The following is a 72,089-nucleotide window of genomic DNA, read 5'->3' on the forward strand; positions in this document are numbered from 1 at the left end:
AATTCTTGTAATATTAGTATAGGGTTGTATTTTAAACCTTTTAAAATCTAGGGTTTGAAATTTAAATTGTCTAAATTAAAACTTTTAATCACAAATATAAATTTCAAAATTTGAGGACAAGTTTTAAACATTTAAAAACATGGAGGATCAAATAACAAATAATTTCAATTAACAATTAATTTCCAAATTATCTATAGTTGATTTATTCAAGATTTCTTTCAAGATAATTACCAAAATAATCAAAATAATTAATTAGTTATCATATATGGAAATTAAATATTTTATTAGTTGATAAATATCTTTAATTAGATCAAGATTATAGTCATATATATCAAAAAATCGGATTAGGGTTGATCTAATATGATTAAGGTAAGTTTCCATAAGATAATCATGAAGAAATCCAGAATCTGGCCATTTCTGACGCTTGGACTTGCCGAGTGCACAAAGGGACTCGCCGAGTCAGGCCAACTCGCCGAGTCCACTTTGGAACTTGCCGAGTCCATGACTCAGAAACACAAAAATTGAATTTTACAGTTTAGTTTCAGACAATTAAGCAACAATTTAATGAAAACCAAGCTAGGCTCTGATACCACCGATGGGTTTTAGCCATAAGAACTTTCCTATGTGCGCATGCAAAACCCTAATGCTTGGATCTAGGATTTCTAATTAAACATGCTTTGAATCCAAGACTTCTAATGACTATTTAGGAATAAGAACAATATTAAAACATATCTAGAACCATACCTTTGAGTTCCTTGTTGATCTTGTTGTCTTGGAGCTTCTAGAGTCACAATTGTCACTCCTCTAATGGCTTACAAACACCAAATAACAAGGAGGATGATTTGGGAGAGAGGAAAGGGGAGGAAATCGGCCAGGGGTTCTATACTTTTGATCAAGTGTCGATTTCCTTATGCCATAGGGTCTATTTATACTTGTAGACTCCTTAAGGGTTACAACCTAAACCCTAATTGGATAATCTTCTCTTAAAGCTATCCAAATCCATTCCTTAGATAACTCTTGGACTATTTGAGCTATCCTTTAGCTTCTAGAATCCGTCCAATCCATATCTATATGGATTTACAGTCTAAAGTTTAACTATCAAACAATTGACAGTTTATACCCTCTTATTTAATTAATCTCTTTAAGTCACCAAATTAATTCCAATTAATTCTATGACTTATATTAATCAAATAACAATATATTATTCTTTATATTATTCTAATAATATTTACTCTCTCTTAATAAATCATCCTATCAAGTTGCTATGGTGAAGGCAACCCAAAAGGACCATGCACAACCGGGTCAAATACTTGCATAATATAGTTGCAGCCTTAGACACTATTCCAACACTATTCAACAATTACAACTCAATTCCTATACCTATAATCAATTCTATTTAACCCAATATTAATTCCAAAATTAATTCTGATTATTTCTTAATTAATTATTACTATTTATAATTAATATATTAATCATAAAATATGTTAATAAATCATTTATATCTCCCCTATAATCAATCCAAGCCATTTCTTGGTTAAGTGGGCAACCTAAAAAGGACTTTATTTTTATTATGCAAATTATACCAATTTGGTTAAGAGCTTACACACTTTAATCCAACATCCTTTTCACTCACCGCTTCTTTGTGTGGTGGATTCTCATTAGCCAAAAAGGTTCAATAATATAATGTCTCATTAAAAGTATAACATATAAAAGTACCAAATACAAAATTATCGTTCTTAGTTATTTTAGGAAAATATGAATCGTTGCTAATCCATAAATAATTCACATTTGGTCCTTATAGTCTATTTATGGAGCGTGCATGGTTTACCGACAAATAATTTTTGAGATTTAAGAAGAAAATGTGGTGTTGCTTGTTGTCATCTAGTGAAGCATGTATAGTTAACTACCACACCAATTTGGGGACCATAACATAATCAAGGGTGACACATTATTGGATGGTTGGTTCACCATCTTATTTGTGAGACCTTTATGGTGATCCTAATTATGATGACATGTGCGGAATTGAAAAGATCTAGTGAATCATACAAAAATCAAGAACACCAAGAGTAAATAATCATGTTTAAGCTCCATTACAATAGTAAGAGTACAAATTTGTTTTACTCTTTCTCTCACTAAACTAACACTCATAAAATGGGTCTTTTTACATAATAGGAATCACTCACTTCCTAATTATAAGAAAGACTCAACCCATTTACACATACAATAGGGTAAGCCTACAATCCATATCCAATGAGAACTTTGCACCCTAACATTCTCCCCCCTCAAAGTTAGGGCTGACAATTCTTGACACGATACGCGACACGACCCGCGACACGACACGAAATAAATGGGTTTGAGTTGAGTTTTTCAACCCGCCAACCTGCCAACCCGTTTATTAAACGGGTCATATATGGGTTTCTCAAAAAATAAACAGGTTGACCCGTCAACCCGTTTATATTTTTAATAAAAAATTTATTTTATTTTTAAATGTATTTATGTATCAAGTATTAAGACTTAAGTGTCCAAATGGGAATTATGGCTATTACTTTAGCACTTGAATTATCTATATTTGTATTAATGTTTAGTTTGAACAAGTTTCTATGAATGTTCCTAATTTTCTTATGGATGTTTAAGACTTAAGTGTCTAAAATTCGGATATGTTTGCATCAACCATCAAGAATTTATTCATGTTTAATTGTCAATTTTATTTATGGAATCTAACTCACGAACCCAAATCTGACCCACGAACCGGCAACTTGTGACCCGTATAAATAAATGGGTTGGCGGGTCATATATGGGTTTATGTTCCAAACCCGCCAACCCGTGACCCGCCAACCTGTGACCTTTATATTTAAATGGTTCGTGTTTGGGTTGGCATATTTTGACCCGTCAACCCGCCAACCCGCGACACGTCAACCCGAGCACGACACGATTGCCAGGCCTACTCAAAGTTAGGATTGGATATCTCGGCTTTAGTTTCCAAACTAGCTCGCATGATGAAGACTAACTCCCCATCGAAGTAACATCGGTCTTCAAATCCACAAATAAATACCCGAGAAGCTTCAAATACCATTTCTACATTCTTCCCTTTTTTATAATCAAAAAGTGATTATAAAACCAACAAAGGATGAGAAACGCTAAAGGAATAAACCTGACAAATCTCCCCTTGATGTGTGCCAAAAATGAAACTGCGAAAAACTTATGTGAAAATTTTTGACTTTTGCGTGAAAGTTGCAAGAATTTCAAAAATCTGGGTAAAAGCTGCCAATATCAGAATTTTGCAGGGACCCGTTGTGCAAAAAACAACTTTCAATGCAAAAAATTACCCAAATGAAAAACTGGGCGTAAAGTGTCAATTTGTATAAGCTTCAGGGACCTGTTTCGAAAATATTCCCATTTTTTAGTATTTTTGGTCCAATTGTGAAACTGGGTAAATTCTGCCAATTCTTCGAAACTTCAGGGATTCGAAATTAAAATCTTGCATTCTTCACAAATTTTGTCCCAATTTCTAATGTGGGTATGTTTTGCCACTTCTTAGAAATTCCAGGGGTACAATATGAAAATGTTTGCTTTCTTCTTTACTATACTTCGAAGGTCAGATGTGAGCAGGGACCTTCGAAATCAAACATTCCCAATCGATTTTCTCATTTCAAACCTTCGATCTCTATGTAAAGGAACCTCGACATCGATGCCATGTAGAGGACCCTCGATCTCAAGACGTTCGACTCCAAAATCATCAATCGACATCGAACTCCAATCAACAAATTCATTCGATCTCAATTCTCATTACAACCACCCACAGTCGAACTATCTCATTCGATTCCCAGACCCATCTTCATTCGATTCCAAACAAAGACTTTCGACTATTGAATCCAAAGAGAATTCGATTTTGACTTTAACATCCCAAATCCAATTTTGATTTGAGCTTAACATGTATCAGTCAAACTCGCAATGTACAACTTGAACCTCCTCCTAGTCGATACCAGCTAATTTGAATTCACCATTCCAACGAATTCCACCCAACAATCAGTCTAATATAAATTCGTCTTCAATAAATCCATTCATCCCCAAAACATTTTTCAATTTCCAACTATCAAACTTATCATCTTCGTTATGAAATCTACTAACGATTGTTACCCCGTACGGGGAAACCTTTCACCAAAACTATAACTAAGGTGTGGTGTTCCTGTGTATGGCTTCTTGTCCTAGTTAGCAAATTGCAAGGTGATAGACAAGCATACCGTATGTCCTAAACTCATCAAAATATAAATATGTGCAACATATCCATGTTTGTAGTGACAATTTCAACATTTTCTTTTGTTGAAGGCACTATTGATTTTTTTTCAAAAACATAAGGGACCTTACAAGTAAATTATAAAATAATTGAAGTATTTATTTGTAATTTTTTTAACCATTGGGGGCATGTGCCCCCACTTCTAATGCTTTGCATCCGCCACGCATGTTCGTCTAATCCACAATATAAATAGTAAAAATAACGACACAATCTAAATTAAACCGTGGAAATGTACTCTTTAAGTCATAGGTTGAGGATTCAAATTTTGCTTTACACAAAATAAATAGTTTAGGAGTAAGATAAAAAAAATTGAGTAACTAACCATTATAATTAAGCTTTTAAAAAAAATATTTTTTTTTTCAGTTTTTGAAAAAATGATCATTTTATCTGAATGCTCCATTCCGGAATTCTTCTTAATAAATCAGAGTTTTTTTTTTTGGTTATTTTCCAAAAAAATAAAAATTCCAAAGAAATCTTTTAATGTTTTATGTCACCGTATTTCAATTAAATATATTAATTTATGTCATAATATCAATTATAATTCATATTTACTATGTTTGTTTAAGTTTTTGTTAGATTTAAGTAAAAATGGTTTTTCTTCTCAAAACTCGGGAATTGTTCATCGAATTTGAGACTTTTTTTTTTTTTTAAATTCCAGAGTTTTTTTGGAACTTCGAAATTTTAGTCCCGAATTCGTAATGTTGTCCAAAATTCCAGAATGTCAGTTTGAAACATTTTTTTTTGTTAGAAATGCTAATTCTATTTTTGCTAAAAACACATGTCTTTTTGGTTATTTTCTTCAAATATACATTAAATTATGATTTAATGGTTAGAGTATTTAATTTTTCAATAAAAAATTATGTTGTCGGTTAAGAAAACATACTACAACTAACTACTTCTTTTAAATAAGGTTTAAATTCTAATGTTTGATAAAAATACTAAATAGAGAGATCTCGGTACAATTAACATGCCAACCATCATCCCTAATAAATGAATGTTTTTTTGTCACATGTCAATCTCTAATGAGTTTTGACACTTGTCATTTTTATGATATGTTTTGAATAAATAATATCCAAATGTCAACTTATGTTTTTTTTAATTTTTAAAATTAAAAAAGCCACATAATCTTATACTTATATATATAAAGTATCAAATGTAATATATATTATAATAAATTGCAATTAATATGTTTATTCATTCCTTATTTCAAAATTTTATTTTAAAAAATACTTATTACTAACATTTTTATATTTTATTTTTTTTAATCAACTCGTGTAAAACCCAAGTTTAACACATGTTATATGTACAAGCATTCGATATTTTTTTATTTAATTTGCAATCTTCTCTTTACTAAAAGTGTCAACGATAAGAGTTTTTTTTTTTTTTTCATTTTTGAAGAATTGTGAAAAAACTAAGTGAAATTTGAAGCTTTTGACATGAATATTTTCAATTATTATATTTAATTATTATGGTGGTTTAATAGATTTTTAACCAACTGTTATAATTTAAAGCTCTTTTATAATTGACCCTAGGTGTAAAACCCGTGTATTACACAGGTTGATTAAAAAAGAGATTAAATATTAAAGTGTAAAACAATAAATATTTTTTAAAATAAAAGCTTGAAATAAGAAATAAAGAAAAGTATTAATTGCAATTTAGTATCATATCTATCACATTTAATACTTTACATATATAAATATATAAATATTATATGACTTTTTAATTTTAAAATTTGAAAAACCCTAAGAATTAACATGTAGATATTATTTATTTCAAAAATATTACAAAATGACAAGTGTCAAAACTCATGAAAGATTGAAATGTGGCAAAATAGATCTTTATTTATTATAGTTGATTTTTTTGAGTTTTCCGAATTGATCGTTTTGGAAAAAAAAAAGATGCAACTGTTTTATGTTATCTTTTGAAACCATGGTTGCGATATATTTTTTTTTTGATATTGTCTCTCAATTGCATGTTCGATGATACACATGTATTAGTTTATGATGATTTATAACGTTGCCTGTTTAGTGACAACCAAGTGAAACAAGGAGCATCCACTTGCATTCTTAAAATAGCCCGAAATAGTATTCAAAAGTTTATAAGGTTATATATCATGATGTTAGAACAATTAAATTATAAACTAGTATTAACACTATTTCAATCCTATTAAAAATAGTTAGGGATAAAAAGGGCGACATTTTTTTATGATGACATCCGGCACAAAAAATAGGATAAAAATAAATAAAAATTGTCGTGTTTAAATATCCACGCCTAATAAAGTAATAATCGTCTCCTATATGAAAACATTGTCATGTTATATAGAGTAGAATAAATAGAAGTATGTGGGTTAGGAGGGAAAATGATAGATACAATAAAATTGCAGGTAACGGTGGCAACCACAAACAATATAAAATATAGTACAAATTTATGAAGATAGAACTTAAAATAAACATTAAGCATGTAGTAAAACTAATCGGATGGTTTAATATAACAAACACTACACTGTGTTTTAAAAACATGACATTTTGTATAATTAACCTTGCACTTACCCCTTCAATTTAAAGACACTATTTCTAATTAGGATTATAATATATTTCTTTATAATAAAAGAAAAACTTATGTCCAAAAGAAAGGGAATATTAAGGAGTACTTTATTGGAATCCGAAGCATTGTTTCCCTACAAAACACTTTAGCTAACGGGTTACCACAAGTGGAAAGCGAAACAGCGAGCTCTAATATTTTATATTAAATTATTATAAAATAAGTCCATTCTATTGACAATTTTACATGTCTCGCTTTTCGCTAACTTAGAAAAATTTAGCGAAATGGTTTAGTTTGGTGGTTGTATGGTTAATTAATAACACATGTAAGGACATGTATGTTAGTCGATCCAAAAAAAACAAAACAGTGGAGTGATTATATTTTTGACTTGAATCTTGTTTGTGTACTTTCAAAAACGTACGTGTATCACCGGAAAATGTGTTTAAGATAGTCAAGTGATTCTATCTATTTCGTTTTTTTTTTTTTGACAATAATTTCTTTTTTGAATATTTTCTAGTGAAAAAATCAAAATTATTAAAATTTAATTCTCTGCAAAATTAGCATAATTTGAAATATATATATATATATATATATATATATATATATATATATATATATATATATATATATATATATATATAAACTCAGAAAAAAATTCACAAAAAATTATAAAAATTTAAGGGATACTTTTACTTAATATCCTAGTGACTTTTTAAAAGAAATTTTTTGAAAATAAGTTTTTGAAGTATTTATTTTTAATTTTAATAAATATTAATTTTAAAAAAAATGTTAAACATAATATGATCCAATGCGATAATTCAAAATATTTATGATTAAAAAAAAACTTTTGATTCAATTTGTTTATAATTATTAATATGTTATGATCTAAAAATATTTAGATTCAAATATTTTATAATTCTTAATTATATCTTTTATGATTCAAAATATATAATAATCTACAATTTTTTTTGAACAAAATATTTATTTAATTGAATATATTATTGATCCAAAATCATATAATTCAAAAATGATTTGATTCAAAATAGTATGATTCAAAATAATTTGATTCAAAAATAATACGATTCAAATAAAGAATGAATGGAAAATATTATGATCCTTAATAATTTTTTTATTTAAAATTTTATAATTGTTAAACATTAAATTTTCAAACCGATATTTATTTAAAAAATAAATAAATAAATCAAAAATAAAAAAATAAACAAAAACACTAGTATGTTCAAGTATCGAGTAAAGATATAAAAAAATAAAAAAAAATAGAAAAAAAAATTAAAAAAAGACGTTAAAACCGAGCATATATATGTTCAATTTTTTTTTTTTGATTTTTTAAATAAAAATAAATAAAAAACGAAAACAAATAAAAATAATAAAAAAAACCCACTTAAATGACGTTTGTCAGACGTGACTATATACTCAAGTCCGTATTAGTTATCACAGATGTGGGTCGCATGCGAACGCACCACAACCAACTATTGGGTTTGGCGTTTGTGTCATTGACAAAATGGGTAGTGGAGAATTATCCTCGCAGTCGTCACCATTTTTTGAGTCTTCATTGGAACCGGAACATATATATATATATATATATATATATATATATATATATATATATATATATATATATATAACGCCCAATTTGTCAGGTAAATCTCTTAACAAATTATTTCACTTATTTCTTGTCTTAGACCCGAGTACGCTGGGCGTACGTAAGGTACGTCGGGCGTACTCTTATGCATACATGAGGCGGGGAGCCCCCTGGTACGCTGGGCGTACCCATGCGTATGCAGGGCGTATGTGAGTAAGGGGCAAATCCTAATTTTTAGGGTATGCACCCTATTTAAACACATTAAGTCCCCCCAAATCCTCACCTTATCAGCCTGCATTGCCTTTTTGAGCTAAACTCGAAACCCTAATTCATTTCTCAAAGAGATTAAGCTTGTGTGTGTATGGTGCTTATTGAAGAAGAAGAAAGCTTGAGGAGAAGCAGTAGACAAGAAGGAGCTTGTAGATTCAGATGTTATTCACCATTTCTAGCTCACTGGAGGTATAAAGTCTGAAACTTGTTCATCCTATGTCTAGATCTAAGTTTGGGGAAGAATTTAGCATATTTTCGTCTCATGGATGAAATCTTATGAGTAAATGCTACTTCTGATGATATGAGACATCCCTTTTGTTGTTTTGAGGCCCATTGATCCATAAAGCTTGTATCTTAATGGTTGTCGATCAACCATGCATGGTTAGTGACCATCTAATGGAAGTAGAGTGTTAAATATATGACTTGAGTCTCATTAAGGCATGCAGAGGGATAGAGTTGCCAGCTTTATTGTTTAGGATGTCTTTAGGAGGCTAGATCTGAAGTTAGACGTTAGGTCTTAACTTATTAAGACCTTAAAAAGGGATTTTGCCCAACTAGGACGTACACAGGCCGTGCAGTTGTACGTTAAGCGTACGCGCCTGGGGTCCTGATTTAGAGAAGCATCCGAGTACGTCGAGTGTAATGAGGGTACGCTTAGCATACTCACAAAAGGGGTTTTTTGGGCCTTTAGTTTCGGGTCATCTTGGGCTTTAGGGTTTTGGGCCCTTGTTGGACCATAAGTTTTTCTAAGATGGGCCGTTATGGATGTGGACCCACATTTGACTTGGAATGTCTTTTGGAATTTTTGGCTAGTCTGGATTTAGGCCTTGGTATGTTAGTGTTGGGTTTTGAGCATTCTAACACTCCTAAGTGTACACGCAACCCTAAATACCTTGGATCTATGTTTTGTCTATTATACATGCAAATATGAATATTCCAAGGTATTACCCTATCTAGCATACAATCTTTGATACTTGGGTAATAAAATAGATAAAATGCATACCTTTTTGATGTAACTTGTTTTCATGAAGCTTGAGTGCCTAGTGCACCAAGTGTGACACCTTAAATGGTTCACACAACACCATGAACACTTGTAATAACTTTGAGAATAAGGATACTTTGGTTCTCTCTAGTGAAATCGACCTTGCTTTTTTTGTGTACACACACTAGTGCCAAATTTCACCAACCAAGGACATCTTTATATAGTGTGGAGATTAGGGTTAAACCCTAATACCCATGACCTTTCATTTCATATGATCCATGGGTTAAATACTCCATGGACTATCCATGAAAGCTTAGCCCAACCTAAATGAACTTGGCCCATCACACACATGTATCTTAGAGTCCATATTTAATTAGTTCCTTTTGATCACTTAATTAATTACAAATTAATTCTTGATCAATACTAATTAAATAATATGAATATATATTAATATATTAGAACTTATAATATATTAATATAAATCACTAGTATCCTTTTTCCTCATCTTGTCAATCCAATTGTCCCGATGCCATGCAACCCAAATGGATCATGTCGGGTCGGGTCAAGTCTTACCAATTATAGTTATGGACTTAGACATTAATCCAACAGTCTCCCACATGGATAAGTCTAAAACTAGGGGTGAACGCGGTGCGGTTGTTAGCCAAATCCTCACCGCTAACCGCAAATACGGTTAATCCATTTTAAAAACCGCATGGTGCGGTTATTTTTGCGGTGCGGTTAGGCGGTTATTTTTGCGGTGCGGTTTTCTTTTTTTCTTCGTTGCGGTTATTAATCGCATGACTTTGGTGCGGTTATTTTGTATGGTTTTTAACCACGGTTTAGAGCTCAAATAGTTTTAAGAGTTCAAACATATTACTTGTAATAATAAAAAAAAACATAAGGTATAAGACAATTAAACTATTTAACTTAAACCACAAACAACTAATATCTTCAAAACGTCAAATCAATACTAATTAACAATAAATATCTTAAAATTTTCTAATTTCATCCTTTTTTCAAATTTAAACATAAGAAAAAACCAACACTTTTGTTTTCTAGTATTTTATCCGTCTTTCATTCATGAAACCTGTCTTATTTTTAATATTTAATAAACTAATAATTGATAAAAAAAAATTGTATATAATATATGCGGTGCGGTGCGGTTTTTGGAAACTAATAACCGCACCACACCGCAAATATGTGGTTTTTGAAAAACAGAAAACCTCACCATCGGTTTTTATTGCGGTTGCGGTTTTTCGGTTGCGGTTTATGCGGTTTTTGCAGTTAATTTTAGTTGCGGTGCGGTTTTTGCTCACCCCTATCTAAAACTATTGTTGCAAGTATGACTTCATAACCTGACTAGCAATCGTATCTCTCAAAAGCTTTTGTCGAACTCTGACCTTGCCGATGAACTCTGACATTTTTCAATGACTTGTCCATTAGATAAGGGATCATATATTCCTCCATTCTAGATATCATATGAGCTGAGACATGGATTATAAATCATTCTCTATGTCCATTGTTTTCCGATTTCCGATTTATGATGACTGACTGATTGAACAGATCAAATCAGCCCTGGCTTGGCCAAGCACTCACATGTATCATCATTAAATCATTGAGGGGCCCACATATATCACTTTTATCCCGAAGGTAAAAGGAATGGATAAACTTCGACTCATATGGCTTGTTCTACTACTTGTTGAATCATACACAAAGGCACATTTTATAACATCAAGTTACCAATGTGGTTTCGTGCAATCAATGTATAACCAACTCATAGTAACAACTCATATCTCTAGGTTTGAAGAATATAAGATATTATTGTCTCATGACCACTCGTGATAAAATCCATGAAGTGATTCTAATGAGCGTGGGTTGAATCCAATACTCAGAACTTATGAGCACCCATGAGTGTTGTAGCACCACTTTTTCCAACATCTTAGATCTCTACAAGCCAACCCATGACAGTCTTGATTCATATCTACTTCCAACATATGACTGACTGTGGATGGTTTGAATAACTTAGTCATTCGGGAAGAATGACCAAGTTTATTCTGGAAGTCAAAACATGCAAAATGAAACACAAGAATAATTGAATCCAATATGGTCTCAGAACTTATAAATATAAATAAAACATCTTTTATTTATCACCATATTGATTACCCATCATTCATTGCATACTGTTTCAAACTATCAACTTTATACTTGAATTAAAAACAATAGGTGCCCCATGCTCCAAGCATGTACACTATGTTTTTCTAAACACTACCAAGTATGCATACTATGTTTTTCTATGATCTTTACATTGCGAAATAGATCGATTGAACAAAATTTCAATGATTCTCTTTTCACACTCCCAAATCCTTACTGCAAATGCAAGAATTCCAAATTCATGTCATTTACCGAAATCTGTTAGATTCTAAACTTGTATGCATTGATCCTCTTGTAATGATTATGCACAAAGTCACAAAGACTTGATAACAAACATTACAGAGCATTCCAAAGGAGATCAACTCCTTGGAAACATCCTTCTTGCATTAAGTTTCCTAATCTATCACAGATTTAATGAATAACTTCCACCTATGGGAACATTTCCATATTCCCTTTTTGACTATCACTTCTGGACAAAAGTTGCCTCTTTTCAAAATATGTCAATATGGTCCTTCCAAAAATTAACACTATACTTCCAACTGTCCCTGAGCAACCAATATTTGGAAAACCTTAGATTGTCCTCGACAATTGCTTAATCATTTTAGTCATATCCAATTCTAGAATTTTCCCCTTCTTAATGCCCCAGGCATTTGAAAATTTTAGAAAGGATGAATATTATAGCACATGTAATCGATCCTATATCTGAAGCATATGGTACACGATTCATGATGTCTCACATAAAGACATGATACTAGACCAATCCTTTTGCTACAATATTTCTATTTGCTATGTTCTCATAATTCAGATTATGAAAAGAGATTCCGTAATCATAATCGAATTTTAGAACGCAAATAGTAGACCCATATATAGAATTTCCTTATGTTGATCCATTCCAACATGAAATTTATATATGTATCATTGACTAAATATGATTAAAACCTCAATCTAATCTTTTAGAATTGAAGTGAAGTATATTTTCCTCTCCCTTAATTATAGCAAAACAACTTTTTCCTAATTGAAGCTTTGTTTTCTATAATTAACATTGCTAACTTGCAACACTTATCATAATTATCATGCTCCCACTAACATGATGATTATCAGCATAACACTTATGCTCCCACTAGCTTTGACAAACTTTATCAAAATCATACACCTTTCCTTAGATAGCACACATGTGTGTCTAAACAATTTCAGAACTATGTAAAGGGATGTCGTAATCATAGTCTCAATTGTTTAGACCTTTTTCATTTCTCACAAGTCCTTGTTAGTGTGTCGGTTAACCACACATGCTCCACTAACGACTTTGAGAATGCAAATATCATAATTGCTATCTAGTTAAAATCTACTTAGTGAAAGTGTTTACTCACCATCATTTTCATGAATCGGAGAGAAACCTTATGACCCTTAGATTTTATGGTGTATGTGTTCTTATCCATGTGAATTTGTCAAAATCATAATACAAGACATGGTTAATGACAAATCCAAACTCATATGGATTGAACTCAATCTGAATTTCTTGCCACCTGGTAACTTAAGGGTCTGCCATTGTTTCCAAGTTGTTATGCAACCAATTGAGAACTCTAAGAACTCATATGTAAAGCCAACTTTAACTGGAATGGGCACATAAATAGAAATATGTCAACACGATAGGTTAGAAACCTCACGTCGTGTGCTAGCGATAAACTTACAGGTTTTTATTCTTGATTATCCTTTCAGGATCTTTAAGACTCCCACTATCCTCTTGACACATAAGAATCACTTGCCAAATATTCAAGAGATAGTTTGGATTCTTTATCAAGACAAACACTTCACACAATTGGTCTTAGTTGGTCTTCGTTTTATCAAAAACATCACAACTTACCAATTTCAAATGTACAAGGGTAGGATACTTTTACTCTTACATTTGACTAGTGTTAAGAAACCTTCCTTTAAGATATGTCACTCACGTTACAATCTTGGAGTATGACTCTAGGCATTGTTTTTGAAACGAGGTATGAATCATCTTCTTGATTTGACCACTTCAACAACTCACAGCTCATCTTCTTAGCTATCAGAATGCACTTAGAGGATGGATTGTGATAAGATCTCTTAATCATTAAGATGATCATATAACATGATACTAAAGTACTCTCCCATCTTTTCAGATTTGAGTAACTTTTATCCTTCTGTCTAATTTTATTCTTCTCATTCATTCTGCCATACATCGAAAAATTTTCAATGTATCAGAATTACACTTAAACTTATAAGTGTAACCATATTTACTAAACTTTAGTAAATCATGACGAATAGTCTTATCGAACTTTTGTGGTTGACTTGACCAGTGCACAAGAATGTGTACTCGATCCCTTAGTCCTTCACTTGACTCACATATACATGTGAACAAGGAAGTAGTCGTAATTTTCCAAAGCTGAAAATTCTCATTCATCATACTAGACAACTTGCATGATTTCCAAGTTTCTATCCAACTAAAAACTTGGGTGATGAGAATCTTTCCTTATTTGGTAAATTTAGACACTACCACAAATGAAAGAATCAAATACATTTTCCAATATTGCTATCAATGGAATCATATAAGCAACACTTTTTCACAAATTCCATTGTAAGGATACTTAAAATAAATAAAATCAAATATTTTCCTTTTATTTTCAAACTTTGCGGAAAAAGTTATCCTTACAGTGCAAATGAAAACCTTGTTGTTATCTATTCCTAAGCAATGTGTCATAACTCCTAAGTAACATCTCAAAATTCTGATGCGATCGAAATCCATCTTGCGATCAGAATCAACATATACTTCCTTTAAACTTTCTTTTTTTTTCTTTGATTCTTATAACATCACCATGTGACCCAGTCACATTATGTAATAGAATCTCCAAATAGGAGCTTAACAAAGTTAGACAATGGACTTTACCTGAGGTAGAGTCAAACTTATTAACTTTAACATCCTTATGTAAATTTGGCAGCTTCGCAATCAATGCCCCTTCCCTTTGGCAATAGAACCATATGGACTCTTTGGAATGGTACATGGGACTATCGCAGACTAGCCTTTCTCTTTACCATCTGGTCAACCGAGTTGACTATGGTTAATCCCTTTCCTTGGGAAGAGAAGGCTTTTCTAGATATCTAATGTTTCCATTGTTAATGTCCATTCGGAAGTTGATCTCCTAATCAAATTTGCTTTACCAAAGCTCCAAATCATTGCTGATTCAACAGCACCAAGCAAATAGATAAGATCATTAAGGGTCATGTCATAGTTTGTTTCATAGTAGTTCCAAAGAAACTAACTATGTGACTTAGAAAGTGATTGAACATTCAAATTTCTTAAGACTCTGACACCCAACTCTCCCGCCTTGTCAATATGTGACTTCATCTCCAAGATGTGATCACACATAGACCTTGCTTGCCAATAGGGCTTGAGTGACCTTGAACTTGTGGGTTAGAGAGAATAATGGGAGAAGATGGAGGAAGTGAAGTTCCAAGAGATTTAGGAAGATCATAGATATCTGAACCATACATCTTTTGGGAGATATTCAAGATAGTTGATTTAAAGTCTTTAATATAACACCCAATATGAAATATTAAGGCTAGGACCCAACACAATGTTTTATAACTTGGAAGAGGGATGTTGTAATCCAAGCTATAGAATATTTGAAGGTAGGTGAATGACGATTCACCAATTTCCACCATGAAAACGAAATAATTTATTAGGTTTTAATTGGTTTTGAAACTCCTAGATCTTTTGAGATTCATTGAACTGTTCAATAACATGTTTCAATCTCGAGTGTGCCCTTCAGGTTTTGTGACTGGGATGCCGAGGATCACAAAACAAGGTGTGAAGTAACCATGCAAATCACTTGGTACCCTTAATATTTACCCCTTAATCGATGTGCCGGTTAACCACACGCGCTCCACCGATACTATGATAAATATTAAGTTACCCTTTGCCAACCTTGTTAAATCAAGCTAGTGTGTCGGTTAACCACACACGCTCCACTAACCGACTTAAGCAAAGTGCAAAGTGTAATTTCATGGATTAACACCTTATTCACATTTTCCTAAAGTAACTAAGATTGGGAATTACAAAAACATTTAGTTACTTTATATTTATCATTAATACTTTTAATGAAGGGAGAATTATAGTCATTCTCCTACCTGTTTGGCTAACGACCCTCCACCAGTCAAGGAAGCGGTGGGTGAGAGTGGACACCCATTCAACTGTCATTTTATAGGCAGTAACCTTATACCCCCTTATAGACTGGCTTTGTGAATGAGGCCTACTAATGGTAAGACGACTTGCACTTATACATATATATAAATATTATTAACTTATAATATTATAAAGTATAATGGTTGAATTTTAACTTTTAAAATTCTAAGGGCTTAACTTGGAATTAAAGTATTCATGAGAAAACTTTACAAATTCCAAAACTTGAGGGCAAGTTTTGAAACTATTCAAAACTCTTGGATTTTCATAACTTATGAGTTTAACTAAAGCTTTAAAACTTTTAATGAAGAGACTCTTGAACATCCATAACTTGAGGACAAGTTATGGAGTCATAAAAACTATTTATAAGAAAAGACTCTTCATTTTTGTAACCTAAGGAATTTTTATGAGTTTTAAGATTCATAAATGTGACTTTTCATATAACTTGAGGACAAGTTACAAAAAAACATTTTATGAACAATTTTTAGATTAATTTGGATTGAAAACAACTAAAACACAATTTTTTTTCATTAATCTAAACTAACTCATAAAATAAGGAAACATAAAAAACCTTTGGAAATCCATAACTTGAGGACAAATTATGGACTCCATTAAAATACATTTAGATCAAGAATTAACTAACAAACACTTTTGTAAATAATTCCTATGATCTACCAAAACTCATAAGCATGAACAATCCATATCAACAATTTCAAGAATTACATCAACATAAATAAAACTTGAAAATTTGATTTCAACCTTGAAATTGGTTTACTGTAATCATTATCACTTTAAAAACAGGTTTTATAAGTCCAAAACAGTTTAAGGTAATGATTCTAGACCAATTCTAGCTTTAAAACTCGAAGATATGCTGTCAGGGGGTCCAACTCGTCGAGTGCATGAACCAACTCGACGAGTTGGATGAGTTTGCACTTGGTCTCGCCGAGTCCCTTCATGGACTCGGCGATTCTGCTGAGCAGACAGCACAAAAACTTGATTTTTCAGCCAATTTTGCAAGTATAACAAGAAAACAAGCCTAGGCTCTGATACCACTGTTGGGTTTTGAGCATTCTAACACTCCTAAGTGTACATGCAACCCTAAATACATTGGATCTATTTTTTTTCTCTATTATACATGCAAATATGAATATTCCAAGGTATTACCCTATCTAGCATACAATCTTTGATACTTAGGTAATAAAATAGATAAAATACATACCTTTTTAATGTAACTTGTATTCATGAAGCTTGAGTGCCTAGTGCCCCAAGTGTGACACCTCAAATGGTTCACACAACACCATGAACACTTGGAATAACTTTGAGAATAAGGATACTCTGGTTCTCTCTAGTGAAATCGGCCTTGCCCTTTTTGTGTACACACACTAATGCCAAATTTCACCAACCAAGGACATCTTTATATAGTGTGGAGATTAGGGTTAAACCCTAATACCCATGACCTTTCATTTCATATGATCCATGGGTTAAACACTCCATGGACTATCCATGAAAGCTTAGCCCAACCTAAATGAACTTGGCCCATCACAAACATATATCTTAGAGTCCATATTTAATTAGTTCATTTTGATCACTTAATTAATTACAAATTAATTCTTGATCAATACTAATTAAATAATATGATTATATATTAATATATTAGAACTTATAATATATTAATATAAATCACTAGTATCCTTTTTCCTCATCTTGTCAATCTAATTGTCCCGATGTCATGCAACCCAAATGGACCATGTCGGGTCGGGTCAAGTCTTACCAATTATATGTATGGACTTAGACATTAATCCAACAGTTAGGCCCAATAAGGGAAGGGTAAAGTAGCCTTTTACCCTTAAAGCTGAGATTTAGGGTTTGGGCTCTCGGGTTGGGTTATTAAAGTAATTTCTAATTAGGGTTTAATTATTTGTGATTTAGTGAGAGGATTTCATGATTCGGCAGCTCGAGTGTGATTTGATATCTTCAGTCATAGGCGAGTTTCCTTCACTATACATGTGAGTTGATGGCACCAATGTCGGCCCACTGGAGTATGTTAGTAGGATGATAATTGTCTTCGCGGCAATTCCCTATATTACTTGTATATGCTTATTGTCTCTGTGACTCTTACTGTTATGATTATATGCTAGATGTAGGGATGAAATAGACCCGATATCGGTTGAAAGAGACCGAAGGGGTTGAAATATACCCAATACCGGTTGAAAGAGACCGAAGGGGTTGAAATATACCCAACACCAGTTGAAAGAGACTGAAAGGGGTTGAAATATACCCGATACCGATTGAAAGAGACCGAAGGGGGGTGAAATAGACCCATATATATTTTGAGTATGTGTGTATGGTATGAGGTATTTGGGGGAGCTCACTAGGCTTTGTGTTTACGGTTTTCAGTTAATGTATCAGGTACTTCCAGCTCGAAAGGGAAGGCCCCGACTTGATCGCACCACATCCGCCCATGTTTCAGGTGCTATTGTTGAGGACCGGGATCTAAGTAGACAAAATACTGACTCGGGATCTCTTACTTGAAGGATACTACTCAGATGAGTACTCAGGGTATCGCAAGGCTAGGTCGCAGGCCATAAACAAAGGAAAAATAGGCCAGAACAGGGTAGAACTTGAGAGGATCGACTGTAGGGTGTGGAGGGTCAAGCTTAAATGGAGCACTCTATTTATAGGAGAGAAAACCATATGAACGTCGCACAAGGTCATGTGCGCGCCATGCACATGGGTGACGTGGCTCCTCTGGATGGTTGACACGTGTCCGCAAAAGGGTGGGGCAGCGTGGCTTGCTTCAGGCAAGCTACGTGCGATGCACGCGCGTGAAAAATTTTATATTTTTAAATTTTCATAACTTCTTCATACGAGCTCCGTTTTTTACGTTCTTTATATCCACATAAAGCTCTCGACGAGATGTACAACTTTCCTTTCGACTTCGTCTGCTAATGTTGAATTCATCTTTTTTCACACAGACTTATACTGTTAAAGCCCGTATAAAATGCATAGCTTTCTCATCCGGAGTTTGCTTTCGTCTGTCTTTATATCATTGAACTCTTATATCAGTTCAAATTCAAAATTTCCTTATAATTTGGATACCATTTCTATTCAATTTGATAACTAGCTCCTACAAAACTAGCTGTCTGTTTTCAAGAGATCAAACAGTATACACGGTTACTGATTTGATTACTTAATATATACGATTATTGATTTTATTTATGAAATCCGACGGGTTTATTGGTGTTGCAATTCAAACCCTCCCATATGATGCCATTGGTGTTCTTTTTCAGTCTGCCTCGATGCAACAATAATGCTAAACAATTGGATATCAAGACGGAGATGCTCAAAATTGGGTTGTTCCCCTCTTCTGATGTACTACTTTATCCTGTATCTTCTTCTCCTGTGATTTGGTTTTCTTTATTCTTTGAACCCTTTTTCAACGATTGACTAGCCTTGTAAAAACTAAAAAGCCTAACTCAAATCAAGTTCTTTTTCTTATTTTGTTTATAAAAGAGAAGCATACATTGGTGATTCATTCTTTAAATATCATGGGCTGTAATATCTAAGTATTCTCCGTTTGGTAGCCAAAGTTTATAGAAATCATCTTTCTATTACTAAACATTCACATATATTGGTTTGTTGATTTGCTTTATGAGATTATTATCAAAATTGCTACAATAAATGGCATTATAAGTAAAAGTAGTTCAGAATTGGAGAAAGCTAATAGGAGTAAAGTTTTGGATATAGACGCGGAAGAGAACAAAAACAGAGTTAGTGATGACTGACTAGGTTGCTTCCTTCTACTAGACATGATTATACAATGACGATTACCTCTTCTTCAAAATCCATGGCCTACTACTTTCATTTCACTAAATCATATGAGTTTTGAAGGTCATATGAAGTTGGTGGCATCCATATCAACTAACTGTCTTTCAGATCTGTATTTTCTTGGGGTACATTAATGCATCATACTAAAAATGAAAAGCGACTACCATCAAGTACTTAAATGGTTGATTTTTCACGTTTTAGTTTCCATTTGTAGTCATCTTCCTTATGTTTCCCCTTTTTGTGGATTTCAGATGTGAAAAATAGTTATGGATGCATTATCTTGCATATGCACAATATTAGATGCAACTTACATCAATGATTCATCCTTTTCTCCTGAGACTTGAGATTAAGATTGAAAAATGATTCCAAAATTATATGTGAAATAAGCATTTATTTATAAAGTTATTAAATGCAATGTTATAATCATGTAAGTATTTGATTGTGTGTATATATTACTCTTTCTAGCATTAGTCCCAACTATGGGATAAATGCAATATATAGCAATGTACTTTAATTTTAAAGTCTAATATAACATCTTACTTTGAATTCTATTTCCTTTTTCTAACTATATTTCTTTATTTATTTTCTTTTTATACATGGTGCTTTGAAATTACAAGGTTATAAGTGTGTATGATTTTGACTGTATGTGTGTTTCCAATAAAAAAAATAAAAAGAAAATTATTCTCCTGTTTACCTCGTATATATTTAAAATTATCAAAATCGATTGTTTTCTTTCATTTAACCAATAAAATTTAAATGCCAAAGTTCCAATTTTTTGATTAAAAGCAAACATACAAAGTAATCCACATTGAATTTGAATGTTTAGAAGAAATAACCTTAAAATTTTCATTTCATTCGAATAAACTAATAAATTTGTGTTTTAAAATCATACTCAAGGATATATTTTCTTAATTACTCATTGTAACTAATAAACTACCTACTAATTTTATGGTAATTTAAAGGCGCAAAGAAGTGTTATATCATAAGCCAGAAAAGTAGAAGTTTGGAAACAAGAATTGAATGTTTTTATTAATATTTCTGCCTAAATTTCTTACAATAGTTGTCATGATGCTGTGTTTTATGTGGAAATCTTAATATCCTTTTATAATTTACTTAGTAATTAAAAATAGAAATCGATATATTTATGAACAAAACATCCAATGTTATATAAAAATACATGTTTGCAAATGTATGATTAATCATTACGATTGTTAGTCTTTATGTTATTTTATTTTGTAAAAAAAACATTTCACAACTATGATCTATTACATCCAACGTTTTATAAAAAGAGCATTTTGGAAATTTATGATTTATAATAATTTTTTTGTTATTTTTGTATAACATTGAGTTATTCCTTAAAACTACTTACTTATTCTTCATTTCAGTCATTATATTCGAATTTATATTGTATTGTACATAATTATGATATTATCAAATATCTACACATATAGAATTTAGATCAAATATTCATAACAATGTACATGTTAATTTTAACTAATCATTATAAAGTTATATACAAAATTTCTATATTTGTAATAATCTTTTTGCATAAATTCGATTAGTCATTAATTACGATTTGGAATTATGAATAGTATTTTTTTTTCAACCGTGGTTTCCAAAAATTTAAAACTAGTATATATATATATATATATATATATATATATATATATATATATATATATATATATGAGATAGTTCAAATAAAAACAATAAATAATGTGAGAACATAAAAATAATATTTTTATGTTATAATTAAGCAATGAATTTTGTATTAACAACTATATATATATATATATATATATATATATATATATATATATATATATGTAGAGTTAGGTTCAAATGTTTTTACACACTGATTCTGAACCAATCATTTTAGTTATTTTAAGAAAGTAATTAATGCATATTAAATGCTGAAGATGTCATTAATACTTATTATATCTTCAACATGTAATATGCAATAATTACTTTTCTAAAATAACTAAAATGATTGGTCTAGAATCAGTCATACATGCACACAAAATAGATAGTGAAAACAAAATAACCTAACCCTATATATATATATATATATATATATATATATATATATATATATATATATATATATATATATATATATATATGGCTAGATTATAATGTGGATGAACAACTATTGTATGGACGTGTGGATAATGCTATTTTATGAAAATTACTAAGAGAATATGTTGTTTAGTAATTTGAATACATTCAATCTCACAGAACTATTGATATTTTAATGGATTCTCAAAAATTGTAATTCATTTTTGTTCTCATGCATCGTTTTTTATTTATTTCAATTCTTACAGAGTATGACTCAATAAACATCCTGATAACATTCTGACAGAATGAGAATAATTAAAAAAAAATGTATAATAACGTTATAGACGATTTAATTAGTGAAAATGCTTAGTAATTACAATAATTATATAAGATTAAACGTATTCATATTATCAAACAACATATTTTCTTTGTCAATCTCACAGAATAACATTATCCACACGTGGATGGACAACTATTGTGTGGATGTGTGGATAATGCTATTTTATGAAAATTATTAAAAGAATATGTTGTTTAGTGATGTGAATACGTTCAATTTCACAGAACTTTTGTTATTTTAATGGATTCTCACCAATTCTAATTCATTTTTGTTCTCATTCATCGTTTTTTTTATTTATTTTAATTATTACAGAATACGACTCAATAAATATCCTGATAACATTCTGACAGAATGAGAATAATTAAAAAAAGTGTATATAATAACCTTATAGACGATTTATTTAGTGAAAATGCTTAATAATTAAAATAATTATATAAGATTGAACATATTCATATTATCAAACAACATATTTTCTTTGTAATTTTCACAGAATAGTATTATCCACACGTCCACATAATAGATGTCAATCCACATTTGAACCTAGCTATTTCTCTCTTTCTCTCTCTCTCTCTCTCTCTCTCTCTATATATATATATATATATATATATATATATATATATATATATATATATAGGGTTAGGTTATTTTGTTTTCACTATCTATTGTGTGAATGTACGATTGATTCTGGACCAATCATTTTAGTTATTTTAAAAAAATAATTAATGCATATTACATGTTGAAGATATAATGGATATTAATTACATCTTTATCATTTAATATAATGCATTAATTACTTTTTTAAAATAGCTAAAATGATTGGTACATAATTAATCATACATAAGCACACAATAGACAGTGAAAACATTTGAACCTAACTATATATATATATATATATATATATATATATATATATATATATATATATATATATATATATATATATATATATATATATATATATATATAATGTTTGTGTTTATTTTGGTTATTATTCATAAACAAACATCGATAGGGGTAAAAAGCCTAATATCAAGGATCAAAATTGGGAGTATGGGTTTAGTTGAGGGACTAAAAATGCAAGTTCTATAAACAGGAATATAAAGCGTTCTGGGCTTCCGTACCATCGAGTGAATCGGTTTCCGGTTGGCTTTGCGACATTCTCCGATTCAGTGGACCTTCATCATAGTGCCGAAAGCCCCTCCACAAAATGAGGTAAATTGTTTGATGAGTTTTATTTCCTTCAGATTTTAGTAAAAAGCAGATTAGTTTTAGCCGATTGTCATCCCTATTCAAATTTCCACTCCATTGGAGTCAAAATTGTTGATAAAACCCTTTTACATGATTTCAAATTGGTGCCATATTTCCTCGAAATTATCGCAATGATGCAACATCAGTACATCGATCATTGCTTTTTACGACTCGTTCATTGGAATAAACAGGAGATTAGGTTATGAATTTGTCGAGTTCGAAGCTGACATGAACTTTATGACAATTTAGAGGAAGCATCATTGATCTATTGAGTCTGTATGTAGTTGCAGATCTTAAAGCTTAGGGACTTGACTATGTCGCTAATCCAGGTTTATCGAGGCATGACAGATGTTTAATGTGAAATGACATGAACTTGAATGCAACTATAGCCTAGTTCTTTTTGCTTTATATCTTCACAAGTCCTCCATTGAGAAACTTAATATCAAATTGTTCTAACTACTTGACTTTGCTTATGTTTACTTTTAACTTATGCAACTGTGTAGAAGCCATCCGGAGGTTCTTTGGGCTCAGAGGGCAGACAAAGTTTACCTGACCATAGCCCTAACCAATGCAAAAGACATTGCAGTTAAATGTGAGCCCCATGGATTATTCAACTTCTCTGCCATTGGAGCAAATGATGAAAACTATGAAGTCAGTTTGGAACTTTATGGAAACATCCTACCTGAGGTGATCACCAACCTTTCTTAATCCCCATTTGTTTCATCTCCCTTAGCTCCCTTTCTCTATATATGCATACATATTTAAATTTTTTCTAAAATTGTTCAACAGGGCTGCAAAACCCAAATGGGGTTGAGGAATATACTGTGCACTGTTCAGAAAGAGGAGAAAGGTTGGTGGAAACGTCTCTTGAAATCTGATCAAAAACCTGCTCCGTATATAAAGGTTGATTGGAATAGATGGTGTGATGAGGATGAAGAATCAGTTAAAGGTAAGCTCATATATATATTGTTGTGCTTTTCGATCTTTATTCATTGTTTAAAATAAATTCTTGTTATAATAAACGTTAAAATATAAATGTTTTTGCACTCTGCAGGTAGTGATGATGATGCCTTGAAGGTATGATCAGCTATCTCCCTAGCTAGTGTTTATTTTCTCACTTTAGAAAGAAAAAGTCAAGTTTAGATTTAGACCTTATGTAATTTAATCATAGTTTAATGTTAATATTGCAATAAAAGTGATTTTGTTTTATATTTTTATAGGAACTCATTAGATTCTGGGACCCATTAGCCGGACTTGAGCATCTAATAGTTTTGTTTCTTTTCCACTGCAGTATGCCAGTGATGATGATGGAAGTAGTGGCGATGACGGAATGCTATGTGAGTTAATAACAAAATATTTGAGATGTTAAAAACATCATTGTTCCAAAAAATCTACTATCCTAAAGTAAGCAAATGAAATGTTTTGGTCACAAATATCATTAAAACAAGGATATATATAAAACAATGGTATTTTATAATAAAACAAATAGTTCGTTACCCAATTGTGACATTAACCGGGTTAATGTCAATAATGGGTAACAAGTATTTGACATGTATAAAAAACACAAAGTAAAAGATTATTTTTATAGATTGATTGGTATGATTTTTTTTTTTTTTTGTAGATCTACCGGACTTGGAAAAGGTGAGAGGAATCTAGAGAGAGAGAGAGAGAGAAAGGATAAAACCTGAGAAGTAAGTTGGTGGCCAGAGCCAGAGCCCACTGCTTGTCAAATCACACTGTTTGTTGAGTTGAAGGTAGGATTTGTGGCTCCCTTTTGTGGCCTGGACTTTGACTTGGCCCACTTTCGTACTTTTGCAACGTCTAGGCTTACAAATTACAATATCATTTAAACGTTATCCTGAAGTTTAACCCCATATTATTGTGAGACTATTTTCATCAAAAAAAATTACTATTTACAAAACCCTTTGATAAGCTTTTTACCATTGATAAGGCTCGAGCTTGGCTCGGGTTAGGGCTAGGGCTAGGGCGTGGCTTGTTTAAATTGATAGGGGCTGGAGCTCGGCTCACAAATGATTGAACAGGCTTTGGCTCAACTCGTTTAAAAGTAAATAAATAAATAAATAAAAGGACTCCTAAATGACACTTTTAAGTAAATGTGAAAAAGTTGAGTCAGTTAAAACACTTTTCCATGATCATTCTGTCATTTTTGCGATTATCTCTATTGTGTGTAGTTTCTTATTTAATTATAACTAATCATCAGCAAATAAAGGATAGCATAAATTATACAAATGGTCCTTATGGTTTGGGATAATTTATGAGTTTAGTGCCTAATCCTTTTTTTTTTTTTTTAAAACTCGGGCAGCCCCCATAGTATGTTTTTATTACGTTTTTGGTTCCTACCAGATATAAAGACTTTTTTGCCCTTAATGTTTTGTTAACTTTTTAATTATTTGTTTATTATTTTTAAAATTTAAAATATAAAATAAATAAAAATACCCTCTTCCCTTTTTATCCCCAACCCTTAAGATCTCTTGTCCCATGATCACTACCAATTTTCCGACAAGAGACCTCACCCTAATGACTACCAAGTGAGCTTTCTTCCTCTCATCATCTCTTTTGACTTCTCTGTTCAAGAATCTCAAATGACAACCTCTTGCTGCCACCCACTACCTTGCACCGATTTGGATTTTCGACATCAATTTTCATTGTTGCTTTGAATATCCGATGTCTGAATCCTTCCAATGACACCTTCAGGCCTCCGGTGAACTCAACGATCACCCACTATGACTGCCTCCATCGTTTGACAAAACTCACAGTAAGTCACATGACTAAAGAAATTAGAAAATGTAGAAGAACCCTACAATTTGAATCCATAAAATATGCAAAATAAAAAACCTATAAAAACACACAAGACATCATTTGAATCAAGAAAAGTTTCAACTTAACAAATCTACAAGTTAAAATTAGAATTGGTGGGTGTCATAGGACATTCACAATGTTTTTTAAGTGTCATATAACTTTTTACCACATCATACAAAATTGATGGGTGTCATAGCATACATTACAAAACCTACCATATTTTTATGCAATAAGTATAACATTTGAATAAATGCATTTTTTTCCGGTGCGGCAAATCCATACCACAGACCGCCTTTACTGCATTTTTTTTCCCACGGTGTGGTGTTTACCGCATACCGCAGTATACCACGGTATGCGGTAAGAGGCACACCGCATAGTGTAATAGGGACCAAATACGCAACAAATTAAAGTTTAAATGATCGTCCGAGTGAAAAAAAAATTGAAGACTAAACACGCAAACTACCACAAACCACATAGACAATTTGTGTAATTTACCCTAAAGGATATGTTCTTGAAAACTAACAAGTATCATCACTTCCCCTCATCTACACAGTGCATTGCCTAATTCTCAATTTCTCACTTGATAACCAACAGTCGAAATAGGGTCTTCTACAACAGAAAAGCAATTATAATATCCAGGAATCAGGCTTGATTACGCGCAAAAGTTAATATCCAATGAAATTAGAGAGAAACATAGCACCAAGAGTAACATGAGGTCGAGCAAAAAGACCAACACAAAATATGTCATCAATCATCATATCAGATATGGTGCCAAAAACAACAATGTCAACAAAATTAATACGAATATGTAAATCAGTGGAACCAAACACCTTAATTCTAATTATCTTTTATATTTATTAGTAAAAGTATTTTAGGATCCGTTTTGTTATGAAAAAAAATAGTTTTTTAGTTCAGTTTCAGAAAAATGAAATGAGCTTTCATTTTCAGTACTCAACAAAATATTGAAAAACACATTCGGTAAAAACTGATCGAATTTTCATTTTTTAGATGTGTATTAATTTCAGTCCAACCTCCATACCCAACCTTACACCTATAGCCATCCTACAACCATATCCACCCACCCCACTCACCCCGAAACCTCCAACCCCACCCAACCATTCAACACCCCACACATCCCACTGAATAATATTATTTCATCCAAGTATTCCATATTTAAGCACTTCAAATGTCAACACCATGAGAAACTCAAAAAATATGAATGAGATACTGGATGAAGAAAGACCTATTGAAGGTATGAATGAGATGTTGGATAAGGAAGATCCTTTTCTTGGATATATGGATGAGATACATGTTAGTTGACAAAGCACCTTATGCAGCGTATCAGTGTACCTTATAGTCAAGAAACTCAAAAAAAGTATGAAAGAATACTTAAGAATTAAAATAAAGCTAACAAGGACACTGGAAGTAGTCGATGCGATCCAATTAATTTGGACTGAATGTGTTGTACTCTACATACTTTTGCTTTCTGTTGGGACATATTTTGTTAGTGCCACATGTTTTTACAGTGTAATACCTAGGGAAACTATTACACCAACTTTTATGCTTTGTTCAATGTATGACCAATGGAAACTGTTCTATAATTACTTTTGGTTTGATAAATATTCAATGTTTTGTTCTACATGGACAAAGTTTGTGCTGTTTTCTGTTTATTTATCAGCTTCTGTTTTGCTACATGCATTTTGACACATATATTATGCCTTACTAAACGTGACCACATTTTGTTTTGCAAAAAAAAAAAGAACCAAACCATAATTCCATTACATTAAAAAGTGATTACATTACATTAGATTCCATTCCATTCATAAGACAACACATTCCATTCCATTAAAAAATGATTACATTACATATGATTCCATTCCATTCAAAATACTTAATTTACACTCATTCCTTTCAAAATACTTTACATCAAATTCTTTTTGGCCATATTATCAAAAGACCACAAAAGACAAGAATTACATCAAAGCCCGTAATTAATAAACTTCCAAAAAAGAACAAACACAAGAAAAAAAAACCAATTTCATTTCTTTGGTTTTTGTTGAAACTTGGACTTCATATCTTCTTTAAATTTCGATTTCCACACTACAATATTGTTTTCTTCATGTTCTTTTTGCTATTTTTCAACTTCTCAAATTCTAGAAGATAGAATTTTGTACCACAAAATGTCAAGTACATGTTCTATCCACTCAAAAAAGAAATCGCACTTTGACCCACTAATAATTTGGACACCTTAAAAAATCTCCTTCTTGGGTTCAACATCGTCCAAGACGTTTCGGTTTCTTGAGGGTAAACCACAATCACACATAATACAAAGGTTGTATTGAGCTTGAACCTCCACATTAGGGTTGGAAAAATAAGAACTTGATTCCATTCTTGCATGAAATTGTTACACAGCTACTAAAAATATGGAAATCACAATGTTGATCTTGGAAGACTTCTATGGTCGTTGAGGAGAGATGTGTTGGTTTTTGGACATTGATATTCGGTTTAGGGCACCAAAAATATCTATAAAGGGATCAGACAATGTTGTTTAAGACGTGACTACACAACCGGGAGAAGGGCAATCATGTTTTAAACACAATAACAAAAAGTTCCTTATATGTGGACAACTTTTCTAAGTTTAATGGTATAATTAAAACAATTTGGATAGTTTGTTACCCTTATTTGTCATTTTTCCAATGTCTCATTTTGATCTTTAGACAACGTTTGATACGTCGAACAGAACCGGACAATATTGAATTGAACTGGATAAGACTGGACTGGACTGAACTGAACTGAACTGATTATGTATATAGCGTTTAACAAGGTTAGAACTGGATGGAACTAGACTTTAAAATTATTGGATTACCCTTACATTATTAATTTTTTATAAATTGTTTCTATTTTGTTTTAAGGTATAATATGTAGTATTCATGACATATATATATATATATATATATATATATATATATATATATATATATATATATATATATATATATATATATATATATATATAAAAGGATCTCATTGTGTTGTAAATTAGATTTGCATATTGGCCTTGACAAATGTTTTGAGATAGAAGTATTCATAACGATTTAATAAAAAAAATATAAAGAATGAGGTGATAATAATATTTAAGTGCAGGAAAATGAAGCTTTTCGTAGGGAAAATAAAATAGAAAAGGGAGAAATAGGGAGAGATGCATCAACAAAGAAAGAAAACAACAAAAGATTTAAACTGGCGAATGATTTGTATTCCATCGTGTTCCACCCTTTTGGGTGGGACTAAAATTTTAGTAATTAGTTGACTTGGTCAATAAGTGTTTTTGTTTTTTTTCCATCCTTACCAAGCACCCTTTGAAAAATCTTGTTCTGTCCAGTCCAATCTTGTTCCTTTCACCAAACGCTACCTTAACAATGTATCATAGTTAATGTTGGTTAAAATTTAGAGTAAATGTTATAAAAGACCAACAAACTATTTCATTTTTCCACTTCTATTCATTGAACCCGTTTTTATTCAATTTAATGATTTTTTTTTAAATGAAGGTGATTCTTCCACATAAGATATCATACAAATCAACAAAACATATATTTTGTCCCTTTGTAGTCCTTTTAACCGATTATTATATGTAATTAGGAAAGAGCCCGCGGCAACGCCGCTTTTGGGGTAATATGGGAAAAATCAGCAAACTTTAAAAGATATGTGCTGAAATTGTAAATCACCACCAATAGAGAAGAAAGTCGACAACCCCTAAAATTAGATGTCAAAAGTGTACAACCAAAAAAATAGACACTGTTGGGAAAATTCAAAAATATTGTGGCAATAATGTTAAAGTTGTCAAAGTTGGGAAAATATGGTGACAAAATTCAAAAAGAGATTTTTTTTTTTGTTTTTTATGTCAAAATGTAAAAGTTTTTAGTATATGGACGAAAAGTGTCAAATTCATTAAAGATTTGCGGCAAAAACCAAAAGATAGAAAAACTCAATCAAAACGCAAAAATATAAAAGTTTTGAATTTAAAGACGAAAAGTGTCAAATGCTTATGACAAAAACCTAAAGCCCAAAAAGTTACTATTCCTAACGCCGTTGATATATATATATATATATATATATATATATATATATATATATATATATATATATATATATATATATATAAAGGGCTAAACTATAAGAAAATGTTATAAATGACCAACAAATTATTTCATTTGTTCACTTGTAGTCCCTCAACTTCTCTTTATCCACTTTCAGGTAACAAACTCCTAGCTTCAATCTCATTTTAGCCACTTTAATTTAACCGGCTATACCCCTTACATGTTTACATGATATTTTTTTTTTAATGATTTGGATTAAGACTTTATTTAATTCAAAACAATGGAGCTTATAAAGTTGAATTGACATTCCAATGAGACTTGGAGAAAAACCAAATCATGGGTATAATTATAAAATTCATTAGCCGGTACTAAATTGGTCGCATGACAACTAAAGATTAGTTGACCTAGTCGGGGAGTAGTTAGCGACTAGTCAAACACTAAATTATAAGTCTATTAAATTTAAAAAAAATCAAATAACACCAATCTCATAATAAAATTGGTAAATATCATTATACTATATATTAAAATTGTCTATTGTTAGCTACAGTAAACATGCATCTGATTTGTCTATTCCAATCTTCTACTTAGATTCCTTTGTCTTTGGTGGCCTTTCTTCCATGGTTTTTGGTTTCTTTCATGGAAAGGGTTTACGTAATGTTTTTGGTTTGGCAAAAATGGTCCTGCAGTTTTACTATGTTGACAAATGTGTTCAACCTGAGTGGTAAATGCTTGGGTGCGTGAGTCATCGACTCCATTGATACGTGTCATTCTGTTGATCTCCTTTCCACCGCTTCTTTCCACTAATTGCTCCACCGTCTCTTTCTTCTTCTTCTCTCTCTGATTATGTTTTAAAGCTTTAGTCCTTGACCGTCAATGTTTTTAGTCGGTTGATCCTTTGCCACCTCTCCCACACAATCAGATGTTGCACCGCCATGGACATCAGTTGTTATCTTCTCCACTGTTTTGTTCTCGAATAACATGCCTACACAAGTACCTTCCCCATTAATTCTTTTTACATCACCACTTTAATTCTTACGACCTTCCCCATTCTTCCTTCCAACGCTCCATCTCTTTCTTCCTTCCATAGAAAATCTCTGCCTCAATCCATTTCTATCCAATCTCTCGAAGGAGATCTGTAATCCTTTTCCAGATTCTTCTCCGTTCTTCCCACTACTTATCTTAGTTTTCTACAACAGCAGGTAATTCCAATTGATTTTCTGTTTTTTTTTTGCTCCGTTCGATTCCAATTTTTGAACCCTAATGCTCATACGTTTTCAACCGCTGGCTGATGTTTTCACCAACGATCGTTCAATTGCAGCTTCATCTTCTACAGACTCCACCTCTTCGTCCTTTTCAGTAACTGTATTACCGACGATGTTCACGGGTTTGAAGAGATCAAAAGTTGGGGGTACGGTAGGGCAATGGACCGCCCGACGGTGAGCCCTTTTTCTCCTTCTCTAATTTCCTTCGAGTGTCCCTTCGCTGTGTTGGAGCTGATTTGTGTCCGTTGGCTGAGTTGGAGCTGATTTTCTTACATTATGCTTACACAAGAACCAAGAGACACTCCCACGTTTGATACTTTCTGATCACAGTTCAACTTCAAAGTTCATTAATTTCTGTTTAAAAGTTCACTAACACTACAAAAATTCAACTTCTTCAAGTTCATTAATGGCTGATCTGTTACATTTGGGAACTGGGCTAGGACCCCCTGTTTCTAAACTATCAGATATCATCATACGCGTATTAAAGAAATCCTTTTAGGTTCACTCTGAGTTCATTGAAATACAATAAACTATCACGACAATAACGCCTATGATTGAAAACCTCGAGAATCAAACTAAGGTATCAGATCAGTTGAAACATGAAAACGGTATGTTCATTACTTAGATAGTGGGCGCAGAAGCCCTTTTTCTGAAATGCAATCATGTCAAATGGTTCGAAATATACACTCACGCGGTCAAATTGGATAAGCTAAATGTATCGATGCTAAAATTTTTCCAGATTGTTGTTCCGTTGGTGATTCTTAATCGAATAGGAGATCTGCAAGAAAGTATAATGAAAGTGGATTTAAGTCGTTCGTCTTGTGGGGTTCCATTGCTGAATGATTCCGTGATAGGATTAAAAGATCAAGTTAGAAAGTTGAATGTCCAGCTGTTAGATGACAGAGGAGTTGCCATCTTCATCTCAGCTGTTAGATGACAGCCCGGATCGCCATCTGTCATCATCTATTGAGGAAGGGAAGCCCAATCAGGTTTTCTATGTTTTTTTTGTTTTATATGTTATGGTCATATCAAGCTTATATTTTTATTGCATAAGCTATTGAAAGAAGTTGAAGTGCTGAAGGGATCTCATTTGAAGGAGATCACAGAGACCAATCTGCTAGAACAAGAACTGGTACATAACAATTATCAAAAAAATAATCAAATATTTTATTTGTTCTATTTCTATAACTATATGTGATTTGGCTACTCAGAAATTTATAAGAACAGGCGTTCTTTTTAATTGAGGAATGTCACGTATTTTTATATTAGAATACTACCAATTTTTCCGGTATACTTTTCACACAAACCATGGCTTAAAATAGCATTCTACTTTTGTTTCTTTATAAATCTTTGGCATGCTACTTTCATTTATTTTAAAAGGAAAAAAAATGCTTGCTCATTGGAATTCCAAAAAATGAAATAACATTGTACATTTGTTACCTTCAGATAATCATGATTAAGTTTGTAGGATACTAGGATTGCATTTATTAATTTTAATTATTTTTAGTTATTTTTTTAGGCTGTATTGTATTACTATTGGTTGAGAAGTGGAACTTGAAGCAAGGCTCTCACAGGTGAGTAATGGTGAGTTAGAGAACAATACCATAAAAAAAACAGTTGAGGCAAGGCAACTCATCATATCCGCATTCTTCTAAATTCTTATGTGGATTTTGGGGTTCCATTTATTTGTTAATCTTTAGCAAATAAATCATTTTTTTTATAGATCTTGGTTCATCTTTGTAGAGTATGCTTCTAATCTTGGCATCAACTGGCTTTCTTACTTCAAGAATTGCAGGACGCCCCAAATAAGCTACCGTACAAAGAGCCGACGATCACCAACCAGGTTATTACCGACATCGATAAAGACACCGTTCTCATGCTTGACATGTTCGAGATGATGCAGGAAAACATCACAGCAGCCGTGAAAATATGTAACAAGATCATCCAGGACCACCCAACAGCATGACGCAGGATCAACCCGTTTTTGCATGTGCTTCTGTAATGAAAGTTTATTAGCTACTTCTCGCAACATCCACCACTTTTGTAACCATCTATGTAATGAATGACTATGTAACCACCATATAATGATTGACTATGTTTTTATCCATATTCTATCATAGAATCCATACACAATACAGTGAAATAATCCAACCAGAAACAGCCTTCCCCTTAACTATCCTTGACTAATATTTTAGTTTATGTTTTGATTGTATTTTAGTTTATGTTTTCATTGTATGGCGTTCTTGGTTTGAATTAGTCGTCTAAGTTTTGTTGTCAATTTGATACCTTTTTTCTACACATATCCATCATTCACACGTTTGTTTTCCATTGAACATATATTTAGCTTTTAATATCTACTTCTCGGCAGCTTAAAAGGTTATACAACATACATGGTTTGTTTTCCATTAAGAGGTTATACATCATACAGTTACATTTTTAATGTAATCTTCAACGAAACGATATGCACATTATCTAACCCCCGTGTAGCGGGGGCATGCATCTAGTTAATATTATAACAAAATAAACTAGTGATTTCTCAAATAGTTTCTAATGAAACCAAATTTCTTCCAAATGTTAGAAACTCAATGGCTTATATAATTTCCCTTATTATCTTTGCAAAGTTAATCTTCAAATGCCTTCTATTTACCGGTGTGTTGTCTATGGTCTAATTGGAGATTAATCGTGAATTAGTTGTGGTCTGTACAACATTGGATATAATGTCTTTTGACTTAGAAAATATGAAGTTCTAACACTTTAATTAAACAATTAAAAAAATACCATGTAAGACGGTTAAAGACTATAGTCTAAAAAGAGCTAAGGTGATTTTTTTTAGAGTTTTTATAATTGAAAATAAAATAAAAGTTAACTTGAAACCGGACAAATAGAAAATTTTGTTGGTTATTATTATATTTTTCTCGAAAGTTTAACCATGATTATCTATGGGTTAAAGAGATAAAATAAAAACAATTTTGAAAACTTTATTAGCTAAAACATACTTAAATAAGTTAAGTGAGGATAAATAAAAAAATTGAATCATTTTCAATTTTCTTTTTATTTTTTAAAACTCCAACTAGAACTACAAACTTATTATCAAAATTGTATAGAAACTCAAACCAACCGTTCACTCTAATTAACCATACTATATTAAGGTCAGATGATTTAACTCAACATCGAGTTTTAAAAAGTTTGTCTGGAATTTTCTTAACTCCATTGGCAACTAGATGCTTAGTCGGTTGCCATAAAAGACATGAAAAAATCATCTAAAACCTACGACCGGTTTGTTCCACCAAACATTCACTTGCCATTTTCTTTTTCTTTTCCTTTATTTATAATTCTTTTTAGTTAAACATTTTTTATAATTAATTTCATTTTATTTTTATTAAAACAATACACAAAATATACTAAAACACATAAAATAATATTGATATATTTTAAGAATTTTTAATAATTTTTTTATATTGCTTCTATAATCTTAAAAAAAGTGGATTATAAATTGAATAAAAGAAAAAAAAATAGGTTATAAATTGAATAAAAGATAATAAAAAAAATTATGTTACAGATTGAATAAAATATAATATGCAATTTGAATAATATAATAAAAATTAATCATAAGTAATATAAACTTTTTGTTGAAGTTGGGTATCCAACACCCTTAGGATATCCCCATTTTAACGACCCAACATAATACAATCCAACTTTTCTATTAAAAAACTAATTTCTAACTTTTTCAAATATATAATCCAACAATACCCATCTTTCATATTCATCACCAATCCAGTTTTATTATATATATATATATATATATATATATATATATATATATATATATATATATATATATAAGTTTTATTGTAGAAAAAAAAAATTGATGTATTTTGTTATTTAATAGAGTCAAAAAAATAATCAAAACAAAAGAGTTGAATAACAAAAAATAATAAAAACAAATAAAAATTGGAGAGGAAAGGGTCAATCCAAGCCAATCTAGGGCCGGTGGCCTAGTTCACGGGTATATCACCAATTTAGATTTTCTTTTTTAAATAGTTTTTGACGGGTGCTCGTTACACCCCCACGAATGGGTATAGTTATTAGGGATGAATAATTTGTCCCAAATCCCGATTCCGTATCGGTATCGTACCGGAACCGGTACCAAAACGTACCGAATTTAAAAATATAAGACGGTACTTGATACTCCAAATATATACAAAATTGGGGATTCGATACCGATACTAGTACCGAAAACGGGTACCATTCCCGGTACCGGTACCGGTGATTTTAATTCGGTTCGGTGCTTGGGATTAACTTTTGATCGAATTCGGTTTTCAGGAAATCAGGAAAGGTAAGGGTCGGTATCGGTTCCGTCCCACGCTCATCCCTAATAGTCATACATATAAGTTGTTTTGTTTGCCAAACACTTAAAATGATTATTACTTCTTCCACCGTAATAAGCTAATCCAAACACATTTTAAAAAAATATTTATTCCCACAAAAATAAACAAATAAACAATAAACTCATAAGCTAAAAATTATTTATCCAAACACCGCCTTAAAACACAAACCAAATCATCTATGCAAACAAAAATTAACAAATTTAAACCAAAATAACATACCTTCTTCTTTATTTAAGTCCCATTTTCTTATTCGGGTCTCATTTTAACATGACATTTTTTACCGATATCCTTATTTACAGGCTACAGCTACTGAAAATGAAAGATATTACAACACAACTCCACTATTAACAATAAGATCCGTATACACTAAATAAAATCAGACCAAACTACTTTTATCCAAACACTAACTATAAGGTTCCGGTTACGATCTCTTTCGGTTTTAAATTCGATTTTCGCACACACTTCCGAACCTTTACAACATCTCCGATTAAGTGATTCTCTTCAAACAACATAACAATTAAGTGATTCTCTTCAAACAACATAACAACACCACTTACTCCCTAGTCCACTTTGGTCGCCTTAGAAATCTCTTCAACCTTATCCACAATTTCAACGGGAACAACCGGAATGGAATCCCACCATCCCTGTAATCTCCGATTCCCCATATCATTCTTCCTCTTCCTCATACCCTTCCCCAACTTCGATGTCACTGCAAACATCACCACCACAGCCGCCATAATCATAAACTTAACAGGAACCACCGCCAACACAATCGCACACCCCGTCATTCCCGTAATCACCATATCCGTGTGCTTCATCAAACCATCAAACACAAACAAAAAAAATAAAATAAAAATTTATAACACTCATAAGTAGTAACTGAATAAGAATCGAGTTTAATAATTACCTTGGGGGCATTGGACAACAGTATTGACCAAATTTTCAATATCGAGATGTTTGTCGATTGCATGATGTTGTATACTGTGTTGAGTCCGTGTTGTGCTGATACTATGCTTTCCATTGTTGTTTGATCAGAAGCTGTACACACTACAAATTTGGTTTTCTTGCCTATTTCATGTTTTCTTGCCCAAATCATCTTTGAAACTACCCACATTATGAATGCTGCCATAGCTATTCCAACCAACTCTCTGAAACCACAATCAACTTTCAATTTTTCTTAGTTTGTATTCATTCAGAACTTGATTTGATTCGATGAGGGAGGAGCGACTTACTTGTAAATAACTAGTAGAGTGATTCCGATCACTGTTAGGGTTATTGCTGGTCTTTCCCATTGTATGATCTCTTTAAACCATGGCAATGCACCTTTCAATGGTTTCACCAGCTCCTGCACACAATAATATATAGATCAAGTGGCGAGATGGATTCGCTTGTAAAATTCTAGGGTTAAAAATGGTAATCGAGTAATCCCTATTTTTAACAAGGAAAAGTTGGGAATTGGATTTCAAAGGGTAGTCGGGTATTTGAAACCAAATTGGATTGGAATGGAATTGAATTCCAATTCCGGCCAAACCCTGTGAATCTAGGGAACCAAACGCACTGTTCAATGGAATAAACATGCGATTGAAACGGAATGGAATAAACATGCGATTGGAGCGAAATGGAATAAACATGCGATTGGAATGAAATTGAATTCAATTGTCGCCAAATCCAACAAAATCCAGTAAATAAGAAGCATAATTGGAATGGAATTGAATTTCAATTCCGACTGGACTCCACGAAAACCAACAAATCAAACACCCCTTTGTTTTCAAAGAGAGACGTACCATTAATACAAGCGCACTATTGCCAATTCCTTCATCTTTCAACTCATCAGCCTTGGCTTTTGCAATATTGATCTCTTTTGCTTCCTCTCTCACTTGTTCAACAGCTGTTTCCAATGATTCTAGATTGTCTGGTCTGTTATTTGCAATTCCCGTTTCTTTTTCTGTGTGCTGAGTACAACCTTGGGAGACATTTAAGTTGCGAAGTACAGATGTAGCACTACATGGGTGCCCAATGTCCACTGTTTTCAAACTTTCAGCAACTTCTTGTAGCACATTACTCCCTGTAGGCAGCTCATCGAATAAAAGAAAAATAAGAAAACTTTTCGGATCAGGAGGAGAAATTCTCAGCATTTCTCTCGCTGCATGGAGTCTTATGATCCCCAATATAGTCCTCGCATGCATCTCCCATTTTTGTAGGGGTGATTCCACTTTAAATTTTGCTAAAAATTTATGCAGTAACATGATTTCCTTCACAATAGCAAGCCAATGGTCACGTCTCGTTGAACTCGTCATCTCTGGAAACTCGATTTCAACACTCTCTTCTCTAAAAAAACTCCAAAAAGAAAAAGTCAACTCAAGTCAAGAAAGGTAAAACCAGTTATGAAAGTAGTAATCTTACAGCTCAGAGGACTCGTATATGATGGCTTTGTCGAAAAGAGGAGCACCCAATGGACCTGTGGATGCTGGTTTTATAGACTGTTCTATGTCCTTTGATAGATCAAGTTTGAATGCGTCTTCATAAGATATGATCCCCGAGGTCTCAAAGTAGAGAGCGTGGTTCGTTAATGTGAGTCTACCTAGAGATTAGAAAACCCATTGAAAAACGATGATGTTTAATCCGAAAAGAAAGAAAAAGGGGAAATGAAGACGAATTAATTACCAGGCCAACTTTGTCCTCCGATATGGCGGATGACTCTTTGTGAACTTGCAGTTCCTTCAACGTGGAGTATGTACTCGTCATCTGCCATGACCACGTTCTTCGGCGTTGCTTGGTTTTGCAAATGCTTTATGCATCTATATATAAAAAGACCAAATTTTTTATTCAGAAAGAAAGGGGAGTAGATTGTATGTAGAAGGATAAAATAAGATTTGAAATGATTACTTGTCGATTTCTTTAATGAATATGTCGTAGGCAGGGAAATGTAAACGGTTTGCTGTGGATATCGTTAGCGTCTCGAAAGTGAATCTTCCATTAACGAAATCGGCGACTAAAGGAACTAATGATGCCAACCACACGAATGCATCATCTCCGACACTTGGTTCATTATCAACCTATAGCATATCAGAAATTCAGAATACCAACTCACAGCTACCAGATTATTATTGTTTAAACACTAGATGAAAGTAAAAAATTGCTGTACAAGCAATGGCATGATGTCTGAGTAGAACAGAGAAATGTCATCCTGCTCATTTGTCGATTTGACAGTTGCAGGTATTTCCCTCGTGTCTTCTTTCTCCTTGGCTACATACTCCTGAATGCAAAATGAGCAATTGAAGATTTGCCAGTGTGTTTTAGAACGAATCGTTACTATTTTAAGGAATGATATGGTTAATAAGCAACGGAATTAATAACACGAATGTTAATTCACTATTACACTCATCTTGTTATAAGATTAGATGATAAGGTATCAGAAGTTTTTGGAAAATTGAGCATGATTTTTGCCCCCAAAGTATAACGAACTAAGCAATAATAAGAATGAAAATGAAAATGAAAATCATGATTCATGCGTACCCTATGAGATTCTTCATGGGAAGAACTAGGCGTTTCCCAAGCAAGCATCATGTCGAAGGTGAACCGATTGAAAGTTCCTTCCGTAATCGCTTCTTCGAGGTTCCTGCACATTTCGTTGAGCACCTTAGCAGCACAATACTCCATTAATTTCCTCGAGTATCCTCCCATATCCGGCTTCCATACGCTCTCGAATTCTCCCACTAACTCGTTCACTGACGTTTCCAATCTCCTACAAATAAATCAACTCTACATCAAAATTAAATTTCGATCTATTTCCTCAGGTAATCAGTAAATTACATACACAGCACATCGCTGAAGAACGCTGTTAGCAATGGTAGATAGATGTTTCTTCTTATCCATAGTAATCTTATATACTGTTCAAGTTCTTAGATGAACAAATTTGCTTTTATAGGTCCCGATCTCGTCAAATCGGCGCGTAGGAACAAGCCTGATGTGGATGAGTGAGTTCTGCGCATTGTCCATGGTAGTGCAACGTGGCGGACATGCATGAATTGAGTGGGTGCATTCTGGCATCTCCTTCAATTCTTATGCGTGACGTCATGATACTAGAGTATGGGCGGTAATAGGTACCGAATTTTGTTTTTCAAAGTGGATAGGCAAAGCCTTTCCACATGGATCGTGTTATAACGCCAAAATTTTTTTATCAATTTCATTTTCTAAGTCATTTTTAATTTTTAACATCGTTTATGTCATAAGGCCGGAAGAAATGGTGTATGGCATGCCATGCTATGATGCTATATTAGCCTTTTGGTTTCCACCTAAATTTTATATAAGATTCATATAAATTTTACCATAATATAAACAAGAGAGAAAGTGATGACATAGAGACAGAAGAAATAAAAGTGGAAAAATCCAAATTTAACAGCCCACACAAACATACATTCTCCCAATGTTTTAAAAACCGATTTTTTAGTTGAACCGGTATGGTGACCGGTTTTTGGTTTAACCGGTTCGACTGCCGAGTAAACCGGTTTCTATAATTTTCATATTTTTTCGTGTTTTCCTATACATACATACATACAAAAATTAAGAATTTGATGTCCACAAGTTCGGATATTAAAATACATATGAAAACAAGTTGTAGATCAATTTAAATACATTAAAATAACATATAATTATAAGTTTTACATCAACCCACGTGCATTAAAAAGAAAAATAAAGTCTTAGATGAATATAAACGCATCAAAAAACTTCATAACATCTATTATGTGTTTTTATTCAGAAAAATCTTAGTTAATGTGAAAAACTACCAAAATATATTATAATATTATGCAGAATGTTTCAATTCCATATGGTTTTATTCAATTTAATCGGTTCAACCAGTTTAATTGAACCGGTTCAACCGAATTCTTGTAAAAATCGGCCGGTTCGATCCGGTTTAGAAATAGACATAAAACCGGTGATAGTTGAACCGCTCCCTTCCCCGGTTTCCGGTCCAACCGGTTCGACCAGCTGGTTCAAACCGGTTTTTAAAACATTGGAGTAAACCGGTTTCTATAATTATCATATTTTTTTTCATGTTTTCCTATACATACATACATACAAAAATTAAGAATTTGATGTTCACAAGTTCGAATATTAAAATACATATGAAAACAAGTTGTAGATCAATCTAAATATATTAAAATAACATATAACCATAAGTTTTACATCAACCCACGTGCATTAAAAAGAAAAATAAAATCTTAGATGAATATAAACGCATCAAAAAACTTCATAACATTTATCATGTGCTTTTATTCAAAAAAATCTTAATTAATGTGAAAAAATACCAAAGTATATTATGCAGAAGGTTTCAATTCCATATGGTTTTATTCAATTTAACCGGTTCAACCGAATTTTTGTAAAAACCGACCGGTTTGATCCAGTTCAGAAATAGACATAAAATTGGTGATAGTTGAACCGCTCCCTTCTCCGGTTTCCGGTCCAACCGGTTCGACTGGCCTGTTCAAACCGGTTTTTAAAACATTGTTCTCTCATCTATTTCTTATCGGCACAAACGTTCCGTTTGTGCATGGCCTCCTCGGCATGTCATCCTCTAGGGGCGGTATGCCACCGATACCGAGCAAATGTCGGTCCTAAGAAATTAAAATATTATCAAAGGTCTACGACGAATCAGAAAAAGACCTGTTATTATAAATTTTTATTTTTAAATAAAAATATATAATAAAAAATAGTTTAGCCTTATACAACTATCCACTTTGTCCCCAGAATGCCTCCATATGAGCAATTGTCATGTAAATATAACAAAATCCATACCGATACTTATGAATAGTTTTATTATTATTATTATGTACCCATCCAACTATTTTATTGCTATGTATTACTATGGGAAAATGACTCTTGAGGGTAATTAACTTTTGCGTTTGTACTCATTTGGTCCCCTTTTTTGTATTCAATATACCATCGAACTTGTTGTTGGTGTTTACCATAGCCCTTTTGACCGGCTTTTGACCTGTGATAGCCGGTCAAAGGGTTATGGTGAACACAAAAAACAAATTCGATGGTATATTGAGTACAAAAAAAAAGGAAAGTGACCAAATGAGAACAAACGCAACAGTTAGTTACCCTCCTGATTCATTTTCCCTTTACTAATTTACAATAAATCCCACATCATCTCCTACTGATATTAATGACTTTATGAGATTCATTCTTGCTTCTCTTCAAAACATAACTCACGAAAGGACATTATTCATGCATGTACAACTTTGTAATGCACTTGAATATTTATTAGGGGAATCTTGACTAAGCAGGCGCATTTCATGACTACATTTACATTTGCAATCAAATGATTTATCGTATCATGGATTCTAGACAAGTCTACAAACGAGTGGAATCACAAGTGCTGTGACTTTTTAGTTAACTTAGCTTTAAGATCGAACTCATAGGATAAGATACAACATCAATATGTACAATATCATGCTGCTTTTGTAGACACATCACCATAATATTGTACATATTGATGTTGTATCTTATCCCATGAGTTCGATCTTAAAGCTAAGTAAACTCAAAAATCATAGCACTTGTGATTCCACTCGTTTGTAGACTTGTCTAGAATCCATGATACGATAAATCATTTGATTGGAAATATAAATGTAGTCATGAAATGCGCCTTCTTAGTTAAGATTCCCCTAATAAATATTCAAGTGCATTACAAAGTTGTACATGTATAAATAATGTCCTTTCGTGTAACGACCCGTGTCCGGTATGGTAATTCCTTGGTATTTATTTTGAAGTTTTGCAAGAGGGACTCGGCGAGTTCATAGCCTGACTCGCCGAGTAGGGTCGGGATTTCGAGCACGTGATTAGCTGGCGACTCGGCGAGTCCATATTCTGGACTCGGCGAGTCTGCCCGTCTGGGAGAAACCCTAAATCCCCGGGTTGCCCACTATTTAAGCCACCTTATAGCCCCCAATCCCGCCTCCTTCACCCTCTAAAGCTGTGAGAAAACCCTAATTCGTTCTTGAGCGATTCTAAGTGATTTTGTGTGCTAATTGTGAAGGCTTGAAGAAGGAGAAGAAGAAAGGAGCAAGGAGAAGGATTGTAGAGCAGAGATTCAAGGGAAAGCAACAGCTCTTTGAGGTATTCTTCAGATTTCCTTCCCTTTTATGCTTTGAAACCCTTTCTAGATCTTGTTTATGCCTTTCTAAAGCCTTATGTTGATATGGAAGCTCTCTTATGCCGAGATAACCTTAGATCTGTTCATTTAGGAGTTGTAGAGCCCAGATCTATTGCCTTTATGGAGCTATTTTGCACATTAACCCTAGATCTACCCCTTTTAAGCATCTTTTAGCATTTATTCCCTTGTTCATGCGTTTGTACACGTAAAGTTGGAAACTTTACGTGGTAAATCAGCTTATTGGACTCAGATCTATCATTTGTATGTACTGGATTTGATCAGAATCGAGTGTAGAATAGTTGCATGGCGGTGACTCGGCGAGTCGGAAGAACGACTCGGCGAGTCTAGTCGCGAGTCCCCGATTTCTTCCTTTCGAGCGGTATCGAGTGGGACCAGTGAGTAAGGGAGTGGACTCAGCGAGTTTGAAGGTAGACTCAGTAATCGGGGGACTCGGCGAGTTGTTCATACAACTCGGCGAGTCCAAGGCAATCTTCTTAAGCTCAAGAACAACTCGTCGAGTTGTTCATAGGACTCGGCGAGTCGGATGAAGATTGTCTGAGTTCTTGGATCGGGAGAGTACTCGTCGAGTCGATGCCATACTCGACGAGTAGCAGCGAGTTGAGTCGAGGAGTGAGAATAGGGACTCGGCGAGTTGGCGGCCCAACTCGGCGAGTCAGGTCAACTATGGGTTGACTTTGACCGAGAGTTGACTTTGTCTGAGAGTTGACTTTGACCAAGGGTAAAAGAGTCATTTTACCCAGTGCAGTGTTTAGTATTTGATTGAGTGTGTTTATGGACTTGTAGCCGGGGAGATACCGGAGCAGCAGCAGCTAGCTTCCAGAGCCATACACTCAGCAGCCAGTTCACGAGGTGAGTTTCCCTTCAGTAGGAACGGGTCTACGGCCGCAATGCCGGCCCGTGTAATTATCAGTAGTTCTGGTCTTTAGTCTGATGCAGTAGCTAGAGTGCTTGATGTCTTTGTGATTCAAGCATATTCGTGTATGTGTTCCGGACTTCGGTCCGATGCAGTATGCAGTATGTGTGATTATAATATTTGTTATGTGTTATGCTATGTCATGATCAGTCAGTTCCGGACTTCGGTCCGATGCAGTTAGTTCCGGACTTCGGTCCGATGCAGTCAGTTCCGGATTTCGGTCCGATGCAGTTAGTTCCGGACTTCGGCCCGATGCAGTTAGTTCCAGACCCTGGTCCGATGCAGGGGACAAGGTCCCAGTCAGTTCCGGACTTCGGTCCGATGCAGCTAGTTCCAGACCTCGGTCTGATGCAGTGGGCAAGGCCCAGTATGTGATTTATATGTATTGTATGGTATGTGGTAGTTTGGGGGAGCTCACTAAGCTTCGTGCTTACAGTTTCAGTTTTGGTTTCAGGTACTCCCGCTTGTAGAGGGAAGAGCTCGGGATGATGGCATCGCACACACCACAGCTTCAGCTTTTATCCTGGGAGTTGATTTGGTTCTTGATTTTTATATGACATGGATATGATACAGTTTTCCGCACAGTGTTTTTATTATTATTTTGAGAAACATCATGTATGGTTCTTGATCCTTACACGCTTGAAGCTTTTCATCTCTGATTAGAGGCCTTATGTGTACTGCTACTTTGACACAGCAATCCTCCATAGTCGTTGGTGAAGCCGTTGTTTCCATCACATTAAAGCGACAGTGGAAGTAGATTTCTGCAAAACAGCTACAGATTGAGAGAATGAGAAAGTAATTTCACAGCAATGGTATTCACCAAATAAGTTGTTCAGCTTACAAAAATATGAGATGAGATGCGATGAGAGAGAGATGGGTGGGCCCAAGTTTTGTCTATATGTCCCTTAAACCGGCTAAAACAAGTTAAGGGGACTAAAAAGACAGGTTGCCCACAACGTGGTTCCCTCATAAAGCCACGAAAAAACTTAAATGACTAAAAGGGTCAACCCTAGAAACTTTATAGGGCGTAAGTGTCATTTTCCCTTTTGGAAGACATTGCTTTAACTAAATAGATTTTTCAAAATACAATGGTCTAATAGGAAGAGGTGAAAGTTTGACTCTATAATAACTAGATCAACAAAAATAGATTGCTATTTCTTACATATCATGACAAGTACAAACACATTCTTGAAAGAAAAACCCTTAATAGTTATTCCAAATCAATGATATGAGGTTCACCAAATGAATGTTCAAACTTTAAGCTCTTTAACTAATTCACTTCATCAGCAAATTCATCTAGAAGCTCAAAGAAAACGTCCCTACAAAACAACAAAAAAACAGAACCCATAACCTCTACTCAATTCTTTTAATAACCACACAAGCATCATTCATTCCAACATCAAGAAATACACATATCATTTCGGCATTTCAAACACTCCAAGCATTCCAAACATCACCACATCAGATTCCAACATCAAGAAATACACATAATTTCAGCATCTAGATGGTCATATGATTTTAAAAAAAATCAAAATAACTTTGATAGTCATCATATTTCAAATCTTCACGCATTAGAAATAGTTGTACACAATATATTTCAAATCTTCACATTTCACAATTTGTTTATATGTGTAGTTGATTATTGAAATTTTGCAAAAAGAAAATCAAGCACAAGGAATATGTATGCTAACTAGGAAATCCACAAATAATATAGTGGCCTAGTGAAAATCGAATTTAGGGAAAAAAATAAAGAATAAATTGATCGATTTCAGGGAAAGAAAAAACATCGGAACATCAAGAACAAGAGAATCTTACCAGTTGGAGCAGATGGGGTGTTGGTGTCATGAGAGGTCGATTATAGGGGCGACGGTACCGTACGATCTACTGGGTTGTGCAACGACATCAGAGATGTGTGGATTAGAGATGTTGGTGGTCAAAGCTGAGTTGGGGCAAAAGAAGGAAGAAAAAATCGAATCAGTCGGTAGTGGCTGGTGCAAGAGTCGGTCGGAGGTGGTCAGCGCTGGAATTGATTGAAGATGGGAGGAGACCAGCTGGTGGCGAAGGGCCGGTGGAGGTTGCAGATCATCGGAGGGTGTGGGATGGAAAAGGAGCTATGAGAAATAGAAAGGGAAGAAGCGTAGGGTAAAGAAGGAAAAACACGTCTTTTTTTATTTTCAGACACAGCCCCACATCTGAAATATTAAGAGCCTTCTTAATTTTTAAGAGACAAAAATTAAGATGTTATCAAACAATCTAAATCTGAATTTTTAAGAGCTTGCCTCTTAATTTCTCAATTAAGAGGCTACCAAACAGTCCCTAATTAACAATTGGTCGATTTTATGAATACCCGTTTTATAAACCTGTTTGTTAAATCTGATTATTTTTCAATGTGCAGAAAAAATAATTAGAGGGGCCTTTTCAAGAATTATTGATAACTTCATCAGTGGGTTTAGCACTTTTAGCTGGTATGTAAAACGTGTGAAGTAAGTACCTGTCGAATTTTCTAACCCCCATCGGCTGGACTGCGATTATCTCAGCGAGGCCATGACGATGTACTCCGACAACTCGTCTTCGATTGTTCGTCTCAATATAGGTAGTAAATTCATCTTCCTTGGTCTGCAATTTACCATATCACTTGTAATCCGTTGTAATTTCGCTCCGAATTGATCGATGAATTTTGTAATCAGTTGAGATTATTGAATTAGTCGGTTATTCCCATCTGATCATTAGTTTTTTTATGTTTGTCATTGAGAAAGCGGATGGTATTTGTTAATAAGTGTCGGTAATGTTTTGGAGTGTAGAATCCGAAATTTAGGTTTAGGAGTTGAATTGGTTAGTAATTCGAACTGAATTTGGTCCGATTCTGGACCATGGGAGTGGGGATCCAAGCATACTATACTCTATAACATAGGGAGCGAGTGAAAATTGTAGATTCCTGTAGAGATCGTCTTGTCGGTTATGTAGTTAAGCTGGATGTGATCATTTCAGTTGTTGATTTAATGTTATTGGCATGACAGGAGGAAAGAAATTCTGCACAACTGTTGATACTCTAACTCAGCGTGAGCCTCATTCAATGCTTGCTGCAATGTTCAGTGGTCGCCACACTGTTTGTAAGGACTCTGAGAAGGTAAGCATGTACACAGATTGACAACACCTTTTTTTTTGTTTCAGTTTTTGATGACAAGTATATTTGCCATGGTAATGTGCTACATTTGTGGTTAAAGTTTGATGAGCAATATTGGATCATATCTTATTTTCTTCTCTGCTTTTTTGTTAGTGCCATGGGCACCAGGCTTTGTGGGGGTATTTCTCTTGTTTAATCTGTCATGTTTGCATGCCAGTAGGTCCTTAAATTTCTCAAGTCTTTTAAACTGCAAACAAGCAGACTTTCATCTGCTACAGAATTGTCAATGGACATCCTTTGACTACTTTAAGTTCTGCAGGGGTATGTATTTGTTGATAGAGATGGGAAACACTTTCGGCATGTTTTAAATTGGTTAAGAGATGGTGTAGTTCCCAATTTGTCAGATTTAGAGTGTTCAGAGCTTTTGCGGGAGGCAGAATACTATCAGCTTCTTGTAAGTTATTCCTTCTTTACTCTTTGAAATGATCTTATGGTTCTATTATTTTCAACTTCCCTGTTGCAAATTTGACTGGTTGTTATATTATATACCATGAATCAGGGATTAGTAGATGGGATAACTGAGGTATTGAATAAGAGAAAGGAGGATGAAGAAATGGATACTGAATTAACACGTACTGATATCATCAAATGTGTACAATCTGACAAAGTTAGGTTAAGAGGAGTAAATCTCTCTGGCCTCGATCTTTCCAAACTGGTATGATCAAATACAACTTTTTTGTGTGAATCACATGATTATACCACATTATGGTACTAAAAACACATATTTTGGCTCTTTTGATCTAACTCTTCCAATACAACCTCTGCAGGACTTGTCGTTTGTGGACTTCAGCTATGCTTGCCTAAAAAATGTTTTCTTCTCTCGTGCTAATCTTCATTGTGCAAAATTTCGGGTAATTTATATGTGACTTAGGGTTTTTCTTCCCCGTTAAGTCATGTATAGATAAATTGGCTGATGGTAATGATGTCTTTCTGTATAGAGTGGTGTATACATAAATGGCTGTTTCTTTTTTAGGCTGAATACAGCGTCTGAATGAGACTAATTGATCATGTTACCTTGCATTCTAACAAACAGTTTCATCAATTTTAACGTAAAAAAAGTTTGGTGGAAAAAATGAGAAGGGAAAATAGGTTGAAGGGTTGATGTCTTAATACATTAAGACAGTTTTTTGGCTTAACACATTAAGTCATTCTATTCAGATGAAGTCAGAAAAAAAACAACCATGTATATATAGGTGTCCAGATTAAATTAACTCATGCAGCTCATTAAGTAAAAAAGAATGTCCTTTTTTGCCATTGCTCTATTATTTCTTAGATTATCAAAATTTTCCAAACACTCAAACAACTAATTATCTGGTTATTAAAAGAAACATGTCCAAAAATGATTTCCTGCAGCCCATTTTATTACAGCGGGTTATGTGATTCTGATTATTCAACAATAAATAATTACTTTCAAAACATGGCCAAACTGTCTTTTATTTATTAATTGATGTACAACTAACTATTCTTTCTATTTTTGATTCCAGGATGTCGATGCTGAAAATACCATTTTTCACAATGCAACATTGCGCGAGTAAGATTCAGCAAACCTATTATTTCTTTTTTCTTTTATGTACAAAATTATATATGTAAACAATCTTCATTCCCTTTTTTTATATGGCCATCTTTTATCAACCCAATAGTCAAACCCTCTTCCATTGCTAGTCAACTCAACTGATTTTGTCTTGCCTAGGGAAGATGTGAGTTCACAGGGGCTAATCTCCGTGGCGCTTTGTTGGCTGGAGCTAATCTTCAGAGTGCAAATCTACAAGGCAAAAATCTCTCTTTTATTTATTTATTAGTTAATTCTTTTATTGATTTGAAATATAAATTATTTTAATTTTTTTTTGCAGATGCTTGCTTAGTAGATTGTAGCTTCTGCGGTGCAGACCTACGCTCTGCCCATCTTCAAACTGCTGATCTTACAAATGCAAATTTGGAAGGAGCAAATCTGGAAGGAGCCAATCTAAAGGTATAGATAAATAGATATTGAACATTGGGTAATTTACATTTTATGTCCCTGAAATCTTTCTTTCTCTCCTTTTTGGTCCCTGGGTCGATTAACTTAACGTTGGGACTGGTAAGTTCATGTAAAATGACGAATTTGCCCTCGTCTTCGTCATCTTCCAACCCCTTCATGTTTATGGTGAAAAAAAACTCTAAACTTTAAAGATGAAGGGGATGAAAGATGAGGGCAAATCCGTCGATTTACATGAAAAAAAGTGTGAGACATGACAAGATTACAGGGACTGTATGAAGGGTAAAATTTGAAAGAAAAGAAAAAAGCTGGATTAAGTATTTCTTTGTTTGTGTTCTCCTATGTTATGTTAGGGTGCAAAATTGACAAATGCGAATTTAAAGGGGGCAAACCTTCAACGTGCTTATCTGCGACAAGTGAATCTTCGAGGCACAGTAAGTAACATCAATATGTCAATGTCATAAATAGCAACATATTTTGCTTTGTTCTTTTCTTCATAAGTAGCTGATATTTTTTCTTTATATATCTACTCACTGTACTTTAAAAAAGGTCCCACTTAAGTCATTTCGTAAAATAAAATAAAATAAAAACAGTTTAACAGAATACAACAGTCATCCATATGCATTTGTGAATATGTTTTGATGATTTTAACTAATATATATATTTGCAGCATCTGGAAGGCGCAAAGCTGGATGGTGCGAATATGCTTGGAGCAATTAGATGACAATAAACTAATTCAAGACTCAGGAGAAGAATTGTGGTACTATTTTTTTTGTACTTAATTTCAGATTCCTTGTTACTGTATGGGTTTATGCATCACTGGATTTCTCGTAATTTGTGGTTTAAACATTTGGTATCACATTTTATGTACATACAGATTATAGACTTTTGAGATGCAATAAAATAGATATTAATTAGTAGAAAAGAAAATAATCCGAGGATTTGTGCTCGAAACATGTGTAGATGGTGCATGGGGATATGGGGGAGAGATGCCGGATTTGTATGTTGAGATTTTAAATAGCGTGGACGGTGCGTTTGGAGGAGAGCCATGTGTTCCAATGAGATAAATATATTAGACAATTTAAAACGACATATCTGTAAATAAATTAAGTAAAATTGTCAGTTTGCCCTAAAAACCTTTAAACAATATTTGTTTTAAAGGGTTACGACTTACGGATAATCATAATACAGAAAAAAAACGTGTTAATTTAACTGAAATCATTGAAATAGTCAGAGTATGTTAAGGGGGTGTCAGTAAAGAGTTTTTTCAAAAAAATAAAATACTCTATAAAGAAAAACTTAGTTGGCGGTTGGAATTTTTATCTTTTATTTTAAACAAAAATCTTCTAATTAAAAGCTACTTTGATTAGCTTTTACAAGTTTTTAATATATATATATATATATATATATATATATATATATATATATATATATATATATATATATATATATATATATATAGGCTTACGTTATTTTGTTTTTACTAACTATTATGTGTCAGAATGCACAGATCTGGACCACCGGATGAAATAGAATCAAATTTTATGATCTGAGGGTCTATGATAGGGTCTATGATACTATAATAGGGTAATATGTATCATATAATCATACAAATTTCAGCATAAGGACATTTTAGTCAATTAACCTATATTAAAAAGGAAATTTTCGGATTTTTAGGGGTAATTAATTCCATTATTTTTAAAAATCCGAATATTTTAAATTAATTCAAATTTAAAAATCTGATTTTATTCCGTCAGAATGACAAAATGTCAACCATAAACTAGTAAATATATTTTCGATTTTATTCTTGCAGAAAATGTTTCCAATGCAGATATTTTTTATAATTAACCTAATTTAAGAATTCTAGATATTATTCATATACATCCAAGTTGGGTCTATGATTTTATTCTTAATACACATCTGAAATAAAATACAAATTCATACATATTCTTACATATTAATATCTTTATACATTTTAATATAGTTATACATATTCTAACATAATCTAACAAAATATCCACTTGATCTTCGCGTATAGACTTATTGCTGAACTCGATTCCAAATATTTCTCTTGTATGATCAATATTGAATTCCCTCTTCATGCAATTCTAAAAGAATAAGATACATTACTCGTTAGTATTACCCGTTAAACAAATATATTTGTTGTTAACAAACATTCTCAAAGACATTTTAACAGAATGCTTTTATATAAATAAATTCTGACAGAATACATTACAGAATGCACTTAAATAACATTCTTTTGTGAATTCTTTTACGAATAATAGGCATCAAATCGATTAGTGTTACTAACCTCATTCTAAAAGAATATTGTTTTTTCTCATTCTGAAAGAATTTAGAGGTTTGAATTGTAACGACCAAAATCTTTTTCAACCAATTTAAAATTTTTGAAAACAACTCGATTCCATTAAAGTTATTACAAAAAGGTTTTCAGTACAATTTATTTTAAGTATTCCCAGAATCTCATCACGACATAAACACGAGGAGCGGTACGATCATGCCTTCGCCTTGCCACGGTCTCCTGAAGAACCTGAAAAACATAAAACCACAACTGTAAGCCCGAAAGCTTAGTGAGATATCCCCAAAATACCAACCACATATACCATACACGCATAACATGTCATAACATATCCGATCACAGAACAGCCATGCACTTCGGGTCTACTGTGTGACTGGTCCGCCGCACCGGCCAACAGTTCGCCTGGTCCACCCTCCGAGTCTAGCCACATACATCGAGTCTGCAGTGTGATTGGTCCGCCCGTACCGGGCCTTCAATCCACCTGGTCCACTCTATGAGTCTACAGTATGACTGGTCCGCCCGCACCGGGCCTTCATTCGGCCTGGTCCACTCTCCGAGCCTCGACACGTCTGGTCCGCCCTCTTGGGGCCTATAGCCTATCCGGACCGCTCGCTGGGCCTTCGGGACAACCGGTCCGCCCTGGGTATCTTGGCCTACAGCACAAAGCAGGACCCGCCTCAACCCAACTCCAGTCCAAACAACCATGTGCACATAAACATACAAACATAACAATTCACAGTCAACAAGCCGATCAAACAGATCGCATAACATATCATCATCCTAACCAGGATACCGACCTAACCGGTCACTAGCATAGCATCACCCTACATCTTAGGATACCGATCTCAACCAAGTCTCTAACATATATCATCCTAGCTACCAGGATGCAACATATCAAAGCAACAACATACACCAAATACCCGGATCTCAATCCGATAAAGGGTCGACCTTGGTGCCTTAGACCCTGTTGATATAGTGAGGATAACTCACCTCGAAACTGTCAGCTGAAAGGATAAGATCCCGCTGCTCCAAACTCCGACACGAACTCCTCCACTGAACAACACCAAAGCACTGAACTCAATAATACCCATAATTACCAAAATACCCCTGGAAGACAACTGGTCAACCCTTGGACAAAGTCAAAGTCAACCCCTGACTGTCTCTACTCGCCGAGTCAACCCGATGACTCGCCGAGTCCCCAAGCTCAGAACTTCCCTCAATCCGCGACCTAACTCGCCGAGTCACCCCGAGACTCGCCGAGTCCAACAATTCTGAGTCCACTCGCACACAACTCACCGAGTCATCCCTTGACTCACCGATTCTCGACTCAACCAGAAAATATTGGGACTCTTCAACAAGACTCGTCGAGTCCAAGAACAGACTCGCCGAGTTTAAGGCTATCTTCAACCTACTCGCCGAGTTGTTCTTACAACTCGCCGAGTTCCAGGCCATCTTCATCCAACTCGCTGAGTTGTTCTTCCAACTCGTCGAGTTCCAGCTCATCTTCAAGCAACTCGTCGAGTCTACCCATGTGACTCGCCGAGTACCACCGGTCTGAATCCATACAGAAGCATTCCAGGCCATGCAATTGATCCAAAACATAGATCTAACCTCCTACCGCCCATCCATCACGTAAAGTGGCAAACTTTACGTGAATCCAAAGAGATCTAGGCCTTTTACACTTTAGGGCTAGGGTTTGGGACATGATGGCTTCACTAAACACTCAAACACAGGGACTTTAATGCACTCTAGACCTTCTCCATTCCAGATCTGAGGTAGCAACCTCAGATCTAACCTCCAAACTCCAAAACATACCAAGATGAGCTCCCATAAACCCCAAAATGATGAATCTATATGATTAACAGCCCAAGAACGAGATAATACCTCAAAAGAATGCCCCAACAGCAATGAAACTCAAATCCAAGCAAAGCCCCTTGCTCCAAGCCTCCTACCCTTCAAGATTTCCTCAAAAATTGCTTCTCCAAGCTTCCAAATGCAACTTGATCCACTCACACACAAAGGTTAGGGTTTCTGGACTTGAGGATGAGTAAGGAGGCTGGGGGAATGGATGTTATGTTCTTTATATAGGGCTCAACCCCGAGAATTAGGGTTTTCTCCACTCAGTGCCTACTCGCCGAGTCCAATCCACTGACTCGCCGAGTCGGCCACTTGACACGCGACCAAATCGCGACTCTACTCGTCGAGTCCACCCATGGACTCGCCGAGTCGCTCTTTCCCATATTACTCTTTTAGCCCTTCAACTTTACTCTTGCTATTCCGGGATGTTACAATTCTCCTCCACTTACATTAGGCTTCGTCCTCGAAGCCTGCAACAACTAAACTCTTAGAAATACTCCTGTCATGCACCACCTGGCATTTACCCAACCAGGTTCCTCAAAATACAACCATCGAACCAGAAACTCATTTTCTCCTTCCTTACGGTGTCCTGACCACCGTCTCGAGCCGGCCACCGACTTTACCCTCTGATAACTCCACTTAACAACTGAGTACTACTCATGATGCATCACTGCTCCAATTCACAACCATCACTCGACCCATATTAGCTAGAAAATAACTATGCACCACCGGATTCCCGATCCGAGTCCAACTCTAATCATTCTGCTGACAGAAAGACACATTCTTCAGAGCAACCCCCATGAGTTCTCCTTTTGCAATCACATACACATGCTGAACTAGCTCTAGCACCCTCAGGTTGGGAAAACCCGATACACTGATGACATTTCCAAACATCCCCCAGGATGAACCACTACTACATACACAATTCCCTGATCAGGATCTCACTGAGAGCCCAAGACTCCCTCCCTGCATCCCTTCCGAGCCTCTTGGCTCTACACCCACGGAATTCCTTCCGCGACCTTAGCAGACATCCCAAACCGGATGTGCTTCCATTCCACTGCCGCAAACACGCTGCTTAACCATACTCAGATCACTTTAATCATAACTCTGCTCTGCCTTTCACTCCCGCGAGTTCGCACTCCCTCTCGGAGTTACACTCATCTCTCTTTTCTTTACCAAGGAAATCCACTTGGCCGCCTTGTCACTCTGACAAGTGCTACGGCGCTCGCCCAATGCTACACTACTCCTTCACAGCGTATCCGCTATCCACCCAACACACATGCTCTAACTCTGCTCTCAAGGACTCTCGAGTCCATGCACCATCTCCACCCATCAAGATCAATACATGGGGTCAGACCTTCTAATGCTATCACACTGCAACATACACAATCCCTCTCCTCGAACCGCTCTATCAATACTTGCAGAGTCTTCAGCATAACTGGACCGCCTTCACAGGCCTTCAGCCAATCTGGACCACTCTCAGAACCTTCAGCCAATCTGGACCGCCCTCCAGTGCCTTCAGTCTGACTGGACCGTTCTCCGAGCCTTCGGCCTGACTGGTACGCCTACCGGCCTTCAGTCTATCCGGACCGCTCAACTAACATCCATCATTCTGAGCTATCTCTCTGGGAAATCCTCCCATGCATACTGTTCTAGCCCTCTAGGGGTTCCGAACTCTAACTCCATCATACATACTCGATCCCGGCCCGATCTCAGGCCTTCCTCAATCAGATGCCCTAGGTCTGTATTCCGCCCCGCATGCCCGACACATACACATACACATACCAGCCTACACTCTGGGCTGACAGAACACTGCTGAATCCCAAACAGCTAAGCAACCTCACATGCTCGTCGATCTTCCGGAGAATTTTCCAATTCTCCCCCACTTAGGGTGCTGACTATCAACCACCGGTCGCCATCACCGACCTCCCAGAACAACTCTGCACAAAACCAACACTTACACGCGGACTGATTCCCACTAGCACTAACCACCTTCACAAAAGCACATTTCCACACTGATCATCCCGCTCGAAAGAAACTCAATCTACAGCTAACCACTCTCAGAAAGCAGATGCTACCTGGCCTTCAAACCAATGCCAGGTGTCCACTAATAACCCTCATGAATGATAACCAACGAAATTCCCAATACAATAACCCATAACCAAGCCATAACCCTCAAAAACGACGAATACCGCATCGAAAACCACACAAAGATACCAGCACATAAACAATACTCCACAATAAACACAAGATATCAAGACATCAAGAAAGAAACATACCCGCAGCTGCATCTGGCACTGCTCTGACCTCCTCTGCCGCAAGCTGATAAGCACGACCCTGAGCCCTTGGGGGCTCCGCTCCATCCTGACCTCCACCTGTGATCCTCAAAGTGGCCGGTGCTGGAGCCTGCACCGGTCCTGCAGCAAGCTGTGGACAGTTGACCCTCAAATGTCCAACCAGATGACAATGATAACAAATCCTCAAATCCCGAACCGGCGCTGACTGCCGACAATCCCTCGCATAGTGCCCCTCCTTTCCGCACTTGCGGCATGCACCACCGGACCTACAAACTCCGGTGTGACCCTCCCACACTTCCCACAAGTGTGGCTGCTCAGATCTCACACTCTAGCATCAACGGTCTTGGACCGTTTCGGCGTCGGCTGCGACTGCACCGGAGCCTGCCTCAGCTCACGCAACTGCAGCTCAATCTCTAACTCACGCCGCCGGGCGGCCTCCTACAACTCCACAAGGTCTCGCACCTCTGCGCAGACACAAACTGTCTGATATCCCTCTTGAGCATGTTCAGATATCGAGACATCTGAGCCTGCTCCGAAGCGAACTCTGGGCAAAACATCGCCCTCTCAGTGAACATCCTGGTGATCTCAGTCACCGACTCTGAATCCTGCTTCAGCTCAAGGAACTCCTGAGCCAACCTCTCCCTCTCAACTTGCGGAACATAGCGAGTGCTGAACATCTCTCTAAACTGATCCCATGAAACCGCAGCCCTCTGCGCATCCGAGAATGACCCCGTGGTCAATCTCCACCAATCCTTCCCCCCGAGCCTTAACAGATTCAGAGCACACCTCACCCTCTGATCAGCAGGGCATGAACACGTGAAGAAACACCCCTCCACGTCCGATAACCACCTCATAGCAACAATCGGGTCCTGAACTCCATCGAAGGTGGGAGGCTTCGTATTATCGAAGTCCCGATACTGAAAGCCCCGACCAACTCCTCCCCCTGCCGCTGCTACAGCCGTTGTAGCCGCCGCGGCAGCCGTCTCTTTGAGAGCTGCATAGCGCTCATCAAAATACTCAACCATGGCGGTCTTGATCGACCCGAACAATTCCGGAAACTCAGCCTGGAACAATGCAACAATCTTATCACGCAGGATCTCACGAATCCTCGCATCCAACTCGCACGTGCTCATCTGACCAATAACCTCGGGCGGCACAGACCTGCCCGGAACTCCCTCTCCTGCTCCCGATCCTGACCCGGATCCATTCCCAGCATACCTCGGAATCTCCATACTGAAAAACACCACAAAATCTCAGACACTTCCCACTATCCGGGAACCAACTCTCTCAACCCAACCCTAGAGGTCATGGTTTCCCTGATACGCGTATGGCTCCTGTGCTTTCAGTAGTACGGGCCCATACTACCTTCCACACCTACCCATATTTGTATGAAGTACTACCACAACACCCTAGGGGAAACATGCATAACAACTCTCAACCCTCACCACAAGAGGAACACTGAAAATCTCCCACAAGGAAACCCTAGGCTACAGGCATCACAAATCAGACAACATTATCATGAAATCCTGAGGATCCCTAGCCTAACACTAGCATGCTGTTCTATCAAAGCTCAAAAACAAATATCATGTATGACATTTTGGGGTTACTTACTGGCTCCGGCTGATCGTACCTCCGCGTCCTCCCTTACTCATTTTGAAAATCATTTTAAATTCTCTTTTGAAAACTCTCCTCGATTTGAGACTGGAGTCACACGAGTGTTCCTCCAATTCACTCAAACCAAGGCTCTGATACCAACTTGTAACGACCAAAAAAAATTTCAACCAATTTAAAATTTTCGAAAACAACTCGATTCCATTAAAGTTATTACAAAAAGGTTTTCAGTACAATTTATTTTAAGTATTCCCAGAATCTCATCACGACATAAACACGAGGAGCGGTACGATCACGCCTTCGCCTTGCCACGGTCTCCTGAAGAACCTGAAAAACATAAAACCACAACTGTAAGCCCGAAAGCTTAGTGAGATATCCCCAAAATACCAACCACATATACCATACACGCATAACATGCCATAACATATCCGATCACAGAAAAACCATGCACTTCGGGTCTACTGTGTGACTGGTCCGCCGCACCGGCCAACAGTCCACCTGGTCCACCCTCCGAGTCTAGCCACATACATCGAGTCTGCAGTGTGATTGGTCCGCCCGTACCGGGCCTTCAATCTACCTGGTCCACTCTATGAGTCTACAGTATGACTGGTCCGCCCGCACCGGGCCTTCAGTCGGCCTGGTCCACTCTCCGAGCCTCGGCACGTCTGGTCCGCCCTCTTGGGGCCTACAGCCTATCCGGACCGCTCGCTGGGCCTTCGGGACAACCGGTCCGCCCTGGGTATCTTGGCCTACAGCACAAAGCAGGACCCGCCTCAACCCAACTCCAGTCCAAACAACCATGTGCACATAAACATACAAACATAACAATTCACAGTCAACAAGCCGATCAAACAGATCGCATAACATATCATCATCCTAACCAGGATACCGACCTAACCGGTCACTAGCATAGCATCACCCTACATCTCAGGATACCGATCTCAACCAAGTCTCTAACATATACCATCCTAGCTACCAGGATGCAACATATCAAAGCAACAACATACACCAAATACCCGGATCTCAATCCGATAAAGGGTCGACCTTGGTGCCTTAGACCTTGTTGATATAGTGAGGATAACTCACCTCGAAACTGTCGGCTGAAAGGATAAGATCCCGCTGCTCCAAACTCCGACACGAACTCCTCCACTGAACAACACCAAAGCACTGAACTCAATAATACCCATAATTACCAAAATACCCCTGGAAGACAACTGGTCAACCCTTGGACAAAGTCAAAGTCAACCCCTGACTGTCTCTACTCGCCGAGTCAACCCGATGACTCGCCGAGTCCCCAAGCTCAGAACTTCCCTCAATCCGCGACCTAACTCGCCGAGTCACCCCGAGACTCGCCGAGTCCAACAATTCTGAGTCCACTCGCACACAACTCACCGAGTCATCCCTTGACTCACCGATTCTCGACTCAACCAGAAAATATTGGGACTCTTCAACAAGACTCGTCGAGTCCAAGAACAGACTCGCCGAGTTTAAGGCTATCTTCAACCTACTCGCCGAGTTGTTCTTACAACTCGCCGAGTTCCAGGCCATCTTCATCCAACTCGCTGAGTTGTTCTTCCAACTCGTCGAGTTCCAGCTCATCTTCAAGCAACTCGTCGAGTCTACCCATGTGACTCGCCGAGTACCACCGGTCTGAATCCATACAGAAGCATTCCAGGCCATGCAATTGATCCAAAATATAGATCTAACCTCCTACCGCCCATCCATCACGTAAAGTGGCAAACTTTACGTGAATCCAAAGAGATCTAGGCCTTTTACACTTTAGGGCTAGGGTTTGGGACATGATGGCTTCACTAAACACTCAAACACAGGGACTTTAATGCACTCTAGACCTTCTCCATTCCAGATCTGAGGTAGCAACCTCAGATCTAACCTCCAAACTCCAAAACATACCAAGATGAGCTCCCATAAACCCCAAAATGATGAATCTATATGATTAACAGCCCAAGAACGAGATAATACCTCAAAAGAACGCCCCAACAGCAATGAAACTCGAATCCAAGCAAAGCCCCTTGCTCCAAGCCTCCTACCCTTCAAGATTTCCTCAACAATTGCTTCTCCAAGCTTCCAAATGCAACTTGATCCACTCACACACGAAGGTTAGGGTTTCTAGACTTGAGGATGAGTAAGGAGGATGGGGGAATGGATGTTATGTTCTTTATATAGGGCTCAACCCCGAGAATTAGGGTTTTCTCCACTCAGCGCCTACTCGCCGAGTCCAATCCACTGACTCGCCGAGTCGGCCACTTGACACGCGACCAAATCGCGACTCTACTCGTCGAGTCCACCCATGGACTCGCCGAGTCGCTCTTTCCCATATTACTCTTTTAGCCCTTCAACTTTACTCTTGCTATTCCGGGATGTTACATGAATACATCAAAATAACATAACTACACATATTAACTTCAATTCTAAAAGAATATTTTATTTCCGTCTGTTGCTTAAACTTCAATGACAGTTTCTTCAAAACCTAAAAAGAAAAAACATCAAAATTTAACAAAAACATTAATCTATTCTGAAAGAATATTAATGCTAAAGATTACATTATATATTTTGCTGCCGTGTTTTCTTTATTTTCCACGTCAGAATGCAAACTATAACTATGGTTATGAAATTGGTTCAAAAAACTTAAGGGCTGCATAAACAAATAATAATAACATAAAAAATTCTTCACCATAATAATTGAGTTATATCATAATAACATTTTGTAATAATGACTTAAAAACGAGGTGAAAGATCATGCAACAAATTAATTACATTGTATAGCATATAGCAAAATGCGACTAATAAAAAAATGATTGTAGTATATTGAAAAAGATAAATTTGCCTAAAACCATTCAAATACTCTAATAGCGTTTTTGTACTAGCAATTAGTAGTCTAAACTTACCAACAGTTACAAAAGTCTTACTCTGTATATGTAAATAAACAATTGAAGCAGATAGTAAAAAAAAAAGAACATGTTGATGAAATATGAACACCTCTAATTGCCAATGACATAAAATTAACAGAGAAAACACCTCCTCCATAATATTTTTAAATTTGTTTCAACTAATTAAAAAAGACATCTATGTTTACTTATTCTTTGAACGTATTTTAACTAATATGTTTCTCTCAAACAAAATTAAACAACTGTTAAAAACCTAGTTACGAAGTATCAATTAATCGGAAGAACATATGCAATTATGAATTCAATTGTGAATAAGAAGTTACTTTTAATAAAGAAATACTTACGTCAATTACATCTCTTCCATTTTCCTTTTCCCTCTCATTTAAATCTCTTCCATTTTCCTTTTCCCTCTTTGAAATCGGACTCAAACCTCAAGAAATTGTGCCTAGGACGTTATCAATTGAAGAAATTCAACCCATATTACTATTAAAATCATCTTGATTTGAATAATAAACTCATTTTTTTGAATTTTTTCCTCCAAGAAACCAGATGATTTGTATAAACCTAACATCAGCGATGGATGGTATCTATTTAAAGACAGGGCTTATTGGGATCACGACTCTGATTACCGTAGCCGGTGAGATTCGTAAAAACACAACTCAAATTACTACCTCCGCTGTCAGCCGGACGACGGCAAGTGCAATTTCATCGGAGAAACCTTCAGTGTCAGGTTCCTCTGCTCCTCAGACAAAAAGAATCGAAGAAGGAGATGGAAGATGGTCGATTGTAAAATCAGAAATTAGGTTTAAAAATTAGAAAATGAGTTCAAGAACATACCACGGCTATGATGTTGGTGTACGGCGGCAGCTATAGACTGATTTCGGTGATAGAATATGAAGCCGACGATGGAGAGGGAGGAAGAAGAAGATATGGCACTGGCAAGATGAGGGATGAGGGATATAGAGGTATGTCTGCGAATGGTTGATGCTTATAAAGAAGAGATATTAGTGGCAAGATGAGGGATATAGAGGTATGTCTGCGAATGGTCGATGGTTATAAAGAAGAGATATTAGGTCAACATATATTTATTTGTTTCCTTAATTGCAAGTGTGAAAAACCAGAAATGCCCTTTTTTATTTAATTCATTATTTAATTATTTGTTAATTTGTGATTGGTGCATTTAGGAACACAATAGTTGCTGGAAACATTTGAACCTAGCTCTCTCTCTCTCTCTCTCTCTCTCTATATATATATATATATATATATATATATATATATATATATATATATATATATATATATATATATATATCATAAAGCATATTGAACTTATTTTGAAATTTAAGAGATACATTACTTATAGTAATGCTTACTATAAAAAAGAAAACCGTTTTTTAGCTTTAATTACTTAGTAATGTCTATTAAACTTTAACTTATCAAGGTTGCAAAGTCATATCTAAAGGGTAGTTGCATACATATTGTCACTCTAGCTAAAATTTTAGGATCTTCTTGATTGTTTGTACAAGATCACCAAGGTATATGTAACATCCAAAATTTAGGTACACTTGTTCTATGTTTCAGCAAAGTAAAGGGTTTGAATTTTAATTTCTTGAAGGCCACGACGTGGTGAAGGGTGCACCACGATGTGGTCATATCCGGATCAATCGCGAATTCATTTAAGTTCCCACAACGTCACATCATGTTGGCCACGACGGGGGGATGCCTGATTGCAAAGTTTGCATACCCTTAGTCTCTATCACCTCCCTCTCAACTAGGGGTGCTATCGTTCTTGTTTCTGTCTGACACGACACAACACGACAATGTTTTATGTAACACGACACAATACGATGTCGTGTTTTTTTAACTAACACGAAATCGAACGAATTAAAAAACAACAAACACGACACAACACGAAAATTATAGCATATACTAAAAACTAGTTAATTTAACGAATACTTTATCAAATATAACATGATAAACACGAAAAATACGATAAAGAATTGTTAAATCGTGTCAATTTCATGTCAAATTTTGAACATGAACACGACACAAACACGAATTCAAATTACAGTTTCGTCCCAATTTTGTTTCGTGTTGTGTATTTTTGTCATGTCGTGTCATAAATTGTCACCCCTACTCTCAACCCTAAACGAACCCTAGTGTAACAACCCGTCATTTCAGGTCCTTGAAATTCGAGTCTTGTAACCTCTTTGAAAAGGTAATTAGAATATCATCGAAAAATGAAGTATTCAAAGGCTCTGTTTGGAGTACGCTATGTAATAGATATCGTCTTAAGATTTCCAAGCATATAAAGAACACTAAAATCCGAGTTATAACGAAGAAGTTATGACCATTCTAAGTTTTTCCGACAAAAACCGGCAATACGAAGTTACGTAAAAACTCGAATCGGAGATCGAGCGACTTTTGGCCGGAATGATCTAAACGAGAATCGAAGGTCTCATCAATGGTATTTCAGCGGTAAAAAGTCTGGCAAAAACCGACGTCAGATAAAGAAGTTATGAATTTTTGAAGAAATTCCTTAATCACGTCATTTTAATAAATAAATAATAAAAATAATTTCATAATTTGCCAACGGAATCTAAACGAAAGTTGTAGATCTTAGTCTCACCTACGCGTGGATATAAAGAACGTCGAAAACAGAGTTCGTATGAAGGAGATATGAATTTTAGAAGTTTATTTAAAATAAAAATAAAAATAAATAAAAACTCTTGATAATATCCGAAGAGGAGTCAGCGGATAGGACCGGAGTACGCCCTGCGTACCCTCGTACGCCCCGCGTACTCAAATCAAGGGCTCCGAACTGTCCACGTCGCTCCGATGTTTCTTCCGAGGATGCGGTAAGCAGTGACGTCTCGTACGCCCTGCGTACGAGCGTACGCCCCGCGTACACGAGGCTTCCAGGCCCTATAAAAGGGGTGCAAGGGTGCCGGCCAAAATTGCTAATTTCTTTCCTTTCTCGCGCTGAAGCTCTGCGTTTCAACCCTCAGAGTCATCCCAAAGGCCCGGTTTTCATATCCAAGGTGGGGAGAAAGTTTTATACTCCCGAGATTCCCGAGAATCCCGAGAAAAATCCGTTTCCCGAGACGAAACTCTGCCCGGTTTTCTGCTCGCTTTCTTCAAACCTTCAAGTGAGTTCATACCCCTGCAAACACCCTTTAAATACGTTTTTAAATGCTTTTTATACTCTTTTAGGGGGGGGGGGGGGGGGGAATACAAGTAAACACACGGCTAAAATCGTGTGAAACATCGATCTTTTGATATACTTTTCATACTGTTGTTTTAACTATCTTATGAAGTTATTATGATGCAAAACACCTCACAACACAGCTTTACCCTCTTGGGATACAATATGTTTATAAATAGAAATATGTTTTATTTATACGTTTACATACAAATACATCATATCAAGGGTAACATTCTTTACTAAATCATTTTATGCATTCAAAGAACTTATGATTTATGCTTTGTCAAACATTGTGAAAAAGGATAAACTTTGCATACAAACTACTACTTTAATACGGACTTAGTTGAGAATCCGTGAGACGTGTATATCTTCAAACACTGCCTTTTTGAGAAAAGGTATCGCTACAAGTCATGTCTATAACCAGAGTCTCCCGTTCGGAGAACGTGTCAAATGTGTATAGATCTATACGGGAAGTCATGATCCCGCGCCCTAACTGTTAGCTACAGTCCGTCTTTTGGGGTGATAGTTGTCATAACGCTACGACGCCTGAAGAACGTCGCAACAGGCATATTATGTTTAGTATGGTTATAAAACTCACCGGATATACAACTATTATGGTATTATGCTTTTATGAACGAGTAGCTATTAAAACTATTCTTCATCTAACAAGTGCGATCTTCGTATAGCTTTACTATGTAAAACTATGACACAACTTACAAGCACGTCGGTTGCTTGCGATTTTCGGTCTTGGAGACTGCCAGTTATGTCAGGAAAATAAGGGTTTTTCCTGTATACAAACCAAACAACTAATAGGAAAATAAGGGATTTTCTTGGTGCAGCCATTTACAACTTATAACACGAACATTCATATGCATTTCATACTTTTATAAGAAAATAAGGGTTTTTCTTGGAAAACACAACAATTCATATCTCAACCATTAGGGAAAATATGGGATTTTTCTGGATCTAATACATTCATTTTCAACACAACAAATCATAACTCTTTACATTTGAAACACTGCGTTTTCTGGAAAACATACACGAACTTTCGAATGGCGTACATTTTCTCAAAACACTACTCATGAACTCACCAACTTAAATGTTGACACTTTTTCTTTGAAATAACTTGTATTCTCAGGGAACCGCTAAGCAGATTTGGAAATCAACTTTTGGAGATTAACGTGCTGACGTTAATTACTTCTTTTGAAAGATGTTTATGTATTTAACTTTTGAACATGTAACGGATACAATTATGTAAACATTTTAGAAACTATAATATAAATGGTGGTGTATACTTTCCTTTCTATGAACTGTTATGATACTGAATATGACGTCCTCCGCCCCCGAACGTTTCCGCCGTTCTGGTTTGGGGGTGTGACACCTAGCCTCCATTGTTGATCTTGAGAGCTCTTTAGGTGGTTGTTAGTTCCTTGTAGAAGAAGAAGATCCCTTTGGTGTATTATTTTAGCAAGCAAGCCTCCTCCTTATCATCTTGTGTTGTTTCTGGACCCTTGTATATCATAGTACCAGTCTACACTGTGTAAGAGCTATTGTGTTTAGCTGATATCTACAAGGTGATTCTTCTCACTGTATTACCAATGTCATAGTGTGTGCATGCTAGACTAGTTGAGTCTTATTTGCTATTGTTGTTATATATGATGTGGAGTTAATGATAACTACAGGGTGTGCTGTTAGCCCACCGGGACTGCTGATAGTCCCCAAGGTTGTTGATAACACATAAGGCGTGCTATTAGCCCATCAAACGTGTTGCTAGTCCACTGGGCGTGCTGTTAACCCATTGAGATTGTTGATAATCCTCAGGATTGCTGATAACTCATAGTTGTTTATTTATGATGTGTTGTATGTGATATTTTGGGAAACTTACTAAACTTCGTGTTTATAGTTGTAAATTAAATGTGTTTCAGGTACTTCAGATAATCGCGGGAAGGCGAAAGTTTGATTGTACACATCCACCTGCAGTTTTGTGATTCCGAATGTTTTGATACTGATATTTTGGGATGACTATATTTGATACTTATGATTTTCTTGACTTGGATTTTATGAAAACAATGTTTTATCTAAATTAAAAATTAAAATTTGTAATGAAAAATGGGATGTTACAGTGCAGTAGAAAAGCATAAAAATGTTTGATCCCTCCAAACAATGAGACATGGCTTTGTTGTACATCAAAATAAGAACATTGGCAAGTACAAAGACAAAGAGCTTATTTGTGGGCTAAAAACATGAATTATGGTGCAAATGTTTATATCACTTCTTTTTTTTTGCATAAACCAGATTGACACCATCATTAGAGCAATTCAAAGATTTAACAAATTACACGTTAGTACAAATCCAATACATTCTAGAAAGTACTCTCATATTTACCTACAAACCAATAATTAAAAACATGTTGTGCACAAAAAGATTTATCAACAAAAAGTACTTATCACACATCAAAACAAAAGCAAATATTTAATATGAAAACAACCATAATTGCATAAAGACAACAAAATATTCGAAACATACAATCTAAAGTACCCAAACTTCATTTTACGAAGAAAGGAAAGAAATACATATAAAGAGTTAAATCACAAAATGATACTTACTTGCTATAAATACTCGAAACAAAACAAATAATAAGTGTCATACAACATGATTGAACAAATGGGGTCTTTGATTCGACTGCGACCATTACTTCTTTGTGTTTTTCATTTTCCGTTCAATTTTTTAAAATTTAAATCAATCCATTTTCCATTCGGTACAAACCAATTTTCATCATGGACACATTAGTTTTAGTCGCTTCAACACATTTGCAAGGCTGATGCAAACTCTTTGTAAACAATCAACACTAACTTAGGGCCCCAAACAAGTTGGACTCTGAGCGGTCGCCTATGTTGCCCCGTTAAGGACCGACCTTGATAAGTCTATTACGTTATATGAAATTATTAAATAAGTTATGTTACTTTTAATAGCAACAAAATATTTGTATGTACATTCAATTAGCAAAAAAGTCATTTGTTGGATTTTCTCCGGTTACCCATTTTAAGAAGCCTAGTGGTTAAGTTATAAAATTTTACACAGTTGGTCTATGGATTAAACTTCGGAACAACCAAAACATTGTCAGTATTTTGTTATTAATCTCCTATGTGAGTCTTGGAGCGAGTTAATATGGACCACTTAATGGTCTGGTAACCAAAAAAAAATGTTTAATTCTTCTATAATATTATGTAATGTAATGGGGTTTTATGTATTTAACCCAAAGAATAAACCTAGAAATCAACAAAAATGTAATTTTCTAATGATCAAAATCATGCAATAGACCTTTTTCACCAACATATTGAATATAATGAGCTTTTCAAAAAGTTTATGTAAATATAGTCATTTTCAATATTTAACTCTTGTTTATAAAGTTTAACAAAACGAATCCTATCGTACCATTATTTTTTGATACATTGTATCCGGCCATGTTCTAATTTCAAAAAGAAAAGCATCGTCCTATGGTATCTATGTATTTAAGTGGCCATAAAAGTAAAACAAAGCTAAATAGACACATTATATAGAAGAATTTTATCCCAACTTATTTGTGACCGTTGAATGGGACCAACGATTGCGATTGATCAACCATGTTCCCACCTTTATAGGTCGACATGTATAATTTAATCCTATTACAAAAGAAACAGTTCCCCATTCAGGATTCATATTTTTCAATTATTTTTATTTTAAAGATTATTAAATTATTTCACAGTTCAATTTTAAAATATATAATTGGACGGATATATTATATATTTATATTTATATTACTTTGTCATTTTATCAAAACTGTAATTTAAAACCTATGACCATATTTGGCATTCGGTAAGTATCAAGTAAGTTTTGTTTATTTTTCTTAAAAATTAGTTTCTAACTTAGCTTTTCAAAATTCTATTAGGAATATAGTTTCAATAAAGATTATATAGCTTTTTTTTTTTTTTTTAAATTCCAAATAAAATATTATTTATTTTTTGTTGATATTTAGGGTGTGTTTTGCACGGTACGCTTGAGAGCGTTTGGAAGTTTCTAGCTTTCTATCATTTGACAAAACGCTTCGTTTTAACATAAAGTCTCGTTCGGCACTACAAGCTTCAGCGTTTAGTTTAAACAAAACGCTCTAAATCCAAATGTCACTTCATGTAGCATTTAACAAAACGCTACAAACTACCCGCTACCAACTAATTTTACCGAATACACCCTTAGCCCATATTATATCGCAAACTTCCGTGCGCCCACTTCCATATTATGGCAACCACCAACTTTGAGCCTTAATCATCTCCAATTTATTTTTATTTTTTCTTTAAAACTAAAATAAAAATGGAGTAAATAATATTTGATCTCCAACCTTAGTTTATTTTTTACTCTATTTTATATCCTAAAAAGAATATTCCTTAATATATTTCATTTTGCAGCTTATATAAATTGTCAAATACATTCTTTCTACTAATATGCTTTTAAAAAATATATAATCTATTTTTTTGTCATCACAATAATATTAAATAAATTAGATTATATTTATAATACAGTTATAAATAAATATTATAATGAATTCGATACATAAAAGATAAACTTTATATTTATAAGCCTTTATAAAATACGTTATTGTGCTCCAAAATTTTAATATGTATTAAAAATTTTATATGAATTTGTTACATAAAAATAAACTTTATGTTTATGATTAGTTAATAAAAATAGTAGATAAAAATAAATTATATATCAAACCTAAAGTGTAATAATAATTATAAGTTGGTTAATAGGATTAAATAAATATCAAACCTAAAGTGTAATCATATATAAACTAAATTTAAATATTAAAATAATATCTTACTTCTACTTATAAAGTTATGTTTTTTAACTTTTAACATATTATACTTAATTTATTAGTTTTAATATATTGTTGGATGTAAACTGTTATCATTTTAAATATACAATTTTGGAACAATTTGTATAAAATATTTAAATTGTTAATCTGAATATAACATTACAGGATCAACTTAAATATAAATTTTAGTTTAACTTAAACAGCCCAAAAAATATTTTGTAAATAGTTAAAAGTGATTAATTGTAGTGACTTTCTAATAATGATTATAAGTTCGTTAATAAGGTTAAATAAATATCAAACCTAAAGTGTAATCATAAATATACTAAATTTCAATTTTAAAATAATATCTTTACTTCTACTTATAAAGTTATTTCTTTAACTTTTAACATATTATACTTAATTTATTAGATTTAATATGTTGTTGTATGTAAACCATTATCAGTTTAAAGCTACAACTTCTGAACAGTTTTGACAAAATACTTAAATTATTAATTTAAATATAACATTACCATGTCAACTTAAATATAAATTTTAGTTCCATTTAGAAAGCCAAAGGATATATTGTAAATAGTTAAAAGTGATAAATTGTAGTGATAAATGCAAAAAACTAAATTGTAATCTCAATTTAACTAAAATATTCCTAAAGATATTTTTATAATCGTTAAAAGTTTTCAAATAAGTAGCTTAAAATAACTTACAATAACAATAGTTAAAAATAACTCTATATAAATGATTATATTGTTACATTTTAAATCAAAAAACAATGTTTGATGTTTTAAATAATAATAATGTTAGAAATTAAAACATTAAGCAAATAAATTTTAAAAAAAGTAATTAACAATAACAACAACTATTAATGACACTAAACCATATATTATATTTAATTTTATTCATGTATAACTTGCAGACAGAAGTTATTCAAATGATTGAGATTATGCATTTATAATAGATGTGTATATTATCATATAATTCAAAATAATCAATATATTATATATCAATTTAGTATACAAATTATTATATCAAATTTAACAACAAAGTTATTGCTACATTTAATATATATATATATATATATATATATATATATATATAATCTTCAACTATATAGGTGTTTCTGTACAATACGCGGGTATTCGCCTACTCTATATATACTTATAAAGGAAACATTTTTCCTTTCACCATATTTATTTGAAACTCCCATGTATTTTTCCTTTCACTACATTCCTTTGAAACTCCCATGACTTTTCAATATCTTTCTAATAATGGTTATATGTTGGTTAATAAGATTAAATAAATAATAAACCTAAAGTCTAATCATATATAAACTAAATTTCAATATTAAAATAATATTTTTACTTCTACTTATAAAGTTATATATATTTTTTTTTAACTTTTGACATATTATACTTATTTATTATTTTTAATATATTGTTGGATGTAAACTATTATCATTTTAATGCTACAACTTTTGAGCAATTTGTATAAAATACTTAAATTGTAAATTTAAATATAACATTATAGGATCAACTTAAATATAAATTTTAGTTTAACTTAAACAACCCAAAGAACATTTTGTAAATAGTTAAAAGTGATAAATTTAGTGTCCTTCTAACAATGACTATAAGTTGGCTAAGAAGGTTAAATAAATATCAAACTTAAAGTGTAATCATAATTAAACTAAATTTGGATATTAAAATAATATATTTATTTCTACTTATAAATTTATGTATTTAAATTTTAACATATTATACTTAATTTATTATATTTAATATGTTGTTGTATGTAAACTATTATCAGTTTAAAACTATAATTTTTGAACAGTTTGGAGAAAATACTTAAATTGTTAATTTAAATATAATATTATAATATCAACTTAAATATAAATTTCAATTCCACTTAAAAAACCCAATGAATATTTTGTGAATATTTAAAAGTGATAAATTGTAGTCATAAATGCAAAAACTAAATTATAATCTCAATTTAACTAAAATATTTCCTAAAGATATTTTTATAATCATTAAAAGTTTTCAAATAAGTATCTTAAAATAACTTAAAATAACAATAGTTAAAAATAACTCTATATAAATGATTATATTGTTACATTTAAAATCAAAAAACAATGTTTGTTGTTTTAAATAATTATAATGATAGAAATTAAAACATTAAACAAATACATTTTAAATAAATTAATGAACAATAACAACAACTATAAATAACATTAAAAATATATTATATTTAATTTTATTCATGAGTAACTCATGGGTAGAAGTCATTGAAATGGTTAAGATTATGCAGTTATAATAGATGTATATTTTATCATATAATTCAAAATAATCCATATAGTATACGGATTATTATATCAAATTTAACAAAAAAAATTATTGTTATATTTTAAAAAAAACATATATTTATAAAAATTTCAACTATATAGGTGTTTCTACGCAACGCGCGGGTATTCATCTATCATAGATACTTATAAAGCTAGTATTTTTTCTTGAATCTCATGCATTTGAAACCCCCCATTCTTTTTTCCTTTCACCACATTCATTTGAAACTCCCATAACTTTCAATTTCTTTATAATGATAATTATAATTTGGTAATTAGGTTAAATAAATATCAAATCTAAATTGTATTCATATATAAAATAAATTTCAATATTAAAATAATATCTTTAATTCTACTTATAGAATTATGTTTTTTTAACTTTTTACATATTATACTTAATTTATTAGTTTTAATATATTGTTGGATGTAAACAATTATCATTTTAAAGGTATAATTTTTGAACAATTTGTATAAAATACTTACATTATTAATTAAAATATAACATTATAGGCTCAACTTAAATATAAATTTTATTTAACTTAAACAACCCAAAGATTATTTTATAAATAGTTAAAAGTGATAAATTGCAATGTCTTTCTAATAATGATTGTAAGTTGGTTAATAAGGTTAAATAAATATCAAACCTAAAGTGTAATCATAAATAGACTAAATTTCAATTTTAAAATAATATATTTACTTCTATTTGTAAAGTTATTTCTTTAAATTTTAACATATTATACTTAATTTATTAAATTTAAAATGTTGTTGCATGTAAACCATTATCAGTTTAAAGCTACAATTTTTGAACAATTTGGACAAATACTTAAATTGTTAATTTAAATATAACATTACAGCGTCAACTTAAATATAAATTTCAGTTCGACTAAAAAAACCAAATAATATTTTGTAAATAGTTAAAAAGTGATAAATTATAGTGATAAATACAAAAAAAAAACTAAATTGTAATATCAGTTTAACTAAAATATTTCCTAAATATATTTATATAATCGTTAAAAATTTTCAAATAAGTAGCTTAAAATAACTTATAATAACAATAGTTAAAAATAACTCTATATAAATGATTATATTGTTACCTTTAAAATCAAAAAAATAATGTTTGATGTTTTAAATAATTATAATGATAGAAATTAAAACATTAAGCAAATATATTTTAAAAAATTAGTTAAAAATAACAACTATAAATAATATTAAACCATATATAATATTTAATTTTATTGATGTGTAACTCGCGAGTAGAAGTCATTCAAACGATTGAGATTATGACGTTATAATATATTTATATATTATCATATAATTCAAAATAGTCAATATATTATATCAAATTTAACAACAACGTTAGTGTTATATTTTAAAAAATATATATTTGTAAAGACTTCA

General features: G+C 34.0%; 3 protein-coding genes and 1 long non-coding RNA gene across 12 annotated transcripts; 3 read left to right on the forward strand and 1 right to left on the reverse strand.

Moving 5' to 3' along the window:
• Positions 1-23,347: 23,347 nt before the first annotated feature.
• On the forward strand, positions 23,348-25,431 carry LOC145091411 (HSP20-like chaperones superfamily protein). Of its 2 annotated transcripts, none has more exons than XM_079029124.1 (6): positions 23,348-23,474; positions 24,014-24,197; positions 24,300-24,459; positions 24,565-24,587; positions 24,802-24,847; positions 25,132-25,431. In XM_079029124.1, exons 1-6 carry the CDS (start codon positions 23,470-23,472, stop codon positions 25,164-25,166), a joined length of 453 nt encoding a protein of 150 aa, XP_078885250.1. In that variant the 5' UTR covers positions 23,348-23,469; the 3' UTR covers positions 25,167-25,431. The 2 variants fall into 2 exon arrangements, with proteins under 2 accessions (XP_078885250.1, XP_078885258.1); XM_079029132.1 differs by having other exon boundaries at positions 23,372-23,474; positions 24,017-24,197; positions 25,132-25,366.
• Positions 25,432-31,227: 5,796 nt separating this feature from the next.
• On the forward strand, positions 31,228-33,853 carry LOC145091426 (uncharacterized). 5 transcript variants are annotated; one of them, XR_013702161.1, is made up of 4 exons: positions 31,228-31,623; positions 31,743-32,818; positions 33,206-33,270; positions 33,430-33,853. It is a non-coding gene; the product is annotated as an uncharacterized LOC145091426 (long non-coding RNA). The 5 variants fall into 5 exon arrangements; XR_013702172.1 differs by having other exon boundaries at positions 33,474-33,853; XR_013702170.1 differs by having other exon boundaries at positions 33,206-33,260.
• A 2,544-nt stretch (positions 33,854-36,397) lies between these two features.
• LOC145091439 (uncharacterized) lies at positions 36,398-39,953 on the reverse strand. The gene is made up of 10 exons (XM_079029154.1): positions 39,892-39,953; positions 39,591-39,819; positions 39,220-39,330; positions 38,961-39,130; positions 38,739-38,872; positions 38,478-38,655; positions 37,859-38,402; positions 37,307-37,419; positions 36,982-37,222; positions 36,398-36,886 (listed from the first exon to the last, which is right to left on the reverse strand). The coding sequence occupies exons 1-10, from the start codon at positions 39,948-39,950 to the stop codon at positions 36,635-36,637; spliced, it is 2,031 nt and encodes a 676-aa protein (XP_078885280.1). The 5' UTR covers positions 39,951-39,953; the 3' UTR covers positions 36,398-36,634.
• Positions 39,954-46,601: 6,648 nt separating this feature from the next.
• On the forward strand, positions 46,602-50,470 carry LOC145091447 (potassium channel tetramerization domain-containing protein / pentapeptide repeat-containing protein). Of its 4 annotated transcripts, XM_079029176.1 has the most exons (12): positions 46,602-46,757; positions 47,182-47,291; positions 47,442-47,504; positions 47,608-47,742; positions 47,848-48,003; positions 48,116-48,199; positions 48,833-48,879; positions 49,044-49,117; positions 49,199-49,317; positions 49,677-49,757; positions 49,994-50,083; positions 50,287-50,470. In XM_079029176.1, the coding sequence occupies exons 1-11, from the start codon at positions 46,709-46,711 to the stop codon at positions 50,045-50,047; spliced, it is 972 nt and encodes a 323-aa protein (XP_078885302.1). In that variant the 5' UTR covers positions 46,602-46,708; the 3' UTR covers positions 50,048-50,083; positions 50,287-50,470. The 4 variants fall into 4 exon arrangements, 3 of the variants coding, with proteins under 3 accessions (XP_078885302.1, XP_078885292.1, XP_078885311.1); XM_079029166.1 differs by lacking the exon at positions 50,287-50,470 and having other exon boundaries at positions 49,994-50,227; XR_013702184.1 differs by lacking the exons at positions 49,994-50,083; positions 50,287-50,470 and having other exon boundaries at positions 49,039-49,117.
• The last annotated feature ends 21,619 nt before the right edge of the window (positions 50,471-72,089 follow it).

The sequence above is a fragment of the Lactuca serriola genome, chromosome 1, assembly GCF_051521515.1.
Source record: "Lactuca serriola cultivar US96UC23 chromosome 1, Lser_US96UC23_V15, whole genome shotgun sequence".
Taxonomy (NCBI): domain Eukaryota; kingdom Viridiplantae; phylum Streptophyta; class Magnoliopsida; order Asterales; family Asteraceae; genus Lactuca; species Lactuca serriola.

Excerpts from the sequence above, each read along its gene's own strand:
- LOC145091447 (XM_079029176.1), top strand. The coding sequence starts at position 46,709 with ATGACGATGTACTCCGACAACTCGTCTTCGATTGTTCGTCTCAATATA. Across the intron at positions 47,743-47,847 it reads CAGAATACTATCAGCTTCTT|GGATTAGTAGATGGGATAAC; the intron begins GTAAGTTATTCC and ends ACCATGAATCAG. Across the intron at positions 49,118-49,198 it reads TCAGAGTGCAAATCTACAAG|ATGCTTGCTTAGTAGATTGT; the intron begins GCAAAAATCTCT and ends TTTTTTTTGCAG.
- LOC145091439 (XM_079029154.1), bottom strand. The coding sequence starts at position 39,950 with ATGGATAAGAAGAAACATCTATCTACCATTGCTAACAGCGTTCTTCAG. Across the intron at positions 39,131-39,219 it reads CAGACATCATGCCATTGCTT|GTTGATAATGAACCAAGTGT; the intron begins GTACAGCAATTT and ends GATATGCTATAG. Across the intron at positions 38,656-38,738 it reads CGGAGGACAAAGTTGGCCTG|GTAGACTCACATTAACGAAC; the intron begins GTAATTAATTCG and ends TCTAATCTCTAG.
- LOC145091411 (XM_079029124.1), top strand. Across the intron at positions 24,198-24,299 it reads ATGGAAACATCCTACCTGAG|GGCTGCAAAACCCAAATGGG; the intron begins GTGATCACCAAC and ends ATTGTTCAACAG. Across the intron at positions 24,588-24,801 it reads GTGATGATGATGCCTTGAAG|TATGCCAGTGATGATGATGG; the intron begins GTATGATCAGCT and ends TTTCCACTGCAG.